We start from the raw sequence: 72,089 nt of genomic DNA on the forward strand, positions 1-72,089 counted from the left end.
AATGTGTATTCAGAGTGGAGAACATGAGTGGCTGATAAAATACTGTTTGCCTTTCTGAGGGTCGCCGCTTCAAAAAGTTTTTGCAGTAAAAGGAGCTGTTGCAGTCGTACTCTTTCCTGCTTTCCTGATAAAGCTTAAAGCCTGAGCCCTTCGTTTGACTGTTCAATTACCAAACACACACGTGATGCCTTACCTTAACGGGGACATATCATGCTTTATAGTTCTTCTTTCTCACACTTAAATCACTCAACTGTGGTCTATGTAAATTGGAACTGCAGTGCTTTGGTCTGAATTCTTTATTCACCTTATCCCCCACGTTCCCCCTTTTTACCCCTGAGGTGCGTCTGAGAGCAACTTGTTTTGGTGTGATTTAAAATCTAAAGGGGTCACTTGACACGCCCACCTCCAGGTTGCAGAACGTTCTACATGAACCCTCCGGCCATTTTTGGGGTATGCTGGGGGATGGTTTAACGAGAAACCGATTACTTATCCACTTAGAGCTTTGGCATCTGTGTGGAATTAATTATATTTCTTAGCTTTGCTTAAGTTAATTTATATAGTTACATAAGGCAAAAAGTTATGCAAGAGCTTATGCTATTAATTAAAAGCAAGGCTTTAAGCAGAATAATTAAAAGGTTAAAATGATGTTGAAGCATAGACGTTGAAACTCGACAAAACTAAATGCGAGCACAGAGCATAAACTTCAGACGCAGAGTCCTTAGAACAGGGGTCCCCAACATGGAGGCCAAGGACCACATGTGGTGCCCCTCAAGCCTGTTCAGAAATAACAAAACCCTCCAGTGAGCTGCATTTAAAATGCTATTTTATTCAGTTCGTCCTTTTTTGATGATACTTGCATTTACATAGACTTGAAAGCATTAAAAACATGTTTATATTACATGAAGTTAAGGTGACTCTTTAGTTCAAAGGTCAGTACAGGTAGCCCTTCGTAAGACATAGTACCGATGAAGTAGCTCTCATCCTCTCAAAGGTTGGTGATCCCTGCCTCAGAAAATGAGTTGTGCACAAAGGTGGCAGACATTAGCATTAGGTTCCTCCTATAGATGATGTGTAGCAGACTGGAAGCATCTGAAAAGGTGAGGAGGTGATGAGGTCAAATACGGGTGAAGTAGTCGCATAGGTGCAGACAAGCAGATGTAAATGAGCTCAAAATAATCGTTGTTGCCTGGGAAATTATCATCTGATGAAGAACAGATGACTGTGCCAGACCAGTTCCCATGGAAGAACCTTGTTTGGTCTAAGCCTACCTGATAGATGCACAGTTCTCGTATAAGATTGCTAAGTTGACGCATGCTTCTTCTTTCGAAGAGCCAGACAGAAACGTCTGCCTGGTGGAAGCGATCAAGGTCCGTGTATTATTACATGCTTTATATTAATCAACACTTTTTAATATACGTGGGTTAAAACTCATCCTTTGACACTGCGCTTTATTAATTGCCTCGTTAATTTCCGGATCAACAACCACATTATTAGGTGGAGATGTTCCCTTACACATCCTTCAGCTTGGACTACAAAATTGCTCAGAGAGATAAAAATGTTGGATTTGTGAGACTGGCATGCAGGAAGCTCATTACCTTGTTTAGAAGTTCCACAGCAAATTCTGCGATGTAAGTGTAAAAAACAAAAAAACAAAAACTCAGTAGAACACAGAGAAAACTGAATGGCTTGTAATTTAAGACCCAAACAGAATATAAATCTCTCCACGCAGCTCCCGGAACACATTTAATGTGTTTGCTTTCCCAGAGACTGCAAGTACATAACAAACTGTGTTTAAGAGCTAAAAAGTGGATTTTTGAAATAAAAATATTATATAAAATCTGGTGTCTATCATTAGTTTAGTAATAAAATGCAACATTGATTCTTTACACAGACTCAGCAGTTGCTACATAAAACATCTTCATCGTTTCTTGTCAAAAAACCTAAACGCTCCGCAGAGTCTGCAGAGAAAGTGCAGACACTGGTGGATCCAGGCACAAACACTTTCCACTAGTGTTTGCCAGCTGAGGCCGCTCCCAGATATTTGAAGTTTACCTTCTGGGTGTTTTATCAATGTACGGCGGCGGGGAAGAGATCTAATCGACCCTGGATCCATCAGCCTTTGCTCTGTCTTTTCTGTACAATTTGGAGTTGGTGAAAGTCCCACATATTCACAAACCCGTCGACTGCCAAAAGTGTTGCTTCTTGAGTTGAAATCCGTGTTTAACAGGCTGAGTATGACAGTTACCTCGGAGAATTTCACTACACATACATTGGATGAGAGCTGACACAGTCATTTGTGTATGTGAAGAAAAAACAAGACGCAGCCCTGAGGAGCACCAGTATTACTGAAGGCAGTGTTATATAACACAGAGTTAAATTTCACCTGTTGCAACCTGTTGGACAGGAAAGAATGACAGCATTTAATTATGAATAGATTCAAATTCAACTGAATCACTTTTTTCAAAAGGATATGTGGCTGGACTGAATTAAAAGCAGAGCTAAAATGGGGGAAAAAACAGCTTTGCAGGCATAAAAGGACTCTCCAGGTATTTTAACCAGAAGCATTAAAATTAAAATGACATCACTTGTAGTCCATTTCCTTTATATGCTAATTGGTATTGATCCAGGAGTGGCTCCACCTCCATATGTAGATCATTAAGCAAAGGTTTTTCCAAGGACTTCATCACATTGGAGGTGTGAGCTACTGGTCAATAATCCCTGCTCACCTGGGGACAAACCTAATAGGGAACTGGGATGATTACAGATTTTTTTTCCAAAGCTCAGAAACAGAATGAGTCTCAAAACAGCGCTGGAAAAGATGACGCGAAACTGGTGTGAGTTCCTCTGCGCATGTTTTTATAACAAAAGGCAGACCTATCGTCCGGCCCTGTTGCCATATCAGTGTGCATTGATTTAAAAACCCTGCTGACTGCTTGTGGGTTGATTCAAATTCTGTCTCGGTGCAGATTACGACTAACCCCCTCCAAAAATATTTCTAAATCATTGCTGAAAATTCAAATACAAGTTATTTATCATGGTTAGCAGACACAGGCGTCCATGTTGACCAAGCTGCGGACAGAATCTCACAGGGTCTTGATGTCCGACCTCGAAGGATCCTGTTCCAGCTGTTTTCAACGCTGCTGCCCAGTCGCCCTAATTAGCTGGCTATTTGAAGGCATGAAGAACTATTAGATTCCTTTATTTCCAATGTATGGCTTGTTATTTGGGTTCTTCTTGGTGTTCTTCTTTTGCACAGTTGAATCAACACAAAAAGAGATCTGGCAATCGGCTGATTCTGAAACGGTGTCGATATCTCAATCCTGCGAGCAAATGTCTCAATCTGTTTCTTAGGAAGCATCCTTTCAATCGTGCTAATTTATCAGCTGACCACACGTTAACGGAGCGGGCTTTAGTTTTGTTCAATTTAAAAGCTGACAGGTGGGTATAAACTGGATTATGTCGTGGTCTGAATTGATTGAACAGATTTATTCAGGCAGCGATAGTTAGGATCTCAGAGTAGCACCGGGTTATCTGGTTTGTTCTGTAAATCAGAACGCACATGGCCTGAAATGTGTCTCGCTGCTTTGGTGGCGTTCCGCCTCGCCGGAATATAAACAGCACACACAAAGGTGCATGATGTCTTGAGGAAAGTATCACGGTCGCAAGGTAACACGCGGGAGCTCAAGGTCAGGGTTTTAAAGTTTAGGAGACATCTTAAAGCAATATATCATGTTGCACTGGATTTTACTTTGGAGCATCCAAGTCTTGGAGGGTGAGTACAATTTCTCTCCACGTGTTCCAGACATTCATCTGTAAAAGTATTTAAAAACGATGTGTCGTTTCCTTTCCACTTCACAATAGTGCGCTACTTTGTATTGGTTAATCCTATAAAATCAAAATTAAAACCATAAAAGTTTTTGTAAAGTGACAAGATATTGAGGTGTCTGCATACGTCATTTGAACTGAAGCGAGGATGGACTGCTCTGTCCTTCAAGAGTCATTGATGTTACTGTTTGTTATGAAAATATGGACTTGTGTGCACCTTAAACACAGATTAACAGACATTCCACAAACCTTAAATGTTGTAAAACCTATGAAGACGTTTCTAATCTTCAATTGAAAAATTCTATTCAAAACAGAGTCAACCTCTGCTGGGAGTAGTTTTCCTGCAGACATAGCTGAAGACACTCGTTGTATCGGTTGATGGTAGATCAATGGTGTCAAGATTAAGAAATCTGAAGAACATTCAAACTCCACTCTGAACCTTTTATGTGAGGGGACTGTGTTGCTGTTCAGCCTCTTTTTCATAGTTTGCTTTTACTTTTCACCAAAGTAGAAACAAACGCGCTAAACTCACCTCTTTAAGCGTTCACGTTTTCATTGGATTTACAATTTTTGTTAATTTCTGAGTAAAGATTTGTTATATATATATTCACTCAACCATATCAAACATCGTTCATCTTCAATCAAAAATCATTTTTTGTTACTCACAGCCTTCCTCGGGGTACGTAAAATAAAAAAAATGGCAACATTTTATTTGTTGTTCTTGTTATTTTTCACATGCAGCGTTGAGCTAAAGCAGCAGCTGTTGCGTAGAAGCTACAGTAAACCTTGTATATTATGAACATTAATTTTGCTGTGGAACATTACAAAAAAAAAAAGCTTTGAGTGATATGTGCTTCAGTCTGTGGAAAATCTATGAACATTTTGTGTCAGAATCCGTGCCATTCCTCCGCATACAAGACCAACATGGCCCATAACCAAAGCTCTTGTTTGTCATCTCTGCAGGGTGGAGGGGGTCAGCTCGGGTTCACCCACTCTGACATCAAAGCTTCCCATTTTTGTGCTTCCTTTGTTTTCTGCAATAAAGTGGGAGGGAAACAGCGACACCACTGTCTTAGTATCCATTTGAGTGGATCACGGGACACATCACATCACTGCCTAGTGCTTTTATTTATTTATTTATTTAGATAAATAAAGGACGGACAGAGAGATAATTCCTGTTTGACTCTGCTGACAATGTAAAATCATTCAACTGCTTTAATGTTCATCTAATATCAGTCTGATCATCCAACAGTGTCGTGTAATTATCAATGAAAAAAACATTACACCAAAGCTGAAATCATATCCTCTGGGTTTAATGGAGTGAAAATCCCATTATCCCTCCATAGTCACCCTCTCTCCATCCTCCTCAACTTTTTTTTTTTTTTTTTTTGGCTGTGTTCCACATTCAAATTGGGCACTATGGTGTAATCTGATCGCCATATGCTGCAACTATGAGTCATCCTCATCCAAGAGGCATCAGAAGTTTAATTACGGTAAAATAATTAATGCTCCTGAGATTGCATCAGCATCATCTTATGCGGTTAAGTGAAACACTGAGGGAGCGACAGTCGAGGTGTCGAAAGGCAATCTGTGTCGGAAGAAACTAGAGCCCTAACACTTGGATTATTATATGTTACAGGCTCATCTTTTTGTTTCTTTTTTTGTGTCCTGTCAGGCAGTGTAGCATTAAGAATTCCCGTCTTAATGCCAATGAGAGCCCAGCAGATTTTACTTTTACAAGTGGAGCCTAGTGCTTTCGCCATAGCGCTCTGCTTGATTTACATCTGCATAAAGCCTTATTATTAGATTTTATTCAGGGACTATTTCATGATCAACGGAGAGGTAGAAGAGCAAAAAGAAGAGAAAAAGATGAGACGAAATGCTAAAAGGGAGAACAGGTGAAAGTACAAAAGGAGAGAAGATAAAATCAGGCTCATTACAGGCTCATCATTAATAAAAAAAAATGTTTTTGAAGCATCAAATGCATTATTTTCTGATCAGTATTAAGACCTCTTGTATAAGGTGTACAGGAAAAATACAATCTATGAAGAGTAATATTACTCAAATTTCATTGGTACCATCTAGTGGACAAAGTTAGAAATGTCAACAATGTCCATTAATTGTGGTTAGACTCGCACGAATGGCAGCTGTTTCTGAAACTTTTATTATTTTGTCCAGCAACGGATGAATAAAGTTATATACCTGCATTTAGGTTTAGTGCTTGGGAAAACGTTAACCATTGAACCTTTTCTAATTTTATCACATGAAAAAACCCTTTATGACTTCCACTTCAACGTTTTTATTGAGATTGTATGCGATAAACCAACCTAAAGAGGAGCATACAAGTAAATTGGAAGGAAAAGAGCACATCGCTGTGTAACTTTAACAGAAAATCTTAAAAGCACGTCGAACCCCCTGAGTCACTCAATACTCTGAATAAAATTGAGTTGCTTGATAAGTAAATTCATCATCCAACGATATAGAGTCTAAGACAGCTGCAAACCTACTGAGACATGGCCCTCCACCTAAACTGACGAGGAGTCAGTCAATATTAATTATGCTTCTCATTATTCAGAAGAAAGTGTGGACAGGAGAATTAATAGTTTCACACCCCAGAAATACTGTTTTTATAGAAGAGTGACAAGAAAAACAAAAATGTGTTGCAAGAAAGCGGTGGGAAGTCTAGCCATTTGCCAAAAGTCACATAGGGAACACAGCAAATGTGGAAGAAGCTGCTCTCAGATGATTTCTAACACTGCACATAAACTTGGCTTCTCCACAGTGGTACATGGTGGTGGCATTAGGTTGTACGGTCCTTTTTTTCAGCAGGAATTGAGAAGCTGCTCAGTGTTGATGGAAACGGGGATTAATAGAAATACAGGGCGATACTGTAAGAAAACCTTAGGCTGCGGTGGAGCTGCGCCTTACAGAAAGACAACAACCATGAACATGCAACCAGAGCTGCATCGAACAGCTTACTTTAAAGCATATTCATGGTTTTAAATGGCCCGTCAAAGTCCAGACCTGAATAAAAAAAATAAATAAAGAAAATACCTTTCACAGATACTTTCCATACAATCTGAGTTTAAACTATTGTGCTAAACAGAATGGGAAAACTTTTTCAGTTTCTAAGTTTAAAAAGCTTTTAGAAACAGATCCCCGGATACTTACAGCTGTGAAAACGGTGACAGGTTGTTCTACAAATATCCTCTTAGGGGCGATGACACAAAAACACACATTTCAGATTTTTTATTGGTAAAATGCATCTAAAAACCAAAATCAAGCTCCATCCACTTTGTGTTGGTCTATCTCAGTAACGTACACTATATTGAAGTTTGTGGTTGTAAAGAGGCAAAATGTGAAAAAAGTTCAAGGGAAAACATATTTTTGCTAGCTCACAAACGTGACTACATCTCCAATATTTAACTTTACTTTAATAAATATTTATGAACATGGATACATCATGATAAATTAATGGTTATTATTACAATAGTGTCACATTTGTCAAACTCTTGCAATGAAAAATGGTAGATAAAGTTTGACTATGTGAGAATGCAATTTTTACAAATATATCTGATTAATTAAATTAAATTTGACCTACTATAACCAGTTTGTACAAGGCATATTGTTTACTTTATATGTAGAGCCTGCAGGAGTAGTTACAAGTAGCTTAACATTTCTTCTATTTCTTCTTGAGTTGTTTTAGGGCGTAAGGAAACAGCCATGCCTGGACTTCTCATTTTACCACCCAGACTGTTATTTCTGGTTTATCTATAGACAATAGAATCATTTTCCACAGGCCATGTTCAGTAACATTAACATCGCTTAAGAGGTCAATTTCTGACTCGTTTTACTTACAGCTTTTGCCCTCTAGAGGGAAATGTTGCATTTTGCTTTGGAGGAGCATCTCCTGTGGCTGAGTCGGTGTTAAGCTTCATGAAAGTTGGCTGAAAAGCTGCATTCACGTTAGTTAGAAACTATTAAAAATGTGATAGCTTATTGTGAAGCATTTCCTCTCCACCCTCCTCTGCTCATTTCAGTTTACCTCCTGCCCTCCGAGCCGGAGTCACACAGGACTAGCTCATGAGCACGAGTCGTGATACAGAACTGGGCTGTGAACCCAAAAACAACAACAACAACAACTGATACTGAGTGGATGCCAGCAGTCCAATTTCTCGTGTGCTGACAACAGTGAAATGTCACTGCCAAAAAAAAGAACAGCCGTGATATAATCAGTGAGTAGGCCTCATGAATCATTCGCAGGCTTTCTTTTTTTAATGGCTGTAACTTAAACTAGTTGTTTCATATCGATTGTGGAATGATGATGAGAAGAATAAACATAAGGACCAGCCAAAGCAATAAATTAAGGTAATGACAGTTAAAACATGGATTTTATCACAATTTTGCTCAAAACTTGCATAGCTATAGTGCATTTTATTGTACCGTTCCTTGTTAGATGCGGGGAGAATTCAATGAAATGCACAGTTTATGTTTGGATATGTTTAATAAATAACAATATAAACATAATTATTTATTCGAAAAAAAATAACAAATCGCTTATAACAGACCTGGGTTAAGTTGTATCAAAAATAAGAGTTTTATTTGTCTTTCTCAGCAAGACAGGCTTTCTGTAAGATGGTTAACAGCGAGGCTGGAATGATTACAAGTAGTTGGACTGTGTTGTTGTGCCAAAACTTTTACAGGGCTTTGCGTTACTGACTCAGCTGCTATTAACATCGCAGATTTTAGCCTCTGCTTTGTGAAAGTTATAGTCCCAAAATCTTGTAAACAGAAACGCTGTGTTTTCAGGAGCTGTGGTTTACAGCGCAGCTGTGGTTTGGTCTGCAAGTCAGGTTCTTTGTCCAAATCTGGAAATAAGTACAGTATAATTCTTTTTTCCGATGTAAAATGTTATTGGTTGTAAAAATATCTATTGAATTACAAGTTAATTGAGGTGTCTGCAGGTATGGGGCTAATTTTATGATAGTTTTGTGTTTTTTTTAAGATCTTCATCATACAAAATGTTATGAGAAAACTGAATTCACTTAAAATGCTACTGGGTTAAAATGATCAGACGTTCTCTGGGCATTTAGTAACATCTTCTAATTCTTTCTTGATTAGTCAGTCATCAGGGACAATCAGAAAAAAACAAAAAGCTCTTGCTAGCCTTAGGGCTTTTATTTATCTATTTACTTATTTATTTGAAGTGACATTTTGGAATCAGTAAATAAAAAGAAAACTTAACTGTATAGCTTACACTGTGAGATAATATACATGTATATTATTTTCAAATTGTACTTAGTTTACTTTGATTTAGTGACATCTAGTGGTATAGGCTTAGACCGCAACCAACTAGTTACTGATCCCCTCAGCAGAGAAAACAAATCATTAATTATGAATGAAAGGAAACAAGTTCGTCCTTTAATTCCTTGTGGGCAATTTTCTTTGAATACTAAAAGTTTGAGTGCGACAAAATCGGCATCACTGCTGAGTTGAAGGATGGATTCTGGTATCAGCAATGCTTTTTTCATAAATCTTTTAAAAAACAACAACAACAACAAAAACTTCAACTTTCATGACCATCCAGATGTTTTTAAATTTACTTCTACGCCAAATGTAATGGGATGCATACCTTCTGAACATTTCCACTTATGTCCCTAAAGGCCACAAAATATTTGGGGCATCATCAATAGTTCTTTTTTTTTGGCAAATGTTAAAGCTGTAGTTGGTAATCCTGTTCAGAAACACTTTTTATTATACTGGGTAAAACATTCTGAAAGTAGTAAATACATTATGTATTCAGAAAAAAAAAAAAAGATCTCTGTGGGAGCTGCAGGCCTGTAAAAACTCTGACCAATCCCATCCCCAGCTGTTTGGTCCGAATGGCAGGGATTGGTCAGAATTTTGGTCCTGCTCTCACTCTCCTCTGTCCCTGAAGTTCTGGGGAAATCACCTTATCTGTTGGTTGTCTCACATGGCAATCATTCTGACATGCTCACGTAATGCCAATGTGTGCGCTCGTTCCTTGTTAGTTTCTGCTTGCTGGCTGCGCATGCACACTTCTAGTGTTTATGTTTCTGGTTAGCTTAGCGGCTAGATTAGCTTCAGTGTTAGCCGTTTATTCAATTCAATTCAATTCAATTCAATTCAATTCAATTCAATTCAATTCAATTCAATTCAATTCAATTCAATTCAATTCAATTATTGTAGACTTTCTCACCGTATACTTTGAACATGACTGAGACTTGGATGAAGCAAACAGCGTTCATGTTTATGAGAAGAAGAGAAAGGCCTCAGTAGAAAGAAATAAGACCAGAGTGGATTTGGGAATTATTTTTTTTTCACTTGATCCCCCCTGAAGAGTGGAAGAGCAAGGTGAGACGGTCTTGTGCATGCGCAGTTATTCAAAAAGGGACTTGTAGAAACTTAAGGAAACATCACCAACCCTAGCTATAAATGAGTCTTTGTGTTGTTTTTGTCAGCAGTGGGTTTTGCTTTGTAAGTTTCACATCAATGCAATTTTTTTCCATTCTTTTTCTTTTTTTTTTTAATCAAAAACACTGACCTTAACTGAGGCAAGTGAGGTTTTCAGAGCTCTAAATGTTGTTCTGGGTTCATGAGTCATCAATAGGATTTTGGAATTGTTTTGGTAGGCTGGCCATTCTTGTGGTTCACTGGCATCCCAAAGCCTTGAGAATGACGTTGTAAACCTTTCCAGACTATTAGATGTTATGGTGTCTTATCTGTTCTTGGATTTCTGTAGATTTGTACATGACTTGTAGCTTTCTCAGATATTTGAACCTGTTGTCAGACAGATCCTACTAAAGGGATTTCTTTATTGTTCTTGTCTGTCTGTAATCAAGCCTGGGCGGGAGCAGGAAAACTGAATAAGTGTTTAATCCCGGTTATTTCATGATATGATAAAGATAACAACTGTATTTTCATATAAGACCAGCTGATTGTGGATAGCATTTTCCATTAATTAATAAAATCATGCAACAGGCTTAAATCAGAGGAAACCAGACATTCATTCAGTTTTACTGAAAATGGTTCAACAACTAAACAGGGATCTTTGTGAATTCTGGTGGCTCAAATGTCTGCCGCCAGAAATGCCATGAAATCACAATTTCATAGCAGTTTTTTTGTATTCACTCTGGTTATCTTCGCCTGAACAAATCATTAATCATTTGTTTAATGATCTCAAATTTGATAAAATGGAATAAAAACAAACAAAACTATTTTCTTTCACAGCACCGTGTTTTACTAAATATTTCCAAGACACAATGACACCGTTCTAATGTTAATGTAACTTTAAATAGCTAGAATCAGTTTGTACTATATTGTTAATAAACTCTGCTAACAACTCTGACCAAGTTTAGAAAACTCTTAAAGAGTATAGGCTATGTGTTTTTTTACTACCCTCTTTTTTGAATTTCCAAGTTTTTGCTGTAGACAATACTTAGTCTAATGCTTTAAAGTTGCAAAAGAACATTTTTACTCCAAGAAACTGGCTCTTTGGTAAACCACAGCTGATTGAAACCCGTTCCCGATCCTGTTAGTACTTCGCTGGCTACAAAACTACTTGGAGACACTCTTTAACCCAGGTCTGATGTGTATGCATGCAGTCCTGATACTTTGACACATATAATAATTTACTTTGTGCAGAGGGTGAGACGTCTTTGGTGATAAGTTATATGCAGAAACACACCTGTCTGCATTTCACTGTGTCCGTCTATATTGGGTTCGGTGCGCCGGCCTGTGGATGAGTCTTCACTGCCGCCAGGATTTGCGGCTGAGCACGCACACGCATGCTACGTTGATCCGTATGAGCCTCCAAGCCACCAGGTTCTTGAATGAAGTCAGCGCTCGCACAAAAGTGTGCGAGTTGGTGCAGTAGGAGTTCCAGTGCTTCGCGTCAATCCCTAAACAGCCCGAGACTCCAGAGCGAGGGCTGTGACAGGTCGTCTCAAAGAAATACTGCTTCTTGTTAACATTGTTTATGTTCACATCTGGGAGCACTGTCACCTCATTGCCTGAGATGTCTGTGGCTTTGGTCTTGTTGCCCACCCAGACACTAACACTCTCACACACCGAGTACACCCCCCGGTGCTGAGGTATCCCCGCTCGCCTCCGAGTCCTCCTGCTGAGTCCCTGCTCCCCTGCCGGCTCTGCATCGGGGGGCTGCGAGCTGAAGTGCACCCTGGGTGAGAGGTAGTGGCGCTTACTGAAGAGTTTAGGGTCCACGGTGGGAATGGAGGTGGGGTTGTTCTGTTGTGCTGTTGTGGTGCCGCACCAGACCCCTCTGATGGTGGCCACAGCCTGGGCACTGAAGACGAGGAACAGGACCAGCATGGATGACCTCATGGGCACACGATCTGAGAGGAGAAGATCCAAAACAGCTATTACAGCACAACTGAGGAACGTCTAAACGGGAGAAACATGTGCTTACCACATTATCTATTATTTGGTTGTAGGCAAGTGAAGTGAGTTTGTGTAGCTCTGTTTATAGAAAAGGTAACTCAAGCTTCTTTACAAGGAAGGAAAAGGACTAGAGATGAAAATAATTTAATTAAAGACACATTATAGATTAAAACAATAGTAGTGAAATGTAAACATCGCATAACAAGAAAACAATAATCAAATTGCTAATTTAAAACAAATTATAAGGTTTGTTATGATTACAGTGACATGTTAGAGCAAAATAGGACCTTTGTGGGTAAGTTGCTGGAACCAGAGATGTAAAGCAGCCATCAGTTGCTGCATTTCTTGGGTTTTCTGAAAGTTGGTGCCAGAGCTCAGGAGAATAGAAAGCATGTAAATGTCGCTTCCGCTTGATTAGTTCTGGTTCTGTGAATTCTGAACAAACAGCTCTCAGATGTGCTACAGGGTCTAAATAGTTTAAAAGCTGATTCAAAATGATCAGCAACTCCAAGGTCAGAGACAATTCAGTGTGTTATAAATCATCAAGCTTTTAAATGCTACCCTTCAGCAAACAGACAGCCGGCGTCATCATTAAAGAAATGGTGCATGATCCATTTTGCTGCTGTTGATCAGAACTCCAAAACATTTTGAACTGCAGCTGCCCTGAATGATTTTTATTTTTACACAATTTAGGTTTAGGTTAGCACTTGGGTTTCTTGCATTCCCAGTGGCCATTAGCCTCACCTACTTTAGCTTAGTGCTAATTTCTAACCTTGGACTTTGGGGGCTAAAAAACAATGAGTGGAAGAAATGCTGACCCATCCACTTATACTAACTCGTTGTAATGTGCTATGGTTCACTATTAGTTCACATAAATACAGCTGTGAAGGCCTCAGTGGTTTCATAGAGAACATTAGTGAAAATAACAGCTTTATCAGAGGACTAAGGAAGCAGATATGTCAAGCATAGACATACCATACAAGGCATGCCAGTGACAACAAACACAGGAAAGAAAGTGCTCCAGTCAGGTGAGACCAAAACATTGGTTTTGGCCTTCTGGTAAAACGTTACCTTGTGTGGGATGGAAAACACTCTAAACACGCCATTCCTAAGATGAAATGGGGTGGTAGCAGTATCATGGTGTGGCAATGCTTTTCTTCAGGTACACAACCCTAAATACACAGCCAGAGCTACAGCATAAGCATAAGCATATTCATGTGCTAGAATAGGCTACTCAAAGTTTAGACCTAAATGCACTAGAGAACCAGTGGCAAGACTAGGAAAACGATGTTCAATCTATGCAATCTCATTGAGTGTGACCTATTTTGCAAAGAAGAGTGGGCTAAATATTCCATTGCTAGATTTGCAAGCTGGTAGTGAGACACAGCAAAAGGACTTGCAGCTGCAATTGCTCCACAAGGTCTGAAAAGCGCTGACTCAAGGGGCTCTAAATAATAATGTGTCACACTTCGTATTTTTAGCTGTAAAAATCTTTAAAGGTTACAACTCACCTTGCTTAGGTAACAATATGCATTACTTTTTTTTTCTTCCATCACAGAGAATCCTAGTAAATATAACAGAGGTTTGAAGCTGTAATGTGTTAAAATTTTAAAGAATTAAAAAGCGCATGAATGCTTTTGCAAACTGTTGACAAGAGCAGAATTGAGATGTTTGAAGACTGTGGTTAAGCATTTTTACAACCACAGCCCTTTGGGGATGTTGGGGATGGTCTGCTGTAGTCAGGATCCAAAAATAGACGTCAGAGGAACGAATAAGAGGTCAAACCTTCTAATGCACACAGTGAGCAAAATTGTCCAATTCAAACAGCCACTGTAGGTTAGGCAGCTTAAAAAAGTTAATGCTTGCTCCAAAATAAGAAGTAGTCACGACCAGAGGCACTTACAACGGACATGTGAGCATTAAGAGAGGGACTCTTGAACCTGATCATTAACATTTTCAGTAATGTCATATAGGCTGTTGGATTAATGTACATGATTTGTATAAAGAAAGACATAAAATCAGGAAGAATTTTGGATGCAAAGGGCAGTTTAATGCTTTTGACAGCCTGTCATTAAAGTGGATGTTGCTTGACATGTGTGGCCAAATATGCAATATAAGTAAAATGTTTTTCCCTCCTGGCATTGGTTTCTATTAGCAGGGCAATTCCTAAAAAACAGAAGAAATAGTTCAAGAAAAGCATGGGAAAGCACACTGTTGAAGTTACCCCAATGGCCTTCAAATTATCTTCGAGTATCTGCAGCATCAACTGGACTAAAAGCTCTAATCCAGGCCCCTTTCAGATCATTTTGAAGGGATTAAAGATTTTTTTTCTGGGTCTCATTTCTCATAAGATTAGGACTGTGTCTAAAGGAGAATGTTTTCAGTAATAGGAAGGCTGCTGTAATTATTTTACTGTGATTTTCTGTCAAACATTGCCTGGGGAACCAAGAGGTACTTTGTGGAGTAAGAGCATGTGATCAAGCCTTAACCCAGTCATGTTTGATCAATATTGTCCAAGGTTTTTGTTTTAACACACCCCTTATGAAACAAAAATATGTTGCTATATACTATAATTTATATTGCAATGCATTAGGGAATACAGGTGCTGGTCATACAATTAGAATATCATAAAATGTTGAATTTTTCAGTAATTCCATTCATAAAGTGAAACTTGTATATTGTAGTCATTCATTACACACTGACTGATATATTTCACATGTATATTTATTTTAATTTTGATGATCACAACTGAAAACTAATGAAAACAGTAGATTTTGAAAATACTTCAAAATCTACTGTATAAAATTTTTGTAGAAATATCTTAAAATGTAAATACAGAAGGTATCACATTGCGTTGATGTACATAGTTTCACGAACACTGTTGTAATATTGCCTTTTTTTCAACATTTGATGACTCACTTCACTACAGAACCTCTGTACTTTCTGTTTTGAATAAATTGACAAGGAGTGTGCTGTATTTTAATGCTGGCTTGTTAAAACCTGCGGTGGCTCTGCTGCAACCAGGCTCTGTCAGCTAACCTGCCTATTATATACTGCGTTTGCCTCGGGCGTCAGGGTGAGCGCTTGTGGATAAAAGCTGTTGGCACAACGAATGAAAAGGAAAATTTGTAGCCCGCAGAATAGTACAAGGGGTAAGCAATGATACGCCTCATCACATCTCAGACCTCTGCTCTGTACTTCTGTTTGTGCTGCAGTAGCTTGACATGAGAACAACAACTACATTCCATTGGATCATTTCAGTCTAATTGTTATAACGGCTGTAAACAAATTAGATATAGATAGAATTGGATTTTCTTGGTAAACAACATACATATGAGCCATTTTATTCTGACAAAATAGACAAAGGATCATGACAAAACACATAGAAACTTTAAGATGAACTAAAAAGGACATTTTTGTCAGTATTTTGTCAGTATCTATCTATCTATCTATCTATCTCATATATATATATATATATATATATATATATATATATATATATATATATATATATATATATATATATATATATATATATATATATATATATATATAATATTATCTCTATAGTGTATACTGTTAAGTTTTTAATGTGAATAAAAATGTGGAAAAAAATAAAACGCATTTGTAGTCAAGGAGGGCAGATGTTCTACTGTGAGTAAACCAGCAGACAGCCGTGGAGAGTGTGTCAGCGTGTCACGTTGTAACTTAGTATAACTCCGAGTGACACCTGAAAGTGAAGCAGCATCAAAATGTTAAATGGACTGAATTTAAATAGAGCTTTTCTTCTTATACTTGCCACTCAAAGCGCTTTAAAATAGACTCACATTCACCTAATCACATTCACACATTCATTCACTGATACGCAGGTGGGCAACTTGGGGACCTTGGCAACCTTGCTCAGGGCCACATCGACATGTGGCAAGAGAGAATTTTAATTAGCTGTTTACCTTTTTGATAGGCAGTGTGCAATTATCTTTCATTTCTTGCCAGTTTTGGATTAAAAAAACAAAACAAGAAGAGTGTGTTTTTTGTTTGTGACCATTTTGATCAGAGGCAGCTAGCGCTGTGTTGCTGTTAAGTCAACCAGAAAGGGCTGAGATTCTGACATGTTGATGTTAGAACCTTTTCTCTAGCTGTAAAAGGCTCCTTTGCTACAAAAAATTGCTAAAAAAAATGAATTGATATTCGTTTACTTGCCCTTTCTACTTCATGGATTTCTACTAATAAAATTATGTCAAGTAGTTAAATTAAATATCAGCAGATTGTGCCAATTTGTTATGTGATTACTCTACTAATCATTAGAATAATCAAAATAATGCTTGATTACTAAAATAATTGTTAGCTTCCGCCCTAATCTGCAACCAACTAGTTAATTAGAATCTAGCTGAAATATTTAGAGCTAAATTGTAAAGAATCCCTATCAAAACAAATGGTAACCATGAGCTAAAAAAGCTCCTGATGAACGCCTATATGGGAGCAGCAAGACAAGAGTTTGTTAAAGACTGCTGCTGTATATATCAGGTCAGATATGTCTCTGGACACAAATGATGCTTTTTTTAGGTGATGTGTACAGTAGATTACGGTAGAGCACAGCACAGTAGATTTCTTTACCAATATAACCACATGTTGGAGCAGAAAACTATGGCTAAGCTGCAGGAATCAGACTAGAACATATTTGACACTGTCAAAATAAAACATTGCTGGTGGGTTTTACAGTACATCCATGGAAATGATTTTATCAAAGTAAAGAATCTAACTGGGACACATAATCAGCAATTGCCCCATGTCAAATAACTAAAACAAAAAAAAGTTCTGCTTTGAACATTGCTAACTAAAGCATTAAGCATTTAATTTAAGTGTTACTTAATCTGTTCTATCCTTTACAAAGCCTAGTCTATCCCAGGTAGAACAGGGCATGGGGTGGGCCCCCCACCGTGGGTGACACCATGAACATGGTGCCAGCTCATTAAATGACCAAGACAAAGACAAACAACCATGTACACGCTCATTCATGTGGTTAAGATTTATAATCACCTGCAACTTTTTGGAGGCCCAGAGGAAGACCGAGTGCTCAGAAACCACCCCTGTAGGCACAAAGAAAACATGCCTGGTCCACAAGCCACATGCTCTTAAACTTTAGGAGTACACGAAGTTCAGCTTTATGAGCAAAGAAGCAGACTCTGTTTGTCAGTACATGTTTCAGATTAGCTACTTTTTAAGAAATGGTAGCTTTAATAAACATCACCAGGGTAAAATGTCTGTCAATCTGGCACTAAACTGTCTTTTACTATTTTTAATGTACATGTTTCCTAGACTCCCCTACAAGCTGATATGGATAATTTCCACACTTAGTTTATAGTTAAAATACATGTTTCTAGGGTGTGCTCCGATGATGACTTAGTGATGCCTCAGTCCTTGACGCGGCTGACCCAGGTTCGATTCCGGCCTGAGGTCCTTTCCTTTCCCCTTTCTAAAACCCCCTTTCCTGTCAGCCTACTTTGTAAAAATGAGCCAATTTTGCTGCAAAAAACCCCCCATAAAAATACATGTTTCTACAACTGAAGAACATTTTCAACATTGAATACAGTCAGAATTTATAGCATATAGTAGAAATGTTAAATTAAACTCAGATAGTCATAGTTTCAATTAAAAAGAATCCTACATTATAAAGCTTGAAGTGGATAAAAGTGACATGCAACATACGGCACATGTAGAATTATATTTATGCGTGAACCATGAACACAAGTTGCCGATTTTCCGTACCTTACCTTTCAGTGTCTCTGTGTGAACTGTTTCACCTCAGAGGCTCCTACAGGATGTAATTATAGCTCAGTGAGACCTGGGCGCCTCCTGCCATAAGGCCTGGCTGTGGCCCCCATGCAGCACACCTCTGCCCTCCTATTCCTCAGTTCTTGAGTCCTGTTGAGAGACAAGGCGAGAAAGTGCCTCAGTCGCCTCATAAAACCCACTGTAAACACATTCTTTGGAAGCCCAGAACGGGAAGAAGGCGTTCATATGTTCTGTCCCCCTCACCAGCTCATCTCATGCTGAACACGCCGGAAAAACGAAGCAGATTTGTCTGGACTTCAAAAACGCGTGTGCTCTCAGAGAGAGATATAATGTGACAAAACATTTACATTTTAAATCTTCATAAATCAAGAGCAGAAACCAGATCTTTCTGGAATCTTGGATTTAGTTTGCATGGTTATATGTATACAACTGTTGGTTTTAAGGAATATAAAAGGAGGAACTTAGAAGCAGATAAGGGTGGACAGTTTACAAATTTGTGATGCTGAGAAGATCCTCTGACCCCTCATTCACACATTCTCCTTTCATCCGTGCGTTTTCCGTTACGTCTCAGATAAACGCCATGCTAGCAGCACGGCGGCGCTACGGCATGACTGAGAACCCTCCTCCGTTGTCCATCAGAAATACCGATCGAGGCTCTTTGTGGAAACTGGATGAGTCAGACAGGAAGTCAGACGCAGGAGGTGTAAAGCGGATTGGGTGAGTATCAAAATAAAGGAGGGAAGGGGCGGTGCCATCTAGACGCATGAACGTATCCCGTCTGAATCGCTGCGCATTTTGCAGTGAGCGGATGGAGCACACAGGGAAAGTAGTGAGTGTGAAGCCGACTTCACTCTCCTCCTGCAGCGATGCAATCAGCTCCATTCAGTGCACCTGTTCACTTGCCTTTATATACTGAAGCTTTTCAGTCAGATGGCACCACATTATTTAAAGGCCATTATGTGAGCAGAGGTCCAATGTGCTTTGCTTGCCTTGCTTATGACCTCATTCTCTGGATTTACTTGCCCCGCCCTCTACTGACACCTCAGCAGTTTCTGATTTCTGGACCAAGACCAAGTATATGCCCCACACCTCTGCCTTCACATGTAAGACCTCCCACTGGATTCTTCTCAAGTCTCAGGTGCCAATTTCCGCCAAGGTAAGGTTAGTGGCTTATTTTTTTAAGATTGCAGGGTCGACCAAGCTGAGTAAAGTCTGTTTTCTGTGACTCAAGCAGCCAACAGCCATGGATGCAGGCTGCTTGTAACCTTTTCTCAGTTTTTGCAGGAGAAAAGGTCCTCACAGATGAGGACCTTTTCCCCCCTGAGCAAGCCGGTTCCCCACCCCTGGCCAAAGAACCAGTTTCACCCTGCAGTAATTCACTACAACGGGACAAAGACAGAGGTCTAGCAAAGAAGTTATAGGGAGAGTTGTAGGGGATTAATCATTTAAAATGGTTTACTTAATGTGTTTTCATTGTGTTTTAAAGCTTGACCGAGCTAACGGGCTTTGCTCCCGTGCAGTGGCGTCTCTGGTATGATAAGTTAAGTGGGGCACAAAAACTCAACACGCTTTAGCATCAACTAACTTTTTTGCGATGCATACAACTCGACTTTGATCAATGTTAAATTAAACAGATAAATTAGCATAAACCAACACCCTAGAAATGCCATTTTATATGAGCTAAACGTAATTTAATTTTTACACATAAAATTACAAATAAAGGCTTGCTCATATTGTTAATTTATTGAATAGAAAAGTTTCACATCAATCCTTCAATGAGCTAGAAAGGACAACCAACACTAGATTAATATTTGCTTTTAGTTTACATTTTCCTGTGTTTTATTTTGTTTAAATTTTCCTACATTTTATTCCAACTTGCTTTTCATTTTTTTTCATTTTCCAATGTTTTAATCATGTAAATCACTTTGCATTGTCCTTGTACTGAAAGGTGCTACCCAAATAAATTTGCCTTGCCCTGATGATCGCACACTATCCTGCACAACATAAAGGTAACGTGTACAATTCAAGTATTTTTATTGGACAATCCGAGCTTGGGGCCACATGATTTGTGCCCCACTTCTGCCTACTGAGAGCGTGTTGCGCACTGTAATTTCAGATGTTCATTATTTAAACACACGTTGGTGGACCCGCCCCAATATCAAGGCAACTCAAGAGGATTTAGTCTAGTGAGCTTTTTAGTATTCTGGCAGACTTAGATATAGAGACACACGTTTCTAGCAGAATTTTATTGGTAAGGGAATACAATATTACTATGTAAAGAACGACCCTGTCCCACTGATTATTGTGAACATAGAGCTCCACAGGGTCATCTGGTGGGACCTGGCCCCACTGGCCCCAAATGCAGAGACGCCACAGTAGGTTCCTTCAAATCATGCTATGCTGATGTGTTTCACTGTGTTTTACATTTTATGACAAACTTTATTTCAATGAGGGGTTTAAACACCAGTGGGACATTAATGTTAGTGTTGTGCGGTCTGCTCATCACGACCAAACAGAGCTTAAAAGCTTCCCAGGTAACATTACTGCTGCCACTGAGTTAACGTAACTACGGTTCGTTTTAAACATATTGTTTGTTTTTCGTTTCGCTCCGCCATCGTTCGATAGTACCATGAGCATTATTACCACATTAATATGGAAGATTAATGTCGATTTAATTGTGTTTGTGTAACTTAGGTGAACTCATGAAAATAATGTAAACAATAAAATCAAGTGTGCCAAGGGTTATTGATTTTTACTGAGCAAATCATTGTTTAAAATGTTATTTCCTCAAATGATGTTTTATCTATCTCAGATTTGCATTGTAAAAGGGTTCAAACACATACCAAATGTTTTAAATTAGTTCAGCTAATTTAACCTCATTCCACAGAACTTGGATCTGCAGTGAGCCAGGATTCACAGAATTATTCTGATAATGTTTTTAATTATTTTATTTGTCTTTTTGTTTCTTTTGTGTGTACATAGTTCCTTAGCTTCTTTTTATCTTAATTTAGCTTAGTAGTTTAGTTAAGTTTCACCAACCTTGTAGAGGGGATTTGTTGATTGAAATATAGTGTTAATTCAGATAAACATCATTCTATAGTGGTGTTCTCTGGATGTTCATTTATTTCTGTTAATAAATTCTTGAACTCATTTATTCTATATGTGTGCAACGTGTCAACCATTCCTTTCAACTATTGTCCTGATATTCACCGGACAATACGTAACAGTTATTTCTTTTAACATGAAATAACTTAAAACCATGGATAATGGCACAACACAGATTTGTATATACATATTGGCTTTCTGAATTGTAACTGAATTGTGAGGTGCCCGCAAATTCCCACCCCTAGTCTTAAAGGTAAAGTCTGCGATTTTGTTTTCTGGAAATGTAAGTAAGAAACGCCTAAATCCCTTTTTAAAAATTACTTGCTCTTCTGCTCCTCACGGGGATTGCATGAAAAAAATCTCCCAAATCCACTCTAGTCTTATTACTTTCTATACTAAGGCCTCCATCTTCTTCTCATAAACTTGTACGCAGTTTGCTTCTTGCGCCATTTTCATAGAACACGGTGAGAGCAGTGGAGCTACAATAAACAGCTAACACTGAAGCTAACAGCTAAGCTAACTGGATGCATAAACACTAGAAGTGCGCATTAAATATACAATATGGTATTGACAAAAATAAATTCTTTGAATATCAACAAATTAAATGTATAATAAAAATAAAATAAAGCTCATTAAAGCTGGTTTACAAATGCATTTAAATGTATTAGAGATCCTTGCTCTAAACCCCCCAAAACTATTGTCTAAATTAAACAGGACATTGTCTAAACTCGAGGATTTAATATCTGGGTGGATTTCCCAGTCTATTTTGAACAAAACACTTGGTCTCAGATATGTTTAGGAACTTTCAAAATGACTAGAAACCCATATTTAAAACTAATACTATACAAAATTCAAAGATCAGGTCAAAAATTCAGGTCAAAGATTATTCATGATGGGTTTTGCACACTCTGTTCACATTGCACAGGCTATGCACACCTGTTCAGAGGTGTTGGGCCAGATATGTGACTTGTTACACTATCTGGGATGTAAAATTTCACCTTCCCCCTCAGTTTGCTTGTTACCTAGCTAGCACTAGGGATGATAGCACTTTGGAAAAAAAAAATCAGTTGGGGTGTTGGTTTTGGTTTGTGGATGGCTCTCGGAGCCTCGCCGCTTGTCTCTAGCCTCTGACCCCGCACATTTTGGTGGCGCTGTTAGTGGTGCCTACCTCTCCGGGTGGGTTTTTGGAGAGCAGGGGTGCTGAGTGGGGACGTCGCTGGGGAGGTTTTCCCAGACCCGCTGTCTTGTGACTTCCTCGGCTCGAATTTCATTGTACAACTTAGTCACTTTATTTTATAACAATCTCACAACATACATATGTAAGGCACAGATCGGGGCAGGGGTAAGGCTTCTCAGGAGGCTGATTGTGTAGGCCTTACCCCTGACGGCTTCCTCTAATCCGTGCAAATCGGCCCTGTCAGTAATTTGTAAGGTGAAAATGCGCCCGCCAAGTACCCACTATATTTTGCTGAACTCCGACGTCCTGTGATAATAGTAATCCAGTGAGAATAGGCATCTCTGTGATTTGGACAGAAATGGGCAAGATCCAATATGTGATTAGGGGTTTTTAGATTCCTGGGTGCATTTTTATTTGCTTTGTTGAAGAAGGAGGCTGCACTGGATTGTTTAGAAACCCTTTAGGGTCCGGGGCCAGCAAAACCTTATTATAAAACAAGCCCAATAAGCAACCCACCACACTGTAATACAGAGTCAGTTTCTATATATTGCTCTCACAGAGAATTTTTTTTACCTCCCTTTTCTTAATACATTATATATTTACTACTGTCAGGGTGGAAGGACAATTTCACCTAATATGACAATCACTATTACATTTTATGTAACTTTCACTGTAATTTACAAGCATCAACCATGCTGATGCGAGGACAGTGCCTGTGACATTAAGCAATGTTATTATTGGGTCATTGCTCTGATATTTGAGAAAAATATGTGGTATATTAGGGTTGGGGTTAGGGTTATATTTGGAGCTGGGGTTGTCAAATGATTATATTTTGTAACATGTAGGAGGTGATGAACAATTGCACATACTACAGTGCATAGCAAAGGTGATACCAAAGCACCATTTTCCTCTCACAAAGATAAGAAATATATGTAATAGTGTCACAGGGAGACTGTACACTAACCAGTGTCAATCTGCAAAAACCTACAAAAAGAGACCCTAACGCCTGTGACATGATCCATGAAGACAATGTGTCTAAAAAAAAAAACAAGTGGCACACTTGCAAAATGAAAGGAATGTAAGCTACATGTAAACAGAAGTGAACGGGCTGTTAATCTGAATGACTGCGGTGTGCTCCTGGAAGGAATCCACATCAGTACAGGAAGTCTTCAACAATTAAACAAAGGTGGTCTCTGGATGTCATGAGAGTTAAATGGGTGAACATAACACAGCAACATTGGCTCGTTCCTTTGCAGTGCTTGATGATCACAGATGTTCAGTGGATGTTTGAGCAAATGCGCTAAATAGAAAGGAAAGTTCACTGTTCTACAAAGTAATTCAGCAGCAATTTATGTCACGATATGTGTGCTGGAGATACATTTTCAGGCAGCCCTGTTCTTCTGAATCCTATAGCAGATTTTTCTAATTGGCCCTTGAGATGCTTAGGCTCAGCCATGCATAGATTTAATTAATGTGCATAAGTAATAGAGAACAGACCTAACCTCATTGTATAAGGATCATTTTAAGATGATGTTGGGAGAACTGCTTCCAGATAAGAGACACAATTGCAAGACCAGCATTGCCCATGAGCAAAGACAATCTATCTGAAGTAAAAAGAAAAAACAGACCAAAGAAACAGTAAAATAAAAGTGTAAGCAGAAGTGGGTAGAATAGCCAAAGATTGTGCTCAAGTAAGAGTAGCACTACTTCAACAAGTAAAAGTAAAAAGTTGTCAGCCAAAAAATTAGTGAGAGTAAAAAAGTATTCAGTAAGAAGGCAACTAATCATAAAGGCTGATGATTTAATTTTTTCAAATTATGTAATCAATATTTTAAAGATAAAAGATACAGTAAAGACAAAAGAAAACACTTTTCTAAATCATTTTTTACCCAATGTAAATCTTCGTAGCAATACTTACAGCAGATAATGTATATGCAGTATGTTGGAACAGTGCAAAGTACAACCAGTAAACAGTAAACTTACTATTTACGTTCATTTGACCTCCAAATGGCTCAATGAGCTCAGCAGATAGAAAATAACATTAAAATAACAAAGCTGGTGCACAAACAAGAAGTCTCACTTTAACATAAACTCTGAGTTTTTGTCTCTGGTGCATTTTTGGTTAAAAGTTACTCATAGCAGGTAGAGTGGCTAGAAAGTTTACTCAAGTAAGAGTAGCGATACTTAAAGTAAAAAGTGCAGCGCAGTAAAACTACTCCTAAAAGTACATTTTGTTCAAAAAGTTACTCAAGTAAATGTAACTGAGTAAATGTAACTGGTTACTACCCACCTCTCAGTGTAAGTCTCATTCAACAAAAAACAAAAACACACAAAAGACATGATTGTATAGAAGGAGAAGTGGTTGTTGAGTATAGAGTAAGAGCAATAAATAAACTCTTAAAATCTCAATAACCAACCTAAGAACTTAAAGAGAGACAGAATACATGCAAAAAAGCTCTTAGAAAATCAAATAATTGATTGAACATGTACCAGTGAAAATCAAACAGCCAAGAAAACTAGTAAATCCGTTCAGAAAGTATCCGAAGTGGAAGAAAAAGGAAAAAAAACAACAAAAAAAACAGCGAAGATGGTGAAGTTATAGATATGAAGAGAAACGAAAATCTTAATATTTTGTTGAAAAACACAGTTGTCTCAATTGATTTTTAAATAAAATGTTTTTTATATATATATTTAATGAGAACCTCCTAGATTTGATGACGCTGGGACAAAAATATTGCTGACCAAGCAGGTCTAGTCCTGAAAGAAAAAAAAAAATACAAAACATTACCTGACAGAAAGATAACGGCTCAATGGACAGCACAGAGGAAACAGACCCACGGAAAAATAACAAAGTGGCAATTTGACATCTGGCAGCAAATCAACTTGTTTTGTAGGCCTGTTCAGCTTGGGCCTTAATTTTAAAATTATTTTGGCAATCAGTTATTGACAAAATTAACTGATTCTTACTGTTCTGTTGACTTCGCTGTTACCAGCTGGGTTAAGGACCAAACTGTCACCCCCAGTCAGCTGTAAGATAGTGGTAGGTGGTTGCTTTTAATTTTTCTGTGGAAGTTACAGTCCACAGAAGTAGTAAAGTTTTATGATTTCATAATGTTTTCTGTGCTTTACCTGATAAAGGTTAAAAGATCTTGGTTCTTAGATAACAGCGGCCTTATTTTTACTTTACAGTGCAAATTAACTTAGAGGTGACTGATTATGCTTCCTTTAAAACATTTAGGATAGGTCTATAGCCTATAGAGTTAGACTCAGTAGCTTTAGTGTTAGGTTGTACTAAATGACAAATCCTGGTCATACTGAACAGCAATGCAAAACACGCAAAGCAAATCGTACAGTACTTAAATCTTTATCATCTGCAGATTTTGACAAACAGTAGAGACAAAAAAATTCCTTCAATAGAAGCCTTTTGATAAATCCTGAAGATTACTGTCAGTAGTGTTTTTGTGATTTGTGATTCGCACAAACCATAATTTTCTTTTGGCAACGTGGCTGGGTCATTGCCATCAAAAATAAATTGAAGCCACACATCTTTGTCCTTCTGTGGCTGGGAGGATGTGATTGGATACGCTGTTTATTGCAGCCAAAAGCAAAACATTTGTGCTTCCCTGCAGCTTTGTGCAGAACGTACACCAGTAAAACCCACTGACTAAAAAAGAAGTGGGAGGAACTTAGTTGCTTAGTTTGCCAATTGGGGGGGGGGGGGGGGGGGGGCAGTGTCAACACCGATTGTGATGTAATAATCATAAGATAATTTTTTTTCTAAATGGCTCATTTTCCAGATACCAACAAAACTTTTAGTAATTGCCAATAAACAACAAACAAATAAATGTCTGGCAGTACTTTTTAGCACATGGAGACCGACGTTCAAAAACATGCACAAAGTGAATTTTTTATAACAGGTCAGTATGCTGATCATTTATGTGCTCTGTTGCTCCTGAATTGGCAGGGCACACATAACTGGTGACCCACAACACATTGGCTTTAATTGTGTTGGTTTAATGAACCCTGGCCGAGTTGACTGACAATCCAGTCCAGGAACGATCCATCTTTGAAAAAAAAAAAAAAAAAAACAGGACTGCTTTTATTCATGTGGTAAAAGTCACAGACTCGCTGCAGTAACCTGATCCTCCATGGCTGGCTGTCATTCAAAGGGGAAGGGGGGGGGGGTGCAGGTGACTTTATCTGAAAGCCTCCAACGGGCATTAAATGTCGTGCTGCTCATTACATTGCTACGGTCATCCGTCTACAACTGATAACCAGGATCAAGCTCCCTTTGTCCTAACTCAAGCCCCTGGACTCTAAAGGTAGTGGAATATTAAAACTACTGAGCGTTGACGTCTATTCCATAAAGTCTTTTTAAATATATTTCCCTTTTTCTGATGCTGGAAAGCAGCTATCTGAAGGAATGCTTTTATTTGTCGCTCCATGAGTGTGGGCTCTTTTCATGTACTCCGGCTTCCATCAACAGTCCAAAAATCATAACTGTTAATTTAAATAATGGGGTGCTATAAAATATCCCCCAACCCCCCTTCAGATCGGGGCATGATGTGCTGGATTTTGAGATATTTTGGCCACCTTCATGTTGTCAGAAATGCTCTGTTTCAGATCATTCATGATTTTAGAGCTTTTAAATGAATGTTACAGAAAGAGGGGTAATTATGTTTATCAAAGTCGGTTTAGATCGTATCTTCCTTAGCAAATCTAATCCTTATTGGAAAATGTTTTGCATTTGCTCAAATTATCTTTCTCTGGTATTGAAAAGTATTTGATGACCTGACACATTTGAACGAAAGCAAAAGAGATCGACAGGAGGACAACTATTTTCCTCTTGTCCTGTATATGTGCCAACATGTTGGGTACATACTTTAGAAAATGGCCTAGTTAAAGTTCACGCTATTCTAACATCTAAAGATAACAGTACTAGTAGAGTTTGTTTTTACAGCAGTTGAGTTCTAATAAAGTATGAACTGCCATTGCGAAGTTCTCCTAAAATAAAATGTTAAAAATGTTTAAGTCTCAAATAAACATGCAAATTATTCTTGTTGTGAATTTAGATTAATGGCATCACCAGAAGGATTGAGGTGATTAGCTGACATTAGTAAACACCATGGCACAGGTCCCAGTTTTGAGATATTAAGGCAAGGCAAGGCAAATTTATTTGTATAGCACATTTCAGTACAGAGACAATGCAAAGTGCTTTACATGATAGAACAATATAGGAAAATAAAACTGAATAAAAGCAAGTTGGAATAAAATGTAGAAACAAAATAAAACATCGGAAAATAGAAACTAAAAGCAAATATTAAAAACAGTTAGACTACAAAGTTGAACTAATGATGTTTCAGTAAAACAGTTTAACTAGAACAGTCGAAGGCAAACATAAACAAATGTTTTTTTTTAGCCTTGATTTAAAAGAACTCAGGCTTTCAGCACTTTTACACTTTTCAGGAAGTTTGTTCCAGATAAGTAGAGCATAGGAACTAAATGCTGCTTCTCCGTGTTTCAACCAACCTACACTGTGAAGCTCTTTTGGTCTATCACCATTTTCCCCCAATTATTACGACTCAGATAAAGAAGAATATGATGTAGTTTAGAGACAATTAAGCTGCACTTTTACTACTTGAACCAGTGTTTTTCTCTGCTGCTGTGGATCAAACCTGAAACAATACTTTCCTCACAGTAAATAGATTTATTAGGGCTGGTCGTAGGTCAAGTGCTGTCACTGTTGCTTTACAGAACAAGGTCCTTAGTTCAAATCTCATCTGGGGGTAGAGTGTGTAGTTTGCCTTCTCTTGCTGTGCAGTCACGTGTTTCCTGTGGGCACTTCTGTCTCCTCCCTCAATCTGAAGGCATGAATGTGAATTTGCTACTAAGGAAGGGTCCAGCCTACCTACTACCCTGAACCGGATTAAGTGTAGAAAAAGGGTGATTGGATAGTGCCTTTATATTTTTGAAATAAATAGTTGCGATGTGTCTACCTCACCTAAGTACCACCAGTTCGGTGGATGCTGCAGCTCTGTAGCTCACACCCTCTTGTTTTTGTGCACAGATGTTTTCTGTTACAATACACAGAACATTGCCATATTGTGAGTAAAGGGTTTTGAGCTTGTGTATACGTGCATGTATTTATACAATAACTGCTGAGATAAAGCCAACCTTCATATCTAACTTTATTCTTAATGGTGACATAAGAACCCCTTCGGAGATCTTTCAAATTTGGCCCCTCAGCTCCATGGATGGTGCCATAATGAAAGCATCAAATGTATTTCAGTTCATAAATGCTTTATTGATCCCAAAGGGAAATGACATATTTTTGAAGTCCTGTAGCAGTCGCCATTACAGCTGATCTGAAAAACTTGTTGACTGAAGAAATTCTATTGTTTTATTACAGACTAGTGAGGAGACAACTCAGTGTTTTCCATTGTTTTTCATTTTAATGAAATCTTCTTTTTTGCACGAAGAACTCCAGATCAGTCTCCATAACAGAGCCACCATGCTTTCCCAGCTTTCCTGCCTTTTTTAGGTCACTGCCTCTGATGCTGCTAACCCAACATATGATGGCAGAAGAGCTTGAACACTCCACAATAGACTTATTTAAGATATTCAGCATCTTTCTTAATGTACAATCATGTATGTCCCTGTTTCTATTGTCTGATTTATTAAAATCAACATCCATCTGAATTACTTTCTCCAATTCAATCAAACCTTTTCTTTTTATCAAGCACTTTAAAACAACCAACACAAGACTCGCACAATTCCAACTCGTGAGTCTGACTCGTGACAGGGGTGATGGGGCGCGTGTCTGACTGAGAAGCTTTTATACTCGAATGTAGGGTTATGGTGATGGAAGCATGCACCATTTGAATAAATAGGAAAATTCAACTTTAATAGCCACCGTTCAACCCTAAAAGGGCAGCAATAAGGTGGTTTTAAGACTAATACTGCAGAACTAAGTAAGTTCACACAAACATTTGAATAAATGCACAGTAGCACTAAAGTGGAACCGTTTGGCCCAGTTTATACAGTTTACTTGGAAAAAAAGGTTGATTTTAGACTGAGCTACACTTTAATGAAGTGGCAAAATAAAAGCACATAGAAACACACAATACATAAATAACAGCCTTTTATTAAAACCACATGCATGTAAAAACAGCATAAAGATTCACTAGAAACAACTAATATAAAAATCAGCTAAAACCAAAATACCGAAAGCTGTCAAAGAGCATGGATTTAAAAACAGACGCAGATGCATGTCTAATTTCCATGAGCAGGTAATTTCACATTTTAGAAGCTGCTTAAGCAAAAGCGTCGTCTGAACTAAGTTTACAGCATGCTCTCCGTCTTTACCATTTTGAAGAGGGGTTCAAGGAAACTGACTTCTGTGTTTCATGATCTTTATACCACAGGCAAACAGGAGGTATGTAATTATTATTTAATATATAATATTAAATAATAAGAGTGTTTCAGTCACATTTCTCTCATGTTTTTTAGAGTACTCATAATTCTAGATCTAGAGATTATGAATAAATATGCTCAAATTAAAAGTTGGATTTTGTTATAAATATACTTTTCTTTTAACAGGGGTGGGATCAATAACAGGAGGGCCAAAAAGAGTGAAGGAGGATGTACGTGAACAGTAAATACACTGCAAAAAGGGAACTAAATGTAAGTCAAATCTTCTTGAAATTAATGTATTTTTCCTTGAATTAAGCAGGTAAATAAGACTATCTGCCAATGGAATAAGATTTTTGCACTTAAAATAAGAAGTGCTCGATATCTAATTATCTTATTTTAGGGATAAAAATACTCTCTCCATTGGCAAATAGTCTGATTTACCTGCTTAAATTAAGGAAAAATACAGCAATTTCAAGAATATTTGACTTACTTTTAGTTTCCTTTTTGTAGTGTAGCATATTACACCACCTGTGTGATGAACTATTTTTTACAGCTAAAAATACCCAACATATTATGCAGAAACAGATAAAAAGGGTAGAACGATGAATGTTTTTTAATTAGATACTTTTAAAGAGTTTTGTTAGTGTTTTTAATTGATCTAGATGCTTCAAATGTAAAAGATGGCTTTGAAGCTTTTGGACTAATTTAAGAGTTTAAATATTAAAAAAGAAATGCTTGGAAACATTTTTCTTTTCAACTGCAGGAGTAGAACATTTCACACTATACTTACAATGCTTCTGCTTTTCTTTTAAAACTTTGGATAAAATGACAGTCTTCCTGTGTAGGTTTTGTGTTTTGAGTGCAGTCTAAACAGCAGACGCAATTTTACTGAAGACGGTATGTTTCTTAACAAATACACAAGATTTTAAATGTTATTTTGGCACAGGACTGGATCACTGTTACTACACTGCTGCTTGCCAAGATATAGTCTAAATAGTGGACTGTTTGCATAGCTAAATATTATGATCCTCTATCGTTACCGTATGTCCTGTCTTTGTGACTTTCACGTCATAATTGAAGGATGGAAATATCCTAATTAACAGTTTCTGCATCTTTGCTTTGGTGTCTTTTATGGGAGCACGTTTGCGGACAGGAAGATGCCGCAATGACAGGGTCCAAACATCGCGTGTGTTGGCAGTCAAGAATAAACAGAGCGTAATTTTGTTGCTGTGTTGACTGGACAGTAAATTCCATCCAGAAGCAAATGCTTCAGTATTTAGCTGCACAGGTTCAGGTTACTTTAAACAGAGAAGAAAGGGCCAGTTAAACACACAATGAGACCGGGCCTGATTGGAAAAAGAAATCCTGATCATCTCGCAGCTAAAAGGGGAATAATTGTTGGGTCTCCACGGCTGCTCCCTGAGGAGAAATGGTCAGGCCGCCTACAGCGTATTTAATTTGGAGTCATCCTGACAAAGAACCCAGCGCACCTACCCACTAACACAGCAAAAACAGCAACAGCAACCAGGAAAAGGGCTGAAGGGAGCTAGCGGCTATATCAGATGATAATATAAGAGGTTCAGCATCTGTCGTCCACATCCATTTCTCACAAAAGTAATCACACCCCGTTTTGTGTTAGTTTTTAATTTAGATTTTCTGTGATAGGCTCAGCCAGTGTTTTAATAATAGAAAGGTTTGGACATCTAAATATGGGTATCTTGGTCCATTCTTCTTTGCAAACTAGCTCAAGCTCAGTCCTACTGAACGGAAAGCTTATTATGAAATTCATTTTGAAAATTTCCTTTTAGGTTGGACCTCATTTTAATACGGTTTGGTCTAAACCCTTGTCTCTAGCTGTATGGTTGAGATGATAGCGCTGTTGGAAGGTGAACTTCCAGGTTTTTATCCGTCTTTGACAGGTTTTCTTTTTCTTGAATTGCCCTTCATTGAGCTTCATCCATCTTTCCTTCAATTCTGACCAAGTTCCCTGCCCCTGCTGGAGAAAGGCATCCCCAGAGCATGATGCTGCCATGACTGTTTCATGGTGAGGAGGAGGCTACCTTTATGCAATTGACTTGGTAGATTTGAAACTCTGGTATACCTTTTAATTTTTCCATATAGTGAAGTGGACCATGTTCTTGGTGGTTGAAATCAAATGCATGTCTTTTATATATTTTTTTCAGATTTTTACTACAAAGAATACATTGAAGATCCTTCATCTTTTTGACTTCTCTTCTTAATCATACCATACATCGTGTTTCTAAATCTATACAAACACAACAAACATCATGTTTGACAAACCACTGTTATTTTATGCCAGTGTTTCTTTCTACATTAGAAAAGGAGTGAATAACTTATAGCAGACAAGCTTCAAATAATTTTTTTTTTTACATAGTTAAATCCAGACCTGCACTTAAATATGTGACAAAGGCAATTATGCTGGACTACTTTGTTGTGTTTATTTTTCTTTTTCTCATGCTGGCCGCAGAGTCAGACATCCTACATCTGCAAAACTGTTGTGGCTTGTTGAAAGTTTGTCGGAAAGGGAAATGTCTTATTTTTCTTTGGGCAACTTGTCAAAGAAAGATAATAGCATGCAATTGAAGCTTTAAATTTCCATTTGATCCTAATTGCTGTCCTGTTGCATCAAGGAGCGTCGATGTTCTGCAATACTGCTATCAGGCAGCAAAGCAGGCAAAGCGTTTCAAACACAAACCAGCTGTGATTTAAGGCAGATGTGTGGAAGTCTGCTGGACACAAACACCCAAAGTCGTCTTCTTCTCCAAACTGAGACAAAGCTGAGTCTGGCTACAGAATACATCAGACATGAACAGGAAAATCAACAGTCACTGAAGAGTATGGTTCCAACCTTTTCCATCCCACAATTTTGGTGATCCAACAGTAATTTTGCCACTTCGATAACAATAGCTTATTTTTTCAGATTCATGTGTCAAGAGCCTCATGATGTGGTATTTACAACCTAAACGGCTTGCACAATAGCTTTTAACACTTTTCCGTTTCACATCTGAGATCGTAAAGCAGGTCTAACATCTGCAACCGCGTGCAAAAGCCTCAAGCCTTCTGACATCAACGATGAGCTGAAATCGGGAAAAGGCATCAGTGTCAGGACATTTCATAGTGTCCCAAATCAAAGGTGTGATGACAACAACACCGATCTCATGAGAATGGAAAACGGCAATGCACTGAGAAGGTACAGGTCACAACAGTCACTATGCACTAATCTAACCGAGTATAACATTACAACATAGTCTCATTGGTGAAATATATTCTTACAATGGTGGAGCGGGGCTGATGGGGGGGATGTGCTGTTTTCATCATCCTGTGGCTCAGGTTCAAAAATGGACATTTGTTTAGTGCTCAAACTTTGGCACATGCTGGCCTCCTGAGACGCCCCGTGTCATTACAAAGTTTCTTTGTCGATTAGCTTTAGCTCATAGGAGCTGAGATTGAAAACAGTCCTTGGAATCTGAAGCTGTCTCCATTTCCTGACTGATAATACTGATAACTGATCACACTTTTTTTGCTTTTGCCAAGATCCCTCTCACTGTGCTTATCGGAGGACACAGAAATGGCAGGTTTCGCATGGGATGATGGTTGTAGTCCTTTCACAGCGTAGTCACTTTTTTCTTTTCTTTGCTCTTCTAAAACAGAAAAAAAAATGTTTGGACAGGCCTGACATCCTCTTTTGTCCTCGCTTGGCCAATGTCGGTTCTGTCATAATAAAATCATATTCTTAAAAAAGAAAAGAAAGCCAGACACATTTTTCTCGTTGAAGATTTTTGATGCAAACACTGGGATTAGAATGTTTTCGTAGAAATGATATCACTTTTTTACGATGCTGCTATTAGTCTGAAATGTTCGATTGTTAGTTTCAAGGGTTTCCAGACTTTACTTGGGCATCCACCCATGATTAAAATCCTGCCAAAACAGTTTGCTCTTCCTTTTTTTTCTTACTTTCTTAAACATCAAACCGGGGTTGTTGTGTTCTATCCGTTATAGTTTTACATAAAATTTAACTCCGGCTGACTTTCTGGGTGTTTTATCTTGCAAGTTTAGTATAAGCTGTGATCTCGGCCATCTGCAGTCCTGGATTTTGTCATTTCCATATTCAGTATTTCCATTTCCAAGCAGATACGGTTTACAGCATGAATTGCAATAGCTTTACACTTTGCAGATAATAAACGTAGGTGTGTGAGACTGAAAAAGACCGTCACGTCTCTGGCTTCCATGTTTGAGCTTCTGGTGTTTACTGTCATGTAAATTGTCACCTACAGAGTAGCTGTGCAGGTTCCCTTTAGTTGTCATCACACCTGCCTTTACAGAGATTCACACAATCCTAGAATATTTCAGAGAGTAGACCTTGTCCAACAAGGTTTAGTCTCTGGAACTTGTTCTTTATCTGTAGTTGATCTCAAGGTGCTGCGAACCCATTTTATGTGGCGCAGCAAGCACTCTGTATTTTTACAACAATGCTACCATGGAGAGATTAAGTTAGCAATGGTTGTGGTTAGATTTGACATTTTGCAAATGTACGCAATCTAATTTTTAAATCTTTTTTTTTTTTTTTACTTGTTTATTCTTTCTTCTAACAAAGTGTCATTCAAAGGAATGCTATCAGAAACTGCACACAGACCAACCCTGGTACGTTTCAGCGAGGAAGCTGCTTCAGGGTTGCGTTTGATTGTTTATTCAGATCATTCTTGTCTGACATGTTTTAACCTCCTCGTTGTTTAGCCCTGCCCCATTGAAACCATCGTCCAATGGCGTGACAAACAGCATTTTCACTGTTTGTTTATTAAATTCTGTGATTTCAATTGTGCATGCACAAAGTATAGAGCTAACAACATTTGATGGATGATGATGGAGGAGGGGGGGTTAAATTGTAGGAAAGGCATACACTTTGAGGGGGAACTTTAGTCGGGGAGAAAGAAAATTACAAAACTTTCCAGTATATATCATAATATCACTAGAAAACTAAACATTAGCATGGCTTTGCATGAGGCTGCATAGTGGGGCCAGCCATCTTTGGTTTTTACCAGCTTTTGTCTAGGTCAGTTCATGGTGTCAAAGCAAAACTTCACAGGTCTAACGATATCATCAAAATATGAAGAGCATATGACCAATAAGGTCAGAAATTGAATGAAATTGGATCTGAAAACATGTCAGTGCATGTCATGAATGGACTTATTTTTTTTATTCTGAACACATTGAAAGTATTCATTCCTCTGAGTAAAGACATTTTAAAAAAATCATGGTTTGACACAAAGGAGACAATTATTTTGGTCACATTGGTAGAAATTCTTGGGACCTGGAACTTAGACAGGATTCTCTGATAGAAGAAATACTGTTTGTTGTTTGTATTTTAGTTTGTACTACAGTATAGCTAATCATATTTATGTAGTTTTAAAGTACACATTGTATTTGTGCCTGGCTTCTTAGTACTTCTCTTCATATTCAAAGTGAGGAGAGAGGCAGAGAAGCCAGAAACCTCCTGGATTTGTTGCACGTGTAACTTATCCTTAAAGGTGGAGGATAATGGGTTGGTGCAAAATGCCAAAATGACGTTTTAAGATTGTGATTTGTCTTTGTTAAAGTCAAATCACTAGGAATTACCCAAACAAAAAACGTCAGTACCGTTTTTTAAGATGAATGCATTGATTGTTCAAATACATTAACTGGATAATTTTCCTGGTTTCTAGTTAATAAACACAGACATCTGGCTTAAAGCTTCTTGGCTCCTGTGTTCCCCTTTATGAAAATAAATGTCTTTGTTTTAGTCTTCTATAATAAGCTCTTTCCATAAGATATCATTTTATATTTTTTACTACCTTTGCTGCCAATACAGCTTCTTCAGATGATGCTTAGTGAAGCCACTTCTTTCAACACTGCAGCTGTCTGGATGGCTACATCATGGTTTGCTCTTTTTCTAAATAAACGCACATCTGCTGTTATGCAAGGTAAACACAGTAACATCATAAAAGTGGCAGTGTGGATTGTCGTTTATATATGTGGCAATAAGTTCAATGCTTTTTTAAAAAAACAGGTTTGACTATTATTTTACCATAAGTTTGTGGATCTACAATTTCACATTAAAATTTTTTCCATTGTCTCAGTTTAGGCTCGACTCGACTGTTTAGAAAGTTTGAAGCTTAGAACTGGCAATATGCCAGTTAAAGAGTATAAATAGAAATAAAATACTGCACTTTTTCAATATTGATCAACAATGTTAGCTGTGGGTTGAATACCTACAAAAAAAAGAAAGAATATCTTAAAAACACAATACATCCATTTGTTAAAACTATGCAAACAGGTATAAAAAAAAAACGTTCACTGTTAAAATACAGAGAACGTATTTTGACAAGCAGAAGTTACACATGGCTGCGTTTGGACTTGGGTGATTTTCAGGATGAAACGGCTTAAGTTAGGGTTCACAAAGTGAACGTGTGTGGCCTTCTTAGAATTCTCACCCTGCTATGACAAAATACACGAGTCTGCACGGGTGTTTCCCCTGAAAGAGGCGATACTGCTCAGGCACAGGCCTGTTTCAACGCAGAGATCCACTTTTACTAAACTTGGTGGTCTCCATCGATGTATTTGTGATAGAAGAGGAGAGTACCTCTTACTTATTAACTGTCTGCAGGTATATAGATGCTTTTAGCAGTAGCCTATAGTCCCTTTTGTGCTTTAAGTGGGCATCCAGGTCTTTGAACTGGGCCTGAGGCGGAAAGCGATGATCAGACATGTTTTTTATGGAAAGTTAGATGCTGCTATGATTATATATGAAAGAGGGATAATCAGGTTTGATGGCCATGAAGGTAGGAGGAACACAGTCCTCTGTAATGGTGGGTAATTACTGTCAGCTCCTTCTGACATCAGTAGAAGAGGATTATCCAAAAGATCTCTTAATATGACATCTGCCCCAAAATTAAAACATATTTCATTTTAAAAGAGCTTTATTAAATGTTTTATTAAATAAACTCTTCTCCTGTTCCACTGGCCAGTATTTCAACTTTCTCATATAATTATAGTGGGCAGCAATTAATGTTTTAGTAACAGTTCTTTAAATTAATGTACAAACAATTACATTTGTGAGGTGAACATTTCAAAACTCCTGCAGAAAGATATTCTGATATTGGACGGGAATTAGTCTTTGAGATTATTTTGACTAATTTACTCCTCTACTTTAGAATAATGACAGTTTATCTCTAAATCCCACAAAAACCACCCTGACCGGATTCTTTTTGCCTGAAAATACGAAGGGAGGGCACGTACTTGGCTCGCTCTTTCTCCGACTCACCCTACAGTGAATTCAGGGAGTGGAAATCCATCCAAAGTCACAAGGCCTTGAGGAACAATTACTAACGTTTCATGCCAAACATCACGTAGAAGAACCTTTGGAATGTAGGGTGGTGCAGGCCGTAGCAACTCGCTACTGCAAAACTGTTTGTTCCAAATATGTTCTCTCGTTAAAATATCCTGGCCGCAAATGCGCTAATGATATACTCTGGAGCATAAGAACCAATCAGCAAGCATTCAAGCACAGTTTTAGCTTGAGTTTTGGAAGAGAAGCAGTGAGCTTCAGTGGCCTGCTCAACCGTTGTCCGAATGTCTGAAGCCATGGTAAAATCTTTACACTTTTTTAGACTGATCACACAGCATCTGTAACCTGTCAAAAGAATGCTAATCTCACTTTCCTGTTCATTCACTTGTGTAACAAGTTTTTTACCCATAGGAACTGCAGCTGGTGCTCAGAAAAGCTTTCCAGATGTACATATTTGTGCTGTGCGCCAGTAGAGGGAAAACCGATTGATATGTGATCAACCAATATGTATGATTCAATATGCAAAGTTCTACATGAAATGGGAAAGTTTTTTTGGAACATCTTATTTGCTTAAATATCTCAGTCTCAGAATAGCAGCAACAAAGTCCCACCACCATCTAAGCATTTGATTTTGGAGGTTCAGGCATACTCGGTTTGACTGCAATATTCAGTCTTCATAGTGAGACAAACGCTACGTTCATATGTGCAAACACATGTGGCTTTAGGTGAGCCATGGTCCATAAATCAAACACGTAGTGAAATGCATACTAAGAACAAAACATATCACATACTTAGCATACTTGAGATAGCGTTGCGGCTATTAAGTTACTCTCCAGGCGTCTCGCCGATTTTTGTCCAGTTCAGTTTTGTAAGAGCCTCTTGTGGTTTTCACCACTCAGCTTTGATGTGCGCACATTTGTTTTCTCTCCTTGATTTAAAGCCAGACGACAACAAAAAAAAAAATACAACAAAAAAAAAAAATCAGAGACAAGGAGCAAAGCGGTATCATGTTTTGTAGCTCGGCCAGTAAAAGTTTAACCGCAACTTTGTCCTTCAACATGCAACAGGAAAAAAAAAAAAAGTCACTGATACTTCACAGATGCTTTAGGAGGGGATACACGTCGCTCTTTACTGCAGAGCATCAAAGTGTTTTCAGTTTCTGGAATCTACTTGGAAAAATATCAACTAAAATTACTGACCATAGCTAAGAAGCTGATTACAATAATCAAAAATGTGCCTTTGCATGTTCGCATCCCTCACCATTCATTCCAGCCAAACTTGACTATAAGGCCAACTTGCTACCTGCAGCCCCCCCCCCCCCCCCCCCTCTGATCTGTCCCTCTTTGTTGCTGTAAACCGACTACCGCTGCTATTGTCTGTGTGCAGAGAAACTATTCTTTCAGCTCGGCGTTCTCTCATGCACTGCACAACATGATTGTCAACTGGCATGAAAGGCTGAGTTAACCCTTCCGTGCAGCTCATTTGCAGAGGCATTTTCTGTAAGCAAAGTACTTCTGGCGAGATCGCCCCAGTGAGCGGGCAGAACTTTAAGTGCTTTTCTCAGCAACAATAAAGGCTTCCATATGTATAGTTAAAGGTCTGTTAAAATTTCTAAGAGTACCCAGATGAAGTCATCTTGAGGCTAATAGCTGACTTTTATGTGAAGCATGCAATGATTTGCTCTAAGTTTGTGGGTGTACATAATTTGAGATAACTGCCCTGCAGCTTACTTCTTGTTTAAAACCTTACATGACATTCAGATACACCGATCTGCAGGAATGCATGAGAGCATTACCTAGCTGTGGGAGATGGGTGCAGGTCTGGTCACTGCTATTGTAACATGATGCCTAAAGAGCCTTAAACGTTTCTTAGGGGATGGGAGGAGAGGGCAGGTAATTTTCTATAATAAAGCATAAAATCTAAAAAAGATCAGGTAATGTATATGAACACTTACCTCACCTCGTCATCTTAGAAGCTGTACTGACAAAACTACTGTGCTCCATAAAACTCCTTACTTACCCTTAGTGTGCTCTTTAGTGGTCTATTTCATAGAATAGTATGTCATTGCAAATTCATGCATTGCAAATGAAAGTATAAGAGAAAAATCCATCTACCTTTAAAGTAGCTGTCTCTTCTCCCATAGATGAAGGGTTCCTGAAGCCTGCTGAAATATATTCCAGTTTATATGTCCGGTTTCCAGGGACTTCCAAGGGCAGAACAACCGTTTTCTTCCCAGCGCTCCTGTCTGAGTCTTGCACTTGTTTGAAAATTGTTCAGAAAGAAAGTGAGAGGCTTCTTAGAGGCTAAAGTAGCTCTGGGGCTGCACGAAGCTGCAGGTCCTAGTGCCTGCCCCCAGCTTCTGCACAGCTTACAGCTGAAAGGCCACTTCAACATTTGACTAGGGGGTGGGAAACCTCTTGACAAACTCTCCTCGAACAAATCAGAACGACAGCAATTACTGTCATTATTCATTGTATTCCGCAGGAAACTCTCGTCCAATCTCATGGTTTCATTGCTACCTAGTAATGCATCTTTTGAAACTTTTTGAAAACTTAGAATTTTGTAAAAAAGGTAAAACAAAATTGTTGCTTTTGTGATTTATACTCCCTCTACTGCCAGATCACTTTTCAAGTATCATAACATTTTAAGCGCTGTCTTTTGCTGCCACTTTGTGAAATGTTGAATGGAGGACAGCTTGGTCAACTATCAGCATAAGGTAGGTAATGATATATATATTCATTTATCACATCAATCTCAACTGTTTGATGGTAGTGCCTACTTAATATTTCCATTAAATATCGTCTAGCGATCAGTGGACGAGGGTTCAGGAAAAGCTTGGACTCGTAGGACAGTGCATTGCTCAGGCAAACTCATGATGTGCTAAATTTAGGTGGCTTTTTTTTTTACGATGGATCTCAGCTTCTGGATAGCTGTCTTTAACATTAAATTACTTATTTTTTCTTGCTTTTTTTGAGTTCAGAGCATACAGTTTTTCTCTTAGTCTTCATAGCATCTGGAAAACAAACCTTTGTATTCCCACGTTGTGACAGCAGCACTAAATTACAACCTATGTAGTTATAAACTATTTAGCATCTCAGAATTGTATATAATCTTTGATTTATTTTGTAAACTGCAATAATTCAATGACTTCCTTACAGGCAGAAAGTTGCAGTCCAGTCATTAGGTTTATCAGATCACCATTAAATCAGTAGGTGTTGCGTTGAAATGTGGTTTAGCTCTGGAAGTGACTCAGAATCAGGAAAGCAGAAGTAAACAGAGTACAGGAAGTATAATTTGGACTGTACAAACAGCTGTGCTCTCAAAAAAAAAAAACATTTACATGCAACAGTTTCTCCATGTACAGATTTTTCTACATGGAGGAACAAAGTAGAACAGATTATTTATATCTGTTGTAGATCTATAATATAAATTGACAATAGTATTACGTAACTATAGGAGACGGTTTGTAAACCTAAATCTGTGTGCATGATTTTTCTCAACTGAGAGAACAGAGGAAGGAGTCCGTGCATGCAATTCCCCCGAGCTGAGGGAACACAGTTTACACAACAGATTTCCTTAAACCTCTACTTTTTTTCTCTGACACCATGTAGTTGTGGTGGTTTATGTCATTCAGCTTTGCTTTGCCTCACAAAACAGAAATCCACAGAAAGGCAACTAACAAATTAGGTAATGTAATCAAAATCGAATGCACACAAAAACCTTTGTGCTTCCCAACATCTTCATTACTGTACCATAGATTTAAATCTGTCCACCCACCCCACAGTTTAAGGCAACGTTTATCCAACCTTTTAGGGAAGAATTTTGTGACTTTAGTCAGTACTGATACCCAGTTTTAGTGAGGAGGACTTGGGCCAGCCCAAATAATTTAGGCTTTTCTTCTCCTTTATCAGCTATATTAGAAAAAACACTTGTGTTTTAACGTGTAGCTGTGAAGCACCTTTCTATGGAAATGAAGGAGCACGAAGGATCCGAGTTAAATAAGTTGTCTTTGTTAAAGATTGTGATCTCCTCTCCTCTCTCTTCCGCTAATTTCCTGCAACAATTTCATATCTGGATTTATCTTTGTCGAAAGTAAGAACAGATGTTAAACAGAGACAGCAGAAGTCATCGTCTTAATTTGATCAGTTTCACAGATCCCAACTTTTCCGAGGAGACTTCATTGCAAATGTACAAGAGCTTGCGGATATCTGGTGAACATCTGAGGTCTGGATTCTTTGAAACATTTTGTTTTTGTCCAATCAGGAAAAAAAAAAAAAAGTGACGCAATTCAAACTGTGGGAAATCATTAATTCATTATATTTTGATTCTCATGGCTATCTGTGATGGCCGACTTGGTCCAAAATGTAAAATCGCTCAGCTTCTTTTAAGCTGACGTAATTGTCGACACAAGTTGCAGCAGAGGATAAGGTTACAGAGTGAATGTGTTTGAAGCTGCGAGCGAATGTGTGTGTGTGTGTGTGTGTGTGTGTGTGTGTGTGTGTGTGTGTGTGTGTGTGTGTGTGTGTGTGAACAGTGCTAACGTTTCAGGAGAGGCAGCATAAACTAACCCAGGTGAAATAAAAGCGCATGTGTGGATGTGAGACTTCCTTTGAAACTCGCAGCCTTTCCTTTCTCATCCCTGCCTGTTAGGTTTAAGCCGAGGTCACAGGAATATCTGTGTTTGACGTTCTTCTCCGTTTTCTTTCTAAATTGAATAACGGTTGACTTTTTTTTTTTTTTTTTTACCCTTGAAATAAGTGTTTCAGTGTGTCCACATTTCTGTCCCTACCGGCTTTACACATCTGGGTTCTAATAAGAACATGTGGAAGCAGAATCAGCTTACCACATTACACCGGGATCAGAGCCTGGCTTTGATTATTATTTTAAACTCACCGTTTCATGGGTGATGTTTTTGGGAGCGGTCATGATCATATTTTGAAAAGCTACTCTCTGTCTATTTTAGGTGGTGCCTTTTTGGCTTTCCTATCCAAATGAATATGTGAGCAATAATGGAGATTGGGGCTTTTTTTTTCTTTCTGGTTTGGCGCTTTTGGGCTTTTGGGGATTGAAAGATGGCCCCTTGCTGATACGCTGTGGAACTCATTTGCAAGAACTTATTTAGTCACTATTGCCAGAGGAGTTTGAATTTCTTCTCATCAAAGATTTTGGTTCTTTTCAAACATTCTAACGCAAAAAAAAAAAAAGAAAAAAAAAAAACAGACAGAAAAAAGTGGCCTCTGATTAAAATACTTCCTTTTTTAACTGAGTGATTAAATCAAAGGTGAAATCTGGCAACTTTGTCTTTTTTCTGTATGCAGCAATGAGACAGAATAGAAAAAAAAACACATGATAGAAAGGTAAGCAGTATTTACTTAAGTCTGTGTGAATGATCACCTTTTGCACATTAGAGAGCCAATAAATGCAACTTTAAGCACCGATAATGGTGTTAAATCTTGAATATGATTTTTTTTTTTTATTTAATGGACGGATTACATATTGAAAAGAAAGCAACAATGTAAAAGCAGCATCTGTTTGATGTATTAATCGATGGTTTGTTGCCATTTTTGATGCTTTCAGTCTAAAAAGTGTGGTTTAAAACATTTGTAGTCTCCTTACCCAGAAGCTCTGCGCTGTTTCTGGGCTTAGTCTGTGTTCAGTCAGACCAAACCATGGAATCATCAACACGCCTTGTCTGATTGGGTAAGAGAATGATAGGCCTAAAGTTTTTGAGGAGGAAAGTTTTTCTTTCATACCCTGGATGTGTGTTCAGCATCACTTAACAATACCTCGGATGAGCCTTGGACGTTTGTTTACTTAACAATCGTCTTTAATCATTTGTCTTTTTTCATCCCACCTGGTTCCAAGTCTAAAGTGAGAAACTACTAAGACAGCAAACAATGTCAGAACACACAGCTTGGGTGTTTCAGAGTGACTTTCAGCCAAAACAGGACCTGTTTCCGCCAAGACTTTTCAGTAGCCAAGCCAGCAGATGTAAGTGTGGGAACCCCATGACCAGAAGTCCGTTTGGTTCCGTAAGTTAAGCATCAGCCTGAAGTTATGCAATAGTCAGGCTCTCAATTCTTTCTTTGGCCGATTTTATGGCGTTTAAAATTGCAAGTTATTCAAAGACTTGAAATTCATCCTCAACTTTAGTTTTAAATCTTTAGGAATGTGAAATATTACAACTCAAAGGTGAGCCATATCACCTCCTGCTAAAATAGCTCCCTCTTTTAGAGGGAGATTGGAGAGTAAAATAAGCTTTTGTCACTTTCTTTGTTAAATGTTATCTCTTCCGTTTTTATTTTGTTAAAATAAATAATTAGTAAGTAGATTGTGTAGTGATCAAAACATAAACGAATAAAGATTGATCTAACAAACTTTAATTGAAGGGTTGATTCAGAAAAAAAAACTTTAAACCTAAGAAATATGCAGGAATCTTGTCCTTCCTGTTGCTCCATTTTCTGATGAAAATCTAACCAAAAGTTCAAGAATTCACTGTTCATACTAATTTTTGATAAGTTAAGAGAGTGATTGGTGGATGAACATTGATATAATTATTAAAGCGTAATCATGCAACATATTATTACTTTATTCTGTAATGTTATAATTATAACATTACAGAATAGAGACAACACATCAAGAGATATGTTACTACTATGTGTAAAATATTTGCTATGGATCAAACAGAAAAAATCTGAATAAAACAAAAGTTAGATTTCAAGTGAGCATTTCATGTATTAAGAAGACAAAGGCTATTCAAACCAGTCTACTTCTATGTGAAAAACAAATTGCCTCCTGAAGCAAATAAGTCATTTATACACCTTTGGTTCTAACTTTTGCATTAAAGCTTTTGCAGTAGGTGAAAATAACTTTTTACATCACTTTGGAGTAACTATAGCCAACTGTTGTTGTTCAATAAACTGAAACAGTTGGATTTCAATCCAGACGTTGACTTGACCAATCCAAAACTTTAATTTCTTATCTGTTTTGAGACATTAAATGGAGGATTTGTCTAATAACCCTAATTCAATGGGACTTGAGCTTAAGGTCACGGTAGAAATTCAGGGTTCCACACATTGCAGAGTCTTTAAAATCAATATTTAGGAAGTTAAATAACCATATGTCGTGATCCCCAGGTGTTTAGCTTTCTGATAGTTTAGATTCCGGGGGATTGTGCGTTTTTCATTTTTTTTTTTTTTTTACCTTTTTTAGTATGGTTTATTATCTTTCTTGTTTCCTGTCATTATTTAGTATTCTGCTCATTCTGCTCATTATGGATTCAGTTAGTTCATTCTGGGTTCTGTTAGATATTTGTTTTCCTGTCTTCAGTTAATAGTTTGTTTTTAGAGTCTGTTTATTCATGGTGGTTTTGCAGTGTTGTTAGGTTCTGTTTTCCTCCCTTCTAGCATTTCATTACACCTCCTCTCCATCAGCTCATCACCATCATGTCGTTCACCTGAGCTAATTAGTCTCACCTGCCTTTTCATTTAAATACATCATCTTCATTTCCCCCCCCTGAAACTGAACCTTCTCCACTGTTGCAGGAGGAAATGGAGAACGCCTTCCTGGGAAGTAGGCTGGCGGTCGCTCCACCAGGGCACGGTCTGCGGCAGAACCTCTTTCCCTGCCTTTTCCCGTTCACAGTTGGTGACTCAGTTACTTTTTGGGAGAACTAACTAGTAATTTTAACTAGTTCCTTTAATAAAGTAATTCACCCAGTTCTTTGGAAGGTTCAACTATGTTCTGTTTTCTAAATTTGTGTAATTGCTGTCATTGTAGTTTTTGGGAGCAGTTGTTCCCGACCTTCTTTTGTGCTATGCGTTGGTTTAATGTCAGCCAGTATTTTCACAGACCGGCCTTTAAGGTGTGGTGCATGACAACATAATAAAATGATACTCAATGAAAGTGGTATTTTCTAAATTTGGTAATGTAAGCATTCCCAAATATAAAGTGCACGAAGAAGGAAAACTCACCATAATGTAGAATCAGTGGGAGACCTGAGCTTAGAGGTAATGGGAGACTCATGTCCAGTCTGCTCCATGATTGAAGTTTGTAAAATAGCAGCAATCCTTACATACTTTAAGGCCTTCATCACACAACCTCTCCCAGAGGTTCATGGCAAATGTCTTTACTGGTGGGCAGGATTAATTCTTCATCAACAGTGAATGCATTCTTAGCCTTAGCAATACGTGTACGTGCCAAGTATGATGCTTTCAGTGCATTTGCTGATGTGACCAACATTTGCGTCTTGACATGCATCAAGATTGACTCATAAATGGATGTAGCAGACACAATCTGGCCTTTTTTTTAAAAAAAGAAAACATTTTTAATAAAAGAGTGCTCAGACTCAGATAATTAATAAAACAGAAATGATCTAAGTTGCCTGTGCAGCCTGGTACCAAATAAGCTGCGGACCGGTACTGGTCCACATCCCAGGGGATGGGGACCACTGCACGGGTGTTTCAGATCCTCAGAAATAGCTCAATGTACCTGTCCAGACTGAAAGACATACATGGCTTTGTAATTTGTTCCTAAATTTCTTTAGGCATGGACATGGGGTGCTTACTTAAAGAATGTTTTTGCATAATTTATGTTGTTAGACAGGTTATACTCAAGTGATTGTTTTAAACATGTAGGCTTGGGGGAGGCCAGTGTAACTTAGCCAAACATGGTTATTTACAGTGAATTCCAGATTAAATTAAAAGAGTAAATTAGCTTTTCATAATGTTTAGGTTGGTTTGGATAGCGTTTTCCACAATCATCATTTAAGAATTGTAATGTTTATTTAGTCACATTAACTTTGTCTAATAGTAAAACTTATCTGATATGGAAAGGATAACTTGAAGGGGGTAAATATTTTTTTAATTGGTACTGTACGGTATTGTAGGAAACTCTTCAAGGTTAAAACAGAACTGTACAGTAGCCACTTTAGTGGCAGAAAGAAAATATATCTCTTACTAAAACCTCACTGTGTTCACTTTAGATTATAAATTGTGCAAATATGCTGAAATGATTGCGGTTTGAAAAGGAAGATCAGATTTCGTTGTGAGCAGAATTAAAGGATTGTTTTGTCCTACACACAAAAAGCCAACAATACATTTTTCCTGTAAAAACGATTCCCCTTAAAAGGCATCTCGGTGACATCAATGGTATTCTCCGGCAAACCGCAGATTAGGATGTCTGCTTGCGAAGCAACACGGTAACTCTGAACTTTTCAAAAGAAAGAAAATGTGTGTACTTTGGTGATCCACATCTGGCCTTCATCAGCCACATCAGCTTAGGCCCAGCGTTTGAAAAGACAGCTGACTTCGTGGAAGAGAGCAGGAAGTCGGGGCTTATTCTTCATTCTGTGAAACATTCAGATTTGATTACCGCTAAGACGCTGCAGAGCACAATGTAGCACAGGTCATCTTCGTCTGTTGCCGTTGGCCGTCTTTGTTGACGGTCTCCTCGTACTCACAGTAGTCAGCGAAGATCGTTTTAAAACGGCATGGGGAAAAAAACAGGAAAATCCGACAATTTATTCAGAGTTCCTGGCAGAAAAAGATGGAGTCTAAGCACCTGAGCTAAATAGTGACCAGAGTCATCTCTGCTCTGAAACTGAAGCATGCTGGTCTAAGCATATGGTCCGTGACCCCTCTCAGCCTAGGTCCAGATTAGCCCGGGGCCACCAGGGAGATAGCCTTTCAGAAGAGGCTCCCTAACCTCAGAGGACAATGGCCTTCTTGTCCGTGACAGAATGAACCATTTTTTGCGTCAGATTAAATTTCTCACAAAGGAAAAGAATTCAAAAAATTCCCCTCCATACAATTTCATGTCAGGCTGGTTGAGCGTTTACTTTTTTGGCAGCCTAATAGCCGCCGAATCCACGCCGACCGTTTTACGTCTGACCACTGATTTCTGAAATCCAGCGGCGGTGCCGTAGATCTCAGCAGTTTCCTGTTGTTTAGGAATGTATGGAGTTATGTACTTTTATAGGCTTCGCAGCTCCTCACATGTGTACGTTTGTCATGCACTTCCTCCGCAGCTTTGTCTGTTTCTGTTACAGGATTGGATTCTCAGCACATCTGGATTTACAGCTGTGAGATGATGTTCGAGCCTTGATATTATTTGTCTATTCAAAGTTTGGTGTGTGTGTGTGTGTGTGGGTGGGGTGGGGGGGGATAATTACTGACAGATAAGGTCTTATTTGTTTCACATGTCACAATGATGTACTGATTTCGCAATACCAAGTAAAGTTCTACCCGCTGATCTTTATTGTTCTGGAGTAATTAGTATCACACATTGTAGGAAAACGTCATCTGCCTTTTTAATGTGCTTTGCCTGCTTTAGTTCAGTTTTATTGGTTCATTGGGTTATTTCAACTTGATGGCTTAGTTCTTCCTAACCCCAGTAAATACACCAATCTTCTGTCGGACATATTAAACGGAAATCCAAACTGATATCCTGCAAAACCACCTGGGATCGTTTTTAAAATCTTAAATGTTTCTTTCTAAGAAAAAGAAGAAAAAACTGTATACAATGATTTGACATAATTTGCCCTACTGTATGTCAATAATTTCATACTTTTAATTATATTTTCTTGACGTGGTTTCATTTCAAGCTGCACAGCTTGTTTGAGATGTTTTTTTATTTTAAAGTTTAATGCATCAAATTAGCATTTATTTTTAGCTTACAAAGTCAATTTACTAACCAGCTGAGACAAATCGTATGAATAACATTGCACTAGTTTCTAATGGCTGAGGATTTAAGCCAGAGAAAGTTGCATTCTGCAACAATAAGGCTTTTATAAAACAGTCTACTGTTCTTTATCAGACTTTATTCCACTGGGCTGGCCCAGTGCCCTCCGCTGATGTCTCAAAGCATTGATAAACTGGCTCTGTACAGCGGTTCTGTGCTGCAGGGTGACATACAGGAAACAAGTGGAAAGCACAGTTTGACAAAAGAGCCCACTCCAAAAAAAAACAACTGGGTTTTTGGCTGTCATCCACTTGGAATGTTCCCATTAATTCACTCTGCTTTCTGGTTAACTGAGGTCTTTATTCAGTGACATTTCTTCACCTATTTACTAATGTTTGTTGTTACACTTTTAACTGGTAAATGTTTCATCACTGTTTTCCAGTCGACTTGTATCGCTTAACTGAGAGTCCGAAACAGCTGAACTCTGTATTATCCAGTTATACCACAAAGCTGGTTTAAAAAAAAAAAAAAAAGGAACTTTTTCCCTTTTTTTATTGTTTGCATTAAATCCATCACTTAGAGTATTGTCGAAATCAAATATGTGGCTGTGGCAGAATATAATTGTCCTCTGCCTGTAGTGGTATTATCCATAAGCTTAATGCTTTATGCATATCATAATATATTGTCATAACACTCTGATGACCCCCACACCTACACTCCCCACACAGAAAAATGCACACCCACACCAAAGGGACCAGAAGACCCTGCAACCTCTTAAACTCTATTTGTGATCAAACCTTTCACCTCTGCCAAGTGAAAAACTGCCCGGAGTTCCTCTGAGGTAGTTTTCCATTTTGTCTAGTTTCTGCTACAAATACTTGAAGAAAATATTGGAAATCTATGACCAACAGAATGAAGATACAAATGAAAAACTATCTGCCTGGCATGAAAGTGGGTGAACAGAATATGAAACATAGGTGAAGGATGCAAAAACCTTAAAAAGAAACGGGCGGGTGCTGTGCAGGATTAAAGGTAATTCCAAGCAGCTTATCAGCGTAATCACAAAACAGTTACATCTTAAGTACATTATAAGCCATGCTAAATTTACATTACATTGACAGAAAAATGTGTAGTTACAGGGAAATCTGAATTTGGACAACACAAACGTGTGAACAATGATTGGGAAATTTGTACAATAGCATTTAATTGGAAACCTTCAGTAGATGGTGAATTGTAATACAGAAAGCCGCACAATCCATAAATGATGCGCCGACAGCTGCTTCACCTCGACCTTCGCATACGTTCCCCCTGTGTTGCTCCATATAGTGTTTTCAGCAAACATGATCGTATATCGTGATAGGGCCGGACAAAAATTCACTCACAATAAATATCGATCGATAGACGATAGAAAAAAAAAATCAATAAGAAGTTCAATTGAAGAACACTTTTCCTTTATTTTGCATTCTGGCCCATCATGTAGGCTAATACTACAGTGAATACTTCCTCCCAACCAATCACAAAGTCAGGAACGCTCAATCACCAAGCTCCGCCCCCTTCAAAGAGTTCAGAGAGCACGCGTTCTTTTTTCTTTTTTTTTAAAAACTTGCAGTTTTGGTCAAAAGTTGGTTAAATAAAGGGTTGAGTTTGAATTCAGTGTTTGTGTGTTCCTTATCTAAAAATAGGTCATTAAGCAACAACACAATATGATTAGGGCTGCACTTTAAATATATATTTAGAATTTTTTGAGAGTGACCAATATTGATCAATATGATTTCTATTTCATCAATATGCTTTTTTTTCCTACATCGTCCCGCTCTATGTCATCTAATAGCCTGGTGGACATCAGTCTGTCCTGTGATCTAGAATTCGCTATAGGACGTATCGGGCTTGGCCATGAGCCTTTAATTGTATTCTGCTGTTTTAGGTGTAACTCGTCTTCAGCTCTGTATTGACACTGGTTATTTTCACACGTGGCTTTCGTGGTCTTTCTCCAGCCATGCGGTTGGCTCCCTCTCTCATGATGACCATCGAGTTTTAAGTCAGCGTGACTCACGAAGCAGACACTTTCTCTCCTCACTAACGCCACACACAGACAGGTCCATAATTATAACCAGAAACATGCACAGGGCGGCCTGTTGAATCACTGAAGCAGATTTAAAACACTGAAAACTCTCTACAGTCACCATGTTAAAAAAAGCTCTATTTTCTGTGCAGCCTTTGAATCCAGAACACCACAATTGATTTATGGAGCACCATGCGGGTGTTTAATGACATAGCTCAAAATAAAATGTAAGATAAAGCATTTTCTTAATATATGTACAGCAAGATTTTTGTAAAGTACGACTAAAGTTGGTTCTTGCAACTTTCTTCCTTCCGTTGCTTTTATTACACTAAACACAGAAACAAATGAGCCTCTATAAGTCTTAATGTAAGGCGATTCTTTCATAGTCTCCTGGCCTCTTTTTCATATGGAAGTGTAATTAGTCCTACTTACAGCATGAAAACTAAACATGCAAGACGAATACCAAATATTTAGCAATCTGGACACCAGATGTGTCCAGTGTGGATCCCATAATTCCCATCATTGCTGCACTCAGAGCAGCCTGAATTATATGCTCTCAAGAAGTGGAACAGAAGAGGATTTATGCATAACGAAACGTTGTGCCTTCAAAGGGAATGCACTGTTTCCCAGTGGCAGCAAATTAAGTTAATTATGCAGGCATGCTCCATGAGCTGTGACTTGCAGCATTATATTAACCATCAAACTTTTATGTCACATAAACATGTGTCTGGTAAAAAAAAATGTGTTCAGAGGCGGGTAGTAACTAATTACATTTACTCCGTTACATTTACTTTAGTACGCAAAATGTACTTTTCGAGGTAGTTTAACTGCACTGTACTTTTTACCTTTACTCGAGTCATATTATTACTCCAGTATCACTACTCTTACTTGGATAAATGTTCTGGCTACTCTACCTGCTGCGAGTAACTTCATGAACAATGGAAGTATTTTGCACTGTTCTGACATATTTTTTTTGTATTTAGTGTCTTTAGTGTATCTTTTGTCTTTGAAATACCTGAATTTGCACATAACCTTATATTTTTGTCTGAAATATTAAATCATCAGCTGTTATGATTAATTACTCGTTACTTGAGTAGCCATCTTACTGAATATTTTTTACTTTTACTTGAGTAAAAATATGTTGAAGTTGTGCTGCTCTTACTTGAGGACAAATTTCGGCTACTCTACCCACCTCTGATTGTGTCACAAGTTTATACATCTCCCCACCCCTTCAATATGTACGCCATTTTTTGTTACATCTTGTTCTTTGTTTTCTTCTTTTTCTGCTACTTTTTAACATTGTATATGCGCTGTTATATATTCTAATAAGAGAATTAAAAACAACATAAACAAATTTAAATGTCTGGTTGACCAACAAATAAAAAAATTATGTTGTGAAATGAGAGGGAATAAATACATGGTTTTCAAAATTATTTTTATTGTTATTTTTTAAATAACAAAAAAAAAAACTGTGGTGACCATTTAAATCCAGACACTATGAGTCGATATTTTATGGAACTACTTTTTGCCAAACCTTGTCTCTACCAGCCGCTCACCCTTATTTGCAGAATAGCTCACGCTCAGCCAGAACAGAAACTCAAGCTGCAGGTTCTCTGTCTGATTCGGGTTTGGACTTTGACTGGGCCGTTCTAACACAGTTTGATTCAAACCATTCGATTGCAGCCCTGGCTTGACGTTGATGGTGGTTGCCGTGCTGGAAGCTGAACCTCCACATCATTCTAATGTCTTTTTCAGGCTCAAACAGGTTTTCATCCAGGATTGCTCTGTATTCAGTTCACTCAACTCTGATTAGGTCCCCTGTGCTTCCCTAAGAAAAGCATTCCAACAGCATGATGCTGACGTCGCCACGTTTCCCTGTAAGAATAGTGTATTTATGAATAATGAACCCACTATTCAATGTTAATACTGGATAGATATGCATGCCACTCTTATAAGTTTCTAGTTTTTAAAACTAACTTGAAGCCGTGGATCTATTTTCTTCTACTTCACAGTAATGTGCAAAAAAAGTGCATAACAGAGAAGCAATGTGACAAGTTCATGAAAAAGTTGGCAAGACACAGTAGATGCTAATTATTCTGTGGCACTGAATAACTGAGTGATGTGCAAATACCAATACTTCTACCCCTATTTTAAACACACATGTTGTTCCTTAAAAAGATACTCATGTATTCTAAAGCTATAGCCTAATCTCGGTTTGGGGTGGAAGATGGGTGTTGCATTGGGGTGAGGGACCGAGGGGTCAGTCTTCCACATAAGAGTGAAGCAACACAGAATTTCTAAGCCTTTGCCATATATTATTTTTCCCCCATCCATTGTCAAGTCCAGCATTGTTACAACTGATTGAAACAAGATGGTTAAAAAAAGCCTCACTTGGACGCAAAAAGGGTTGGTGACACGAAGCGAGCAAAATCTATCTGCTGCCCTCTGGTGGATTCACACAGACACTGTTGCTGTTAGTATTGATGCAGATAAACAATAACATGGTTCTACTATAATACTAGATTCTTACAAAAAACAACAACAAAAAAACAAGAAAATAAAAAATCAAATACAACTTTTTATTAAAGAAACAATCCAGCTTTTTTTCTATGATGACTAAAATACCTCACAACTTTGGTTTGTGCAATTTAAGTTCCTGTTTACATTTTTTTTATTTAGTGACTAAATTACCCCCCTTAAAATGCAAAGCCTTCCCTTTTTTTGATCGATTTAAAGAAGATACATATCACAGTCTGTTTTCGATGCCTGTATCCACAGAGGAGCAGCAGGGCAGGGCACGCCTGTCCAACTGCTCATTAGAAGAAAGGGCAAATTAGTTCTCCCAGGGATCTCTGCACTGCGCACGCACAACAACAACAACAGATGCACAGGTCGCCTACTGGAAAACCCACAGTTAGCTGTTAGTTATGATATCTTAGTACATGGCCCAGATCAGATCGTGAGGCTGCCAGCAGACAAAATGGCAGCGGCAGCCGAGGCAGCAGAGCAGACAGAGCGAAAGCCCCGAAGGCTCGAGGAACTTGATGTTTGTGACGGTCTTAAGATGGGAATATCAGAGCATGTTAGAGACATGCCATGGTGTAGGTCTTACAATTGCTTTAAATACTATAATTTCCCATGAATGTTGCATGCACACTCATCCAATATGTCATCCTGCATAGACTCTATACTGCATAGAGATGCTGCACAAAGCATCAGAATGGTCTAATGCGATGCAGGATGTTTTATCTTGGATGCATAAGAGGTGTAAACATCAATAAATACAAGATATATCAGATCTTTAGTTTAGAGATATGTCAGATTTGTGTCACTGCATTGGCTGTTAAATGGTTAAATGTTACCACAGTAGTAATATCTTGTCAGTAGAGGATATGGGTATGGACATTGAATGTTATTGTGATGCCGTTTATAGTCTCAGTGGCCTCATGGCTTTGAGATAATTGTCCAGTAGCTGTGACTGCTGCATGATCGTTGGGTTAGAGACGCATGAAGGCCAACCTAGAAAACTGTTGCTTGTTGTCCAAGGGAGGCGAGACAGCGGGAGCCAGATATCACTTTTCACTCCAGGTGCTGCTGCAAGGGAGGCAAACGGTAATAATTTCAGGCCTGGGATCAAGTCAGTACAGAAAAAAATCTCAAATATCTCGTATTATGAATACTGACTCAGTATTCCCCTGCATTACTTTGTATTTTTGCTTTCCCAAACTGACTCATTTGTAACTGATACGTTTTCCACAGGCTTGTTCAATTGCAAATTAAAACCAGAAATCCTCTGATGCTACAACTCTTGACCAGCACCTTGTCTGTATTTTATTAATGTCACCACTACAGTGAGATCAAGGACAACCGGACTGAAGCTGTAGCCGTGCATTGTGCCCGTCTTGTTCTGATAACCTCACCAAATAAAAATGCTGCTGTCTGATTAGTAATCTATGCAGACTTCAGTTTGGTGTCTAAATCAATGGAGCCATGTAATGAGCATTTTGCTTTCAAAGGGTTTCACATCACAGAAAATTGTCTGTAATTCTCATGGGGGAACCTCAGAAGAAGAAGTAAAAAAAAAAAAAAAAAAAAAAAAAAAAAAGATGCACTGACGTGTTAGCAAAGCAATTTGCTTTCTGGATCAGGTGTTGGTAGTAAACAACATCGGCTGGGACTACAACTGAACCACATATAGAGCAAAGGCAACAAAAATATCACTGCACATTACTGAATGGTACAGCTAAGTATACAATAATCTAAAGAAAAAACTATTCTTTTAAACTTCTTTAGGATTGTGGCTAAGATTATAAAGCTTTGAAGTTTGAACTGAGAAAATAAACACCACTGCAGGCTTGCTTTTTAGATTTCTCCACACATTCACTGCAGTCAGGACAATTTGACCCCTTATTCTACCACACCTCCAGTTCTCTTCATCCGTCTTGTTTTAGAGCACCCAGAGCTGGAAGCAGAGGTTTTCCTTCTGACTGGTCAGAATATTTATATCTATGCCCCATCTGCTCCCAGATTGTTCTGCTTTTCATAAATCATTGAGCTAAGGCAATTGCACCGACAGGAAGGAGAGAGACCTCCCTCTGGTGTGGAATGAGCTGTGTCCAATACGTCCTACTTGTTTGTTTAGTGAGATGTGTGGAGGGAACAAATGTGAGCTGTATCAAATGTGACACATTTAACGTCGGAGCGGATGTTTTGGAGTAAACGCGTCGCTTTATGCCGTCTTTATCCAGTGCATAAATTACTGTATCTGTATCTGAGTGCTCTGCAGGCTTTCCTCGCTTCTGTAAATGAATCCATCATTGCTTTATGCAGGCAAACACACTCAGCAGCTGCTTAACATAACAAACAAATCAGCGTTTAAATTGTATCCATCCATTTCTTTATTTCTGATTGTTTTGTTCACTGCTTCTTTCTGACACATAAAGGTGTTTAGACATTTTTTTTGTCAAAGAAAAAAATACTGATTCCTCACTAATTTCTTACTTGTCAGAATTAAATTTTGCTAAAAAATTATATATAAATTGTGATAAAGATTTTAATGATATTTTTAGTAAATAGATATTTGAATGTCACATTTAATGCAAAATGTTCCATGAGATTTAATTATTTTGTTTATTAAAGTCCATCGAGGACAGGAAAGGTCCAGATAACATTTCTGCAGAACCCACACACCCTGCACACAAACTGTTTAGACTTTTACCTTCAGGTCAGCGCTATTAATAAAAAAGAGAGTTTCTTTCCCCCCATGCTGTCAATCTCAAGAACACTTAACAATCAGAGGACCCTCTATCTACACCACTCCAACCATGTCTTTCTCTTTTCTGAAAGCAATGTATATAATAATAACAATAATTAATAATATTAATAATAATTTAACTTTATTGATCTCACAATGGAGAAATTCACTTCTGCATCTTAACCCATCCCCTTAGTGGGCTGCCACTGCGCGGTGCATGGGGAGCAATATACTGTATATATAGCAATATATACACATTTACCAAATATATTTCTAATTTGCTTTTTATATCTTTACATTTGACATATTTTCATTGAGAGCATAGAGGAACCAAAGTCACATTCCTTGTTTGTCTGCGTAAACTTGGAAATTATAGCTGATTCTGAAAATTCAAATTAAATGCAAAATAAAATGTTGTCCAATTGCCAAAAGATTATTGTTCATGTTTTAATGGTTCTTAAATAACCATGAAAACTCCATCAGTGTGAATATGAGCTCTGAGAAGACCCATTACCTGGGAGAGTGTCATTTTGGGATCTTATGGAGATTAAATCATTTGGTGTGACAGCAGTTATAAAGGCTCAGTGGAAAGCTACATCAACGTCCTGTTTGACATATTCCCTCCTGCACCACATAGATAACTAGATGGATTTGTTTTCTTTTAAAGGCTGCTTGTACTTTACTCTGTGACTGAGATGAGACTGAAGGCAGCTCCCCTTTATGTTTTACAGCGTTGTGATGATATAAAGGTGATCTCACTGCCCATCTCTGCTGCCTTTCTGCCAAAGTCTCATAACACATACTGCTATAGGTACGAACTCACCCACCCACTCTGAGACATCCCGTTATATTTGTACAGTGCACTGACAAGACATCCCATGTTATAGTGTGGCAATTAAAAAGAAGGACATGTTATTTTCCTGAAATAAAGTGTGACACATCCATCCGTCTTTGTCTCCAGCGGTATAAACCTATTCAGGGTTGTGGGTCTATGTGGAATTATTTTCCAATACCTGAATTCTGACACTAGCGAACCAGATAAATGTACTAATGCAAAGTATAATGTAGTGACTGCATAGATCTAAATTTGACAGTAAATGTGTATTTAGCTGTCTCATCCAACTATTTTGAGAATACTATTATGGGACTCTTACAGTTAGCCACAACAACCTCTTATTGTATTCATATTCAGAAAGTGTCTGGATGCCTGCCAATAAGTGAAAATGATTCCTCATACTGAGCTTTTTTGTTTGTTTGTAGAAAGTTACTAAGCTTTAATGTAATCCTTTCTCATGATTAGTCCCAACTTTAAACAATGAAGAATGGGTTAAACTCTGAAATGTAAGCCAGTCTTTTGTCAGATTGTTCACTTTGCATTTTATTCATTAGAAATGTGATTTTATTTGCTCTATGATTAAAAAATGCCACGCCAGCGTGCAAAGCAATACAATAACACAGCAATAGATTTTGTAAAAGCGATAGTCATGATAAAAAATGAATACATCATTCCTAAACAAGAATAGAGTACAAATGTCTTGTATAGTCACACGATGCGGAAATTCAGATGTACCAGCAGGAGCATACTGATACCCAATGATATATATATATATATATATATATATATATATATATATATATATATATATATATATATATATATATATATATATATATTCACAACAAATACTGTATGGTTATTAAAAATAGCATATTCATGTGCAACTGAGTGCAGTTATTTAAAAGAAATGTACAGCATGCATGTGCATTTATGCATAATGAAACAACAGACTATTTTCAAGAATGAAAAAGCCCCAGCACAAACAGCAGAGATGCAGACGCCTATCAAGTTTGTTGGGAGCCTCCAAGTCTTTGCCCTTCCTTAAATGCAGTGACGGTGTTTTTATCTGCTGCTTTTCTAATCTCCCTCAGCAGCCATCAGAGGAGCCTGGCTCCATTCCACAGTCTCATCTAGAGACGACTGTGCAAAGGATTCTTCATTAAATGAAAAACATTACTGACAACCCTGAGCATCCTCTTCATCAGACTGTCGTACAACAACAGAGGGCCTTCAGTCAGATGCTTCTTCAGAACCAGACTTCTCCAGAAGATCCGTCAGCATCTACAACAACTTTGAGAAAACCTGCAGAATATGAGCTAAACCAACATTTAATTTCCCTTTTGGTTCCAATAAAGTATTTTGAAGGGAATTTAATTGAACCTGTGCTAATGGCTGCTTGAATGTAAACAACAAAAAGAAACTGCAATTTGGTTTCTGCTGTTATTTTGTGTGTGTGTGTGTGTGTGTGTGTGTACCAAACCCTTTTAAGAGAGCCAATAAACAGACTCACACAACATTTACAGTTGCACTTTGGCACTACAACTGTCACCAGCAGCAATGTGCCAAACTGGTGAAATTGATTGTGCAGATCAGAAATAGTGAAATGCACACGCTCAGTACATTGCATCACTAATTCCAGATTCATGTGTATGCCTCACCCAAAGCTAAAAACTGAATTTTTCTCTTAATGTGCTCATATTGCAGCAACCCCAGTGGGAGACAAGCGCAGCTTTCACACCGATCCATCTGCTATTTTACACCAAGGCTCTTCAAAGGCGTGACTTGTCTAATGAGGACGCATGCTTTGAAGTCTGTGCTCATACAGCTTTCTGCTTTGTTTGCTTTTGTTTGGGTTTCAGAAAAGATGAATTGCTCCCCCATTTGCATTAAAAAGTAAATCAAGGGGAACCCTATCTCTGTGTTGGATGATTGGATCTGATCGTAACGTTTTTTTAATTGTTAGAACAACAAATGACATGGTGTGATTTACAGATAACATCGTCCCCATTCACACAGTCTGGTTATTGATGAAAATAAGGTGAGAGGCACTCTGGTAATCACATAAATCAGACATGGGATGACTGTATTCTCTTTCTTCTTGTGAATAACCATGAAAGCACATTATCCTGCTACACCTCTGTTATCAGGAGGATAACATAATGTTCTAAAATATCCTGAATACATTTTTTTTTTTTTACTGCTGCACTTAAAATAGTTTTTTGTCTGTTAGCTAACACTGGATGCGTTTTTCATTGGGTATTTTCCCACAGCTGTGCCCAGTCTCTGTCATCTCTACTGACCTGAATCATTACCCTAGTCAGCCTGCCACAGCGTCATCGGTAAACATTTGAATCCAGACCAATGCCAGGGAGGGTAGGTGGTCCTGAAACATGTATGTATGTATGTATGTATGTATGGATGTATGTATGGATGGATGTATGGATGGATGGATGGATGGATGGATGGATGTACAGGCCGTGTAGAGATATTTTTGGGGGCAGGTGCTCAAGCCAATAAAAGGCACCCATCGCCAAATTTATTGATAAAAAGCTGAGTGGAATCTATTTAACTTACAATGTTTTTTTAATAAAATAACACTAGGGAACTGATGTAATTTGCAACGAAGTAGAACTGTTTGTGAAAACGGTAAAAAATGTATGTATGAATGTACAGGGCCGTGTAGAGATATTTTTGGGGACAGGTGCTGAAGCCACCCTTTGCCAAATTTATTAATAGAGAAGCTGAGAAGAATATATTTAACTTGCAATGTTTTTTTTTTTTTTATTATTAACATGGTCAATACATGTCTAATCAAACAGTGGTACTCAAATTATCAAAATAAATAACTATTATTTATTTTGTATGCTTTTTAATAAACAAAACATATATTGAATAATAATTTGCCCTCTACATATATTAGTTTGCAATTTTAATTGCCCAGTAAAAGGATTCCTAAACTGTTGAATGATTAATGCTTGCATGAAAAGACCTCCTTGGCAAAATGTGACTTTTTGTTTTTGTTTTTATTTGCAACACCTTTTTGCAAGAGCTACTTGACAGTCTCCTTCAAAATGTTTGTGGTCATGTTTGGGTTTTTTTTCACAAACAGATTTTGAATGAAATAACCTTAGAGAACTGATGTAATCTGCAAAGAAGTAAAACTGTTTGTAAAAACAGTAAAAATGCATGTATGTATGTATGTATGTATGTATGTATGTAAAATAACTCAATGAAAAAAGTAAAAATAAATAAAAAATAAATATATATATACATATATATATATATGCCAACACTTATCTATTTTGGAGAAAAACAGGGCCCTTAACAGTGTAATTGAATTCATTGTGTAACTAAAGATGACCTGAGTAAGTACAACATACATTTTTCAAATGTTGATTTCACTTATGAAGCAGGGCCCTAAGTGAAAAAAGCAATTGCCCTTGAACCTGTGGTGGCACAGCTGCGCAGTAATAGAATAATGCTAGTGTTATGGGGGCTGGTGCCTGAGACAGCTTAAATCCATTTAGGTGGGAGGAACGAGAAGTATCTGGAGAAAACCGATGCATACGTTAACAAAAAAAGCTTCACAGAAAGGCATTTAAACTCAGAACCTTCTTGCTGTGAGGTAAAGCAAAATTTTACAACAGAAAGTACGTTTATTGAAGTTTTAAATTATGTACAATGTCTGCAAGTTGTAACCTTTCCCTGTGGATGAACACAACTATATTACTTTAGTTTATGTCACCAGATAAGAAAACAGTTGAAGTTATATCTTAAATCTTTTTTAAGTTTGTGTTTATTGCAGCTATGAGAATGGTGAAGATAGAAAATTTAATGAATCCCCAAGTCAGTAGTAATGGAAGGCTTTGATCATGCTTCTCCACCATTCAAACTGGGTTTTAAAAAAGAATATTGCTTTATACAAGCACCAAAAGACTGAACTAACATTGAAACACTTCAGTTGCCCTCCACTTTGTCAAAGATCAGGAGAAAATCCCCACTGTGTATTTGTGTTTTTCCTTGAATTCAGCTGGTTCTAACAATTTCCGGATACAAAAGATGAATAAAAGGGTTAGTTTTCTATTGTACCACACAATAAGCAGATTATTGATGTAAAGATCACAATGAAAACCACATGTTTTGCTCTGTATAAAGCTGTAGCGACATATGTAGTATATATCTAGTCATAAAAGATTTATGTCAGTTTCGGCGTGACAGTGAGAAATGTAATGTACATTTGCTGAGCTCTAACATAGCCCCTTCACATGAAATGTTGTTCAAACAGGCATTTCTATGTGTAGAAATGAATACTTGTGTTAAACCCACTGAATAAAAACTGATTGACATTTAGAGAAGAATCATATTTTGAATGTGAAAAGACACACTTTTTTTTAGATTAAGATTTGTTTTTATTTTAATACTCCTCTAGTTGTTTTGATATTCTTTTTTACTTATATTGCTGAAGTTCTGTTCTAAAACATAAGTAAAGTGAAGATAAGCAATAGGATGGGTTTTGCACAATGTAATATCTGTTCCCAGCGCACAGGCAATAATCCTGACGGTTATATTTATGCACTATGGTTATGTACACCTGTTCAGAGGTTCTGGGTCCAGATATGTAAGGACTTGTCAAAGTGCCTGAGTTGGAAAATTTCACCTTCCCCCTCAGTTTGGTTGCTGGGTAACTTGGATGATAGCACTTTGGGAAGAACATCAGTTTGCATGGCTTTCACTGCCTTGTGTATCGCAAATAAAACTATCCGCATGAATTGGAAAAGCAAAAAAATTCTCAGTATCAATCAGTATAAAGATCTGTTGTTGGATCATATTAGTCTTCAGACAGCATCTGCCTCCACATCAGATTGATCTCTCTTGGCTCCTTTGATGGGCTCCATCACTTAGTGGGAGTGGGGGGCTGTTGGATGTTTCCTGTAGGGTGTGGTGGCTGATTTGGGGGTTGTCTGGGTCTTGGAGGGCGGGTGGATGTTTCATGGTTCCTTATCTCGGACCTGGTGCATGGCGGCTCTCGGAGCTGGTTCTGGGGTCTGCATGGTTCAAAAAAATAAAAAAATAAGAAATAGGAAAAATAGTAGGGGGAACTTGATACAGATTACATTTGCTATGATTTAGTAGTCAATTGGTAGCTGCCAGGAGATTAGTTTAAGCAAATCTTAGAAATAAAACAGAAATGTCCGTCAGTAGATGTCCTTTTTTTCCCCAAGTAATTTAGCATTTTCCACCCCACTTCCCGTTCCACAGCAAGCTTACGACTGGAATAATTGATGTCTCCGTCAATGCCTCGGTTCGGAGGCAGTGAATCAAGCAGCAGGTATATAGGAGGACCCATGTCTTCCTGGGGCTACAGACAAGCATTTCATTGTAAAACATTTATTACAGGCAGTCCATCCTCATTAATGGAGAGAGGTTATTTGTGTTTAACTTATACTATGAAAGATCTGCTGCTATTTGCCCATTCATTCCTTCTAAGTGACTTTTAATGTCGGTAAGCATATATGGGTACCATTTATTTCCCACTGTAAACGCACAAGCCAAGAAAGTAGCATGTCTCTAATCTTGCTTTGCATATCTTCACACCTCTGAACATGTAAAAGCCTTATTGTACGCCTGCGTGTCTGTTGCTCCCATATAAAAGGAAATGTTGCTGCATTCTTCAGCTATCTCTGTCGAGCCGCAGGCTGTGAAATTTAATCTCAGAGTGTTATCTGAGTGAAGTAAGAGACAACCAAATTCCCATTGCATCACAGATGAGGAGGAATCCCCTCTTTTTTTCTCCACAATGGTTGCCATGGTTACTAGAATGTGTGCCTAAATGCCATCAAAGCAATGCATCATCTGTCTGCTTACTGATATTAGTTACACTTGATTGTGTACTGTATACAGAAAACTCTGTTTATTCAAGAAAATGTAATTCTTTATAGATCTGGTAATTTAAACTTAAAAATGTTAATTTCTTTACAAAAAACAAATCTAACTTTAAAGGCACTATTGTTAAAAAGGGTTATCCTCATCTGAATGTACCCCAGTCGTGTACAGAACATGTAAGCTGGGATAGACGGTGTAAAAAATTTTCCGTTGCGTCACAGCAGTGTTTGTGTAAATTTTTAGTTATTTCGTTTGATTTTAATTTTTGTATTTAATGCCAAAGACTATTCATCAGCATAGTGTTGCATTATATTGAGTGATGTTACTGGCTGGAGTGGACCATGGTACAAAAACTTTCGACATATCCAAAAACTTGGAGGAAGCCTGCCATAGCTGGTGGTCATGTTTAATGATCATGGGTCAGCATCTCAAACCCCGTATCTTTAGAAAATTAAATAAAAATATCTCAGATTTGTCATAATGAAGTGTTGTTTCTTTGATCAAAAACAGTCAGATCAGAAAACGGTTTATCTTTCTACGTAATTCATATTCTCCAATCAGAGCGCACTATCTGGCAAACAGCCCTCCCTCCTCCCCTCAGCTGATACATCAGCCGGCTAATTTAATGGTAATTTAATTTAAAGTCACGCTAACATGAGCCGCAGCCCCAGGTCAGCCTCCCTGTATCGGTTCCAACAGGAAGCAGACGCCACTGAAGCCACGGAGAGGTGGAGAGCTCGCCGCACTGCTGCCGTGGGCCTTCGGTCCCACTTTGTGGATGATGAATTGCGCCGCCAGTTTATAGCCTTTGGTCAGCTTGGCCTCGGTCGTCCGACATCCTGCAACACAAATACGACCACTAGTCATAATATCATAATAACATATGTGATGGATAATGTTATGATGAAGTGTTATGCCAAGAGAGGTGTGGATGGAGGAAGGAAGGGCGTGTGGGGGCGTGTTTGAACAGTTTTCTAAATGTGGTTGGAGCCAATCAGAGTGAAGTCAACCAGGTAAAACAACATATCATTACCGTACCCAACCCTTTTACTGAGGACGGAAATCTGGCCTGCCAAATCAACCCCCTACAGATGGGTGAGTTTTTTTTTTATTTATTTAATTCTTTGGAGAATTTACTTTTCCAGCAATATCAACTACATGAAATAGTTTTTACCATGCTGTCATGGCCGCTTCAGGAAAAATCAGCTTTCTAGAGGTTCACTGTGTAGACTTTGCTGCAGTGAAATGTACCGAAGTTCACTCAGAATTCAACATCATGAATGATGATAAACCTTTTTGCAGCAAACCTTTGTGCACTTACTGCTCAGGCAAAGCATGTGATAATATCTTGTCGTGGGAGTTTGTCCTTTCTTTTCATATGACAGTTACTTAATATTTGCCATGCATAGTCACTTTGTTACTATTTTTTAGATATTTACTGACAAAGTTAGAAGTGTAGCTGACAGGCTGGCTAGATTGAAATGAATGCCTATTTAAGACGTAAATACCCATCAATTGCGAGAGACTGAATTACAGTTGATCATTTAGTTAAGTGATATAATTTGCAGTCATGTGGACAGAAATTAAACAAGCATATGCTCCGTGTTGTTGTGTTGTGATAACAATTGCAACCAATATCTCGCTTGTCTCCATTCTCGTCATTTCTGCCGCTGTGTGCCACATTCCCGTACCAGCCTCTCTGCCATCGCTTGCTGTGAATTGGCAGCCTGACACACACACACACACACACACACACACACACACACACACACACACACGCACACACACTCGCACACACACTCGCACGCACGCATGCACGCGCACACAAGCAGTCAAGAGTTACATTCGTCAGCCCATCTGCTGCTCTCAAACTGTGGCTCACACTTCAAAGATGTCTCTCGCACTAGCATCTGCATGGAGGTGCAAGCTTGATAATTTGAAGAGAGAGGAAAAATCTGCGAGATGCTTTATGCGAAAGCGTATAAAGATGGCAACTAACGAAAAATGAAAATGGTTTTTATCACAGCTCAATTTACACTTTTATCAAATGCAAAATGTTACCTGTTGAATATGCATCCGTTCTTGCTGGAGATAAGTTGTTTTCGTCAGCCATTTATAAGTTTTACTATTTTCCATTCTCATGGTTCTGCTTCTTTTAAGTTGATAAAGTTTCTAGGCTGTTAAGTTTATAACACTACATTCTCGCTAGGCATCTGATGTGCAAAGGAGAGTTGTAAATAAAAAGCACACTGGATGTGCCAGAAGGTTGCAGTCCTCGGCTAGCTCCATCTTAGAACGAAGCCAAAAGCCATACATGTTCATAATCAATGGCTTTGTTTTGCTTATACAGTAACTCTTAAATGTTTACACGTCTATATTAAAATGCCTGCTTTGTGATGAAAAAAACCCCATGGGACCATTATACATTTCAACATGCTTTCTACATCGATACAATAAATTGGTTTAGTATGTAAGCATATTCTTATGTTGAAACCTCTGATCCAGCATTCATTTGTTGATTTGGAATAAACTCACAGTGTAGATAAAAACAATAAAATGACAAAACCCCTCCTCAGAGGGGTCTAGGAGAAAGGTTTTAGGTCTTAGCTCGGTTTGAAGAAAAGTAATACGAAAGCATGATGATGCCACCACCATGTTTAAATACCAGAAAACAAAAGATACAACAAGAAGTTATGGCTTTACAGGACCATATCATATTGTCTCACAATGATGTTTTCCTTTGTGTGTCCCCTGTGTCCAGAACAATCAAAAACACGATGTATTGTTGCCACATGCCGAAAACAACTGTTGCTTTGCAGAAATTCTTTGCAGCTCCTTCAGCGTTGTTGTTGGTTTCTTGACAGCCTCCCATACCAGCAATTCATGCTTCCATCACTTTTGTAGAAATGTTTAGATTTTGTCCATGTTGTCCTGTGTTTTTCCAGTTACAGACCCGTTGTTTTACTGGGCCATGGTGTACATATGCTATTGTGCCATTTGTTGTACTCTTCTCCTGATTGATACTTTTGTTCGATGAGATCCTCTTGATCCTTTGTAAACCGCCTGCAGGCCATAGCCGTGATGGTTCGGAGCGTGAGCGTGCTTAAGGTGTCCGTTTGAGTTGCAGGACTTCCATCGGGAAGTATAGTCTGGGCAGAGCGTTGCAGTCAAACCTGGATGCAATCTTCTGATCCACCTCTGAGTATTTAAGGAGCTCTCTGACAACCACTTGTTGCCTGTTGGTCAACCGTACTGGTAAGCTTTGCCAAATACTAACCTTCTCAAAATCCTTTCAAGCATCTTTATCTTTCTCTTTTTTTCTGTTCTCCACAGTTTCCGGAGCCAAAGATCAGAAATGGGGACTCATCTTTTTGTGCCTCAGATTCCTTTGAGCAACGACTACTTTTCAAGCCTCATCTGTTTCATCTGCAACTCACGTTATCTTACCTATCTTGTCGTCTCATCAATGATCCCTTTGCAACTTCTTGAAGTTAGTGGTTTTCCTGGATGTGGGTCTAATAATTCCCTCTGTTCGTGACGACAGTATGAACTAAAAGACGCAAATAAACAAATGCCAGAAAGGCTGAACCTTACCTAAGATTTCACTCTGATCGATGGTAGCCGTGAACTCAAGAACAACAAATGTATAAACTCCATCAACCAGGTGTTGAGGGTTTGAGTTTAAGGGTGCCTACAAATTATTTTTTTCACATATGTGGAAAAAGTTGTTGCCAGATTTATTTGTCTCATTTTTTCTTTTCTTTTTTTTACAAAAACCTTGTGCACACTTTTGAGAGCCACTCTAGCTGAGGTCTCTGTGAAGGTGTGGGAGAAATAGAGTTATTACAATGCTCATGGCGGGTGGGTGAGTGGGTGGGTGTGGAGTGTCTTCATACCCATCTCAACCCAATCCATAACTGTGACAGCACGCTATGATGAGGCCAGGGAGCTTGTCCTCTCCAAGGTATTCTAATCCAGGAGGCTGGATCTATTCACCAAAATATGTCCTCGTCTTTGCTTGTGACCTTCACATTTCATGGAAGGATGCTGCACGGAATGGCAACACGCTGATCATGTCTCCTGCCATTTCTGGTGCAATAATTCTTGACGCTTGCATGACATTCTGTCACATCCTGGAGGGAATGTGTTTTTTTGTTTTTTGTGTTTTTTTTGCTCAGAACTCTGCCACCAGTGTCAACTTTGAGTCACACCCCAATAAAAATTCATATCTGACACAGTCAGTGCTAAAGGTCACAACATGCTAATCAGAGGTATTTATTATTCACCGTGCAAGCGTTTCTGTTTCAGTGCAAACATTTCACTTGCATGAGATGGAGATGGAGAAATAATTACCTGTGGTAAAAAAAAGTGCACTAATTTCAGCGTTGCAGTATGACCTGTTTAGCCAGTTTGAGCTTGAAGTGTAATGATATTGAGGCACAAGAGGTAATGAAAATAAGAGTTTTATTCCCCCAGTCTCCTTCATAGGTGTCCAGGTTATTTTATTCATCAGTGTAAGAGCAGCTGCCTGCCCTTTCCTTGGTGATAAGACAGACTTACTAAAGCAAACAGCATGTCAGACTTAAAATTCTCAGCCACAGTGCACCAAATGCTGTCACCATGCACAACCGTGGACTCTTGTGTTTTCTTTCACCAAAATGAATACGGCCAATCTGAGATCAAACTAAAAATGCGTATGTGTTACATATTTCTTTTTGTATAAAGGAGATGCAGTGAAACGAGTGTCACAGTGTGCCATCTATCCTCTTTTTAAGTCGTTCAGATACTAACATCAAATGACCACTTCAGCTACAGTCCTGTGAAAAATGTAGAGATTTTGTCTCGGAAATGTTTCAAAGGTTTCACCAAAGAAAATTAATTAAAATAAATCACGGTTTAATTCAAGTTAATCAAACTAACCTGGGCATGTGCAAAAATAAAAGTGCTCCCTTGCTAAATCGTTATTTAGCCGGAAATTATCACATCTTTTAGATAAGCTGAGTTAAAATTTACAAACGACACCCTGGCCCAATTACTAACAGACCTGGACAATCAAGAAGTCCCCTTCACAGACTGGCTAGATGAAGTAGGCTACAAGATCTTAAAAACCAACACGTCATACTTTGAGATAAAGACACCCAAGAAAAGATGAGAAACATTCATTCATATCTATCAGTGTGTGTCATCAAGGCATTTCTAACCATTTGTGGCTCTGAGAATCACATTGAGAGCCTTTAATCACATATGAAAAAAAAGAAAAGGGAGCAATGGTCATGGCTCATCCAGAGAACCCAGAACAACAAGACTTTGGATAATATTTTGTGGGACCATGAGACAAAAGGGGAACTTTTTGGAAGGTGTGTACCCGACTGCAGTTAATGTAAAACTGACAGCATGTCAGAAAAAGAACATCATGTTGACAGTCAAGCATGACGATGATAGTGTGAAGGTCTGGGGCGGCTTTCCTGCCTCTGGACCTGGGCGGCTGGCTGTAATTGATGGAACCATAAATTCTGCTCTCTGCCAGAAAACCCATGAGGAGGATGTCTGTCTATCAATCTATTACCTTTTAAGCTCAGTCACACTTGACTTGGTTTAGGCATTGGTGACCAAGCGTCTCCACACAGTGGGAGGTTCCCTTAAACTCTGTGGTAAATAACTAAAATAATTGCTATAAATAGAATTGTGGTTCATGGTCCTACATACAGTAAAACAAAACAAAGAAACAACTCTGCTGTGCGTCTGAAGGATGGATATTTTTTCAATGCCACACTTTATTGAGACCAGTGATCAGTGAATATGCCATAGGAAAATATGCTAACTGCCCAGAGCAGAAGTTAGCCAGAGGTTGTCTAATCAGAACTGAGCTGACCTACATGTCAACCAGCCGCTTTCCCACAGGCTTTCACAAAGCTATAAACACAACTCAGATAGTTAGACTATGTATGCACACACAATGTTCACTGTCCAGCTCGATTGTTTGCTGGCTACTGAACCCGAGTTACTGTAAATGATCGAAAAAGGTGAGCTCGTTTCGAGTTTCTGAGCTGATAAGGAAACTTTCTAAACACTTATTAATGTAACAAACTCAGAACAACCAGGTATTGTCATTTATTCTAAAAGATAATATCCAATTTATGTCATTCGCTGATCATGTGTCAAATTAAAAGTATTTCTCCAACAACAATGGAGTGAATAGCCTTATATGAAATCCTCAAAAAGCTTCTAAAATATTTGGCAATAATTTAACAGTCAAAGGGTCACCTGCTTTTTGTGTAATTATGCATTTACTTGTCATTTTATCATCAGATTTGGTTGTAGTATGTCTCACATTTGTGAAGCCACAGGTATTTTCTTACAGTAGTTTAGTTTCACTGATGATTGGCCAGCCACATAAATTTGATATTACATTTTCCTACTAAGAATATTGTTGGTAAACTTACTGCCATATATTATACAAATTATTTGGCCTAGTGGGGTAAGTACTTATTAGGTTTAATTATTATTATTTTTTTTTTTTTTTACAAAGGACCAGATGGTTTGGAAAGCTTTGATAAAAATCCTCCATTAAAAACTGCCTTTTGTATTTACTCAGATAATTTTTCCCACACCACCCACTGAATTCTGGGTAAATATTAAACACAAAATCCAAACACTGCACACATTACCAGAAATATGCTAAGAACGCTGAACCTGAAACCTCATAATGGTGATTTTGTTGATAGAAAAGGGACATCTCTGTCTCTTTTCATCCTGGCAATAAAACTAGTTTAGGGGAAAATGCTTCTCCATAGTAGGTCTTCATGAAATGAAGCCATTAATAACAGCAGTTATACTTCAACAAGTACCTGCCATTAATCAGAATCAGATTCAGAAAACCTTTATTAATCCTTTGAAGGGCTATTCATTGCAGCGACCCATCCAGACATACACAGACAAACAGAGAAGTATGTGCTACAACCTTTTAGCCTTTTTTAGAATTAGCTAGAGCATGAGATGCTTTGGTGAATGCTTCAGTTTTGCATCGTTTCTTTATCATGACACATTTCTTTTTCAGCAGCCAAAATGTATATATCATGTCGAGTTCTTTATTTTGTGTGTGTTTTAAAGACAGCAGAGCCATAATAATGTGATGCAGCTCACCCGAGTAAGTCAGCCACAATTTGGGAATCACTTTGATTCAACTGCAGTTATCACCAACATCCTGTAAGTAGGCACCTCTGGGAAAGGTGTGTACATTTCTTAGAATAAACTGATTCTTGCAGCAAACAATTATCGGCAACCTTTGAAAAGCTTAGATAATACATTTAACTGGAACGTTTCTATGGCATACTTTTGTTTTCCATGTTGATCAGCTATCTTGCAACATTAATTAGTAATTTATGACTTCTTGTTTGGCTGTTACAACTATGACATGAAATATTTCTTTTAGCCACTCTTCAAAATGGTAAAAGAACATATAGGAGGACATGCCACTGAATTAAGCAACAAAATGTGAAGGGTGCTATAGATGGTTGCAAACCAAAGAGGTTCCTTTAATCCCACCTGTATGGGCCTGCTCTTCCAGAGAAGCGTCGCTGCATTATTTATAACCTTGGCTTTCCTTTTGACTACTGACAGCACTGAGAGCGGACAGTGTGAAAGTGTAATGATTCTGCATTGGCAGGAAACACAGCCAATGCACAGCTGATCGATGAGCGCTGGTTTCTCTCTCCGCGTTTATTGATCCACCAGTATTTGCCTGTAAGCCAGACCCAGCAGTCAGAAAAGAGAAAGAAAAAAAAAACCCATAAAAACAACAGCACCTCATTTGTTAAAGAGAAGTCCAGCAGCTGTCATTGCAGATGGAAACCATCCTCCTTTTCTCTGACGCTATCTAAGGGGTTGAAGAATGAAACCTACGGTTCAGATCCTTTATCTCAAAAGACCTCATCCCCCTTCAGACCAGAGACACAATGCCATTTGTAATGTCACTAAAAATTATAGCTTCCCAGATTTAATAGGTCATTCTTTAACTTCCCAGACTGATAAAAAGCCGCTCTTTGTGCAGCCTTTGGCACCAGAGGTTTGGACACATATTAGGCCTGTTTTATCTGCAGTTAAATAGGCTGGAAAGTGATGGGAAAACAGAATAAATGACCTTGTGCAATCGAAATGCTATTAAGAATTAATGAATGCATGTGAAACTGGACATTAGCATGTGCACAGAATGTTAGGGAGTTCAATGTCAAATTTCTATGTTTTTTTCTTTTATTCTGTGTGTCTCAATTATTTACATAAAAAATACAAAAAGGAGCTCTTTCTTGTTGTTGTTTTTTTTTTTACTGACAGGTCATTTTTAGGGTAAATCAACTGCAGAGAAAAATCTCAATTTTCTTCTAATCTATAACCAGATATTCAGATTGAATTATTTTTTAGAGGCTACAGCACAGTACTTACACGATGCAAGGTCCTTTGAATCTCAGTATTCTCAACTATTATGTTCAAACTGGAGATTCAGTAGACAAACATGGGTGGGTGGGGGGGGGGGGGGGACTGTTAGCAGCCAGACACACTGAAAGAAGTGTTGTTATTTAATAAAGGTGTTTGTTCTGTCCAAGGTCTTTGCTTTAATATCTGCTCTTTCTTGTCGAGCCATTTCTTCAGGTTCTGATTAGAGTCCTTGGAGCCGAAGCACACGTTCACACAGATACACTCACACACCTCTCTCTATTCTTGATATGTAACGTGTACTTCTCAGTTTGAATATCAAACAATGTTTCCAGCATCCGTGCTCCTGCACAAGTTGGTCGGTAAATTATGTAACTTCTTCAACTTAACTCCTATTCTCTTTACAAAACACTTGATGTTTTGTTGCCATGGCGATGAGAGCCCAGACAAAACTTTCCATGCGCACTGATTCACAGCCACGTAAGAGGTTGTTCACAACGGCACGATTCCCTCGCTGCAAGGGATTATTTCTAAATAACTGAATTTGATTTGGGCGTTATCATCAATCAGGCATGAGTGAATTTGTCTCGACAGGGATCACACTGAGCTTCACCTGATCCTTGGAAAATGAATTAAGAGACTTGACTTCATACATTTCCATCAGCAAGCTGTTTGTCGTTTAGGCTTCTTAAATCGGTTGTAAACAATTGATTTCTGGCTTGTTTAAATCCAAGAACAACACACAGCTCGTGTTGTCTCACAACAGGGTCAGCCTGACAATGCTGGATTAAATAAAACGTTAACTTATGAGGAGCATGGTAAGCAATCCTGCTGAAATAAAAAGAAATCATAACTTACAGCTTGTACCAGTCAGTTAATTAAGAAACGTGATATATTGTATTCCCTTCCACAAACTGTGCTTGCTCTGTTTTATTTGTATTTCTAAAAAAAATTGTTTATTTGTATTCCAATTTCAACCTTTATTTATTACTCAAGTAACTACACCAGGGTGCTGCATTAAATAATTAGTTATTTCAGTCTTGTTGTCTAAAATTCCAAGATATTTTATTTAAAATGTAAATATTTGAAATTATGTCATGGTCACTTGTACATTTTCATATCAAGCAGAGCACAGAACATGCTGCCTTTGATCCAAATTTTGAAAGCACAACTTTGTTTTTACACTGAGCATTTTTCTATTGCAGTAATAGTAATGTTTAGACTTTGTTATATTTATGATAATGGGTAAAATAACAACTGTGTGCTGTGACTTCATCTAACTATTGAAGAGGGGACATTGCATTTACCTTCTGTGGTGCAAAATGCCCTTTAGATGTTGCAGCATCGTTAATGAGGTTTAATTAGGAAAAGGCAGAGTTTAGGTCTTGGTGGATAATAGGAAAAGGCCTAGAAGATCTAACTGAGCACAGAAAGGTCACCTAACTGTTGGGCTGCAGTGAGGAGACAAGACAGAGACAAAACTGGAGTGCAAACACTGTTCATCATGAAGAGAGATGGAGGGGGGAAGTCATTGTTTAAAAATAGACCTATAAAATGGCGGTTCTGTTCTTCGCCTTCAAGATACCACACATGCACAGTGGTGAAAAGTGGGAAGGTATTTCGGTGTGAAGTGGTGTAAAAGTCAATCTTCTGTTCCTATAACACATTGCTGTTAAAAGGACTGTGGAAAAACTGGTATAGAAATTATCTAACTGCAGTGATAATGATATTAATCGCTCGTTGTGGATTTTATTTTCTCACCTTTCCGGTTGGTAATATTTTAGTTAATGCTTTTCATTTAGCCCAGGTGTATGCATCTATACTGTAGTCCATTATTTGCATCAAAAAGTTAGAGAGGCATTCAAA

At 38.2% G+C, this 72,089-nt stretch overlaps 1 protein-coding gene across 2 annotated transcripts; it reads right to left on the bottom strand.

Moving 5' to 3' along the window:
* Positions 1–10,165: 10,165 nt before the first annotated feature.
* Positions 10,166–39,371, bottom strand: ngfb (nerve growth factor b (beta polypeptide)). 2 transcript variants are annotated; one of them, XM_021317804.2, is made up of 4 exons: positions 39,191–39,371; positions 18,018–18,168; positions 17,284–17,333; positions 10,166–12,200 (listed from the first exon to the last, which is right to left on the bottom strand). In XM_021317804.2, the coding sequence occupies exon 4, from the start codon at positions 12,187–12,189 to the stop codon at positions 11,596–11,598; it is 594 nt and encodes a 197-aa protein (XP_021173479.1). In that variant the 5' UTR covers positions 12,190–12,200; positions 17,284–17,333; positions 18,018–18,168; positions 39,191–39,371; the 3' UTR covers positions 10,166–11,595. The 2 variants fall into 2 exon arrangements, with proteins under 2 accessions (XP_021173479.1, XP_012720559.1); XM_012865105.3 differs by lacking the exon at positions 17,284–17,333.
* Positions 39,372–72,089: the final 32,718 nt, after the last annotated feature.

The sequence above is a fragment of the Fundulus heteroclitus genome, chromosome 20 (genome assembly GCF_011125445.2).
Source record: "Fundulus heteroclitus isolate FHET01 chromosome 20, MU-UCD_Fhet_4.1, whole genome shotgun sequence".
NCBI lineage: Eukaryota > Metazoa > Chordata > Actinopteri > Cyprinodontiformes > Fundulidae > Fundulus > Fundulus heteroclitus.

Coding starts and splice junctions, on each gene's coding strand:
- ngfb (XM_012865105.3), bottom strand. CDS start 12,189: ATGAGGTCATCCATGCTGGTCCTGTTCCTCGTCTTCAGTGCCCAGGCT.